General features: G+C 46.0%; 3 protein-coding genes across 3 annotated transcripts; 1 reads left to right on the top strand and 2 right to left on the bottom strand.

Moving 5' to 3' along the window:
• Window positions 1-2209: 2209 nt before the first annotated feature.
• On the bottom strand, window positions 2210-7832 carry LOC138747424 (keratin, type II cytoskeletal 8-like). The gene is made up of 9 exons (XM_069906634.1): window positions 7374-7832; window positions 7037-7245; window positions 6486-6546; window positions 6244-6339; window positions 5085-5249; window positions 4852-4977; window positions 4317-4537; window positions 3905-3954; window positions 2210-2744 (listed from the first exon to the last, which is right to left on the bottom strand). Exons 1-9 carry the CDS (start codon window positions 7758-7760, stop codon window positions 2593-2595), a joined length of 1467 nt encoding a protein of 488 aa, XP_069762735.1. The 5' UTR covers window positions 7761-7832; the 3' UTR covers window positions 2210-2592.
• Window positions 7833-28511: 20679 nt separating this feature from the next.
• LOC138747425 (keratin, type II cytoskeletal 8-like) lies at window positions 28512-52741 on the bottom strand. The gene is made up of 9 exons (XM_069906635.1): window positions 52375-52741; window positions 50770-50978; window positions 38655-38715; window positions 36735-36830; window positions 34250-34414; window positions 33262-33387; window positions 30674-30894; window positions 30234-30277; window positions 28512-28803 (listed from the first exon to the last, which is right to left on the bottom strand). Exons 1-9 carry the CDS (start codon window positions 52621-52623, stop codon window positions 28658-28660), a joined length of 1317 nt encoding a protein of 438 aa, XP_069762736.1. The 5' UTR covers window positions 52624-52741; the 3' UTR covers window positions 28512-28657.
• A 151-nt stretch (window positions 52742-52892) lies between these two features.
• On the top strand, window positions 52893-56623 carry krt18a.1 (keratin 18a, tandem duplicate 1). The gene is made up of 8 exons (XM_069906636.1): window positions 52893-53332; window positions 53605-53687; window positions 54030-54186; window positions 55004-55168; window positions 55501-55626; window positions 55769-55989; window positions 56133-56155; window positions 56414-56623. Exons 1-8 carry the CDS (start codon window positions 52958-52960, stop codon window positions 56509-56511), a joined length of 1248 nt encoding a protein of 415 aa, XP_069762737.1. The 5' UTR covers window positions 52893-52957; the 3' UTR covers window positions 56512-56623.
• Window positions 56624-62701: the final 6078 nt, after the last annotated feature.

Genomic DNA, 62701 nt, shown 5'->3' with positions numbered 1-62701 from the left:
CCTCTGACCTCAAGCCCATTTGACCTTCACCAATGAGTCCAACCATACCACTATCCCGACTGTGATCGCAATGCCCGCTAATCACAGAATGGCCTGTCTACCTCACGGACAGCCCTGCCCAGCACATCACATGGGTGCAGTCACCTTGGTGTTTGTGTGTATCCAGTGGTGTACCCTTAGTGAGAGGTGATGTGGAGGGGCGTCGAGTCTCCTGGCTGGGAAAGGGGCTCTGAGAAGGTGGATTGAACACACGGACTGGAAAAACTTATGTGCGTGTGTGTGTGTGTGTGTGTGTGGGCGTCTGTGAATGCGTGTGTGTGTGCGCGCAAGTGTGTGGATGTGGTCAGGAGGAATGATCCGTGGTCAGGTGGAGGGACCCTTGGTCAGACAGGGGGCAATTCACCTGGCCAAGCAAGGGACCCCAAGAATGCGGTAGGTTTTAAGCCCCCGGACAGCGTAATATGCAAAGGGTGGCATGAAGAGTAGATATGGTCATATCCTAGTCACACACACACGCACACGCGCGCGCACGCACTCACACACAAACACACACACACACACACACACACACACACACACACACACACACACACACACACACACACAACAGTATGTGCGCTGTAGCACTGAGTGTCAGTTGGACGCGTGGCTGATGAATATGCCGAGAGAGCCAACAACTCGAATGCTACTGAAGGAAACCACGGACACTGATCCCTGCCGGCACTGAAAACAGTCACTCTGCGGCGAACTGTCCTGCTCCGTGGGTTTTGATAGTCCTGTGTTGGGAAGGGAATGAATCCCAACCACTTTCGCCCCACACCAGTAACCGCGCACATCCAGCTTCCCAATGGGGTGGTGGGCTGGGGGCAGGTCTTTGCCTGGGCACCATGTGGCCAATACAAAGGCCCGACTCTCAGGGGGAGTCCCCGAACTGTGAGCAGGTATTGGGACTGTTTGTACAGACGGTGCACCCGGCACTGGGCCCGGGTAACTGAAAGCAAGTGAAGCATTTCATTTGCGTTTTCAATGACGTGTTCTTGTGATCGTGTATATTGAATTCTACGTTTTAATTTTGAACGCTTCACTGTTCTGGATTTTCTAAATCTCCGTACATCGACCAGTTAGCAGAAGCTGTTCAGCCCATGATGTGTGTGGGAATCATCGGGCCAATTTTCCAATCATCCCACCTGCCTGCATGTGGGTCTTGTTCTGTCCATCTCGTCCTATTCCTGTACCTGCCTCACTTCTATTTCAAATGCTGCAGCTACCTGCTTCCACCGCCTCCCGGAGCAAAGCTCTTCAGTGTGTTGTGTGGAGAACATGCCTCGCACATCTCTTTTAACCTTTCCCTGTCTCACCTGACAGCTGCGTTCTCTAATATTGGACCTTGCCACGGTGGGGGTGGGGGTGGGGGTGGGGAGGCTTTGACCATCTCGCCTATCTATGACCGTTATGATTTGATATGGTGCTGTCAGGACGCCCCTCAGCCTCCAACATTCAAATGAAAACAATCCAAATGTGTCCAACCCGTTGGAGATCATACTCTCGAAGGCAGGCAACTCCCGGCTGAAAATGTCCTGCACCCTCTCGAAAATGTCCTTGGACAGCAGTGACCAGAACTTCACAGCATTCTCCAAATGTGGCCTCAGCATATTGCTACACAGCTACAGCGTGACCTCCCAAATTTTAGACCCAGTGAACAATAAGGGCAAGCATGCCTTACCACTTCTTTACCCGCCATTTCAGGGAGCGGTGGGAGAATTTGCAGTCATTCTGGTAAATTAGAGATTGCAGAACGCATTGGATTCGTCCCCGTGCCATTTCCTGCAAGGCCCTTATAGCCCGGAGATGAAGAGTCCTTTCCTCATTCAATTTGGACTGGTTCTGTGTGCAGGACCCACTGGGATTGTTCTGGCACGGTGCGTATCTCACTGCACCACTGACGAGTTGCACAGTATTTATGATAATCGAGCTGCATTGTGAACAGTGTCAATGTATGTACTTTCAGATAATAAACTGGCCTATCTCTGGTGAGGGAGCCCTTCTGTTGCAGCTCGACTTGGTCGGGCGTGATTTTGATTTGAGACTTCTATCTGTTCTATTTTTTCCTTGAGAGGAACTAATGGAATGATTCAATGTTGACACGAAGATGTGAACCCTGCCCTTTTCGATCATTTCATCATGTGTTTGAGCAAAGTAAAATCCAGAGTTGCAGATTGAAATATTCCAGTTTATTCAAAGTTGATGAACAAGGTAAATTCCGATACAGAAAGAGAGAGAACCAGAGAGCAGATACAGCATGTAAAACATGGGGTCAGTTTTTGTTTTACAACGACCAACAAATAAAGATGACTTCCCCAATTTGCTCACAACCCCAAGCTGCAGACTAATGTAATATCATTTCTGTCCTCATTAAGATCGAAGTTAATGTCATGTTGCACAACGGCTTGCATTGAGCAGAATTCCAAGGTCATGCAGAAAGGGAATGTGACCAAGTGAACCCACTTCACGAAAAACACCACAAGGAAGAATTGCTGCGCCTGGCAAGGAAGCCACGAGCGACAGAGCGGACAGGAGGTTCTCCCTTGTGATTTAAAATGTGCTCTGCACTTGGCTTTTGGATTGCAGCACCGATTTCGTAATTAATGGTGTTCCGAGTTGTATGGAAGAGCTTTCCATCTCACCGGCCCCTTGGAGAAATCCCGACATTTTGCTACTCGATTGATTAAATTGCCCATAATCAGCTGCAGTGGGGGAGAGAAGGGGGAGAAAGGCCATTGAAATGAGGACGCTGCAATTTCGGAAAGAACTGCAACAACCAAGGCAGACACTTTGCTACTTCAATGCACCCCAAAGGACTCGATCGAACACAAGCTTCACTCTAAGCTACATCGGCACACATCAAAGCATGGGGTGGGGGGGGGGGGGGCGGGCGGGGAGACGGTGTTTGAAAAGAAGGAAAGAGAACCCGAGATGAAGTAAGATTTGGAAAGGTGATCATTGAAATGTCAGCATTTGGGAGCTCGAGGTGTATCCGTCAGTCAAGGCACCGAGATAACAGGGCGGTAGAGTGCAGAGATAAGTAAGGACAGTCACAGGGCTCTGGAGAGAGTTGGACACTGAGATCGGAAAGATGCGACATTACCAAGTTCGGAACAAATATACATCAGGGAACAAAGCGGGTGGTGGGAGTTGGAATAAGTTACAAGGAGGACAAGAGATCTTTGATGGAGATGGATGTACCAACAAGAATTGGAACAGGGCTCCAAGAGAGGAGCACAACAGTTCAATGTGGAAGAGGGAAAAGCACAAATGAATAGGTCAGCCTGACTTAGGGACTGAGTTAGATTATAGGAAGGAGGTGACGATGGAGGTGGATGGCCTTGCTACTATGTCTCTGATGAATGCCTTGGCTTGATGTCAGAACAGGAAGAGCAGACATTAGAGGGAATGAACGGCTGACCAAATGGTAGTCAGGCATCAAAAGGGGCGAGGGCATCCCGTCCCAATGAGAGAAGGCAGAAGAAACACTGGAGAATGAAGGTGAATGCAACGGTGTATATTGTTGCAGAGACACGGGTAGGGTAAGGATGAGGAGGGATTGCTGCCCATGAGACAGACACATGGAGTCTCGTTAAAGCAGCAGGCTGGGAGCCAGGGTGCCATCCGACGACTGATCGCAGAAGAAGGCCGTGATGTGGAGTCTCAGTTCGGGGTGAGATTTCAACTGTGAGCTTTCTGAGGAAAGGACGGTGGATGTGAAGGGAAAAGCGAGGAGTTCAGTTCACACCATCTCTTGGCCAGGAGACCATGAAGGCCAGTGAGGTAACACTCATGAACAAGTATCATTAAAGCAATGCATATAGCTGTGTTCTCTGGGTAAAATCTTGACACGTCTGCCTACCTTGCTGTTGCACTGATTGGATGCTGAGTGTTCTTATCCCTTCAGCCATCCTGTTGAGAAGAAATATTCGTGTTACCACAGGCCTTTTGAGGACGTTTCGAGGCATATTTTGCTCAGGTTTACAAATTGCTTCCGTCTCGAAGGAACACTGACTTGGTTGGGTGAAACCCCGTGGGGATTTCTAGCCTGCAGACCCTTGCCCGAGCTGCTCATTCTTCACGCCTGAGTGCTGATAGTAAAAAGCAGTCATCTTTCTGAGCATGGCAGGGATCTCCACAACCTCAAATGGGGCACACCGCGGAGCACATGGGTACAAGGTACGTGGCTGCTGCACCCATGCTCCTTTGGAACAAGAAAACAGAATTGGTGTAGAGGTGTCACACATGGAAGGTGGAACTACCCAATGTCCTACCTTGCTTCCTCTCCCTCTAGGAGCTTCCTGTAGGCAAGAATCTCCATATCCAGACCCAGCTTGACTTGCATCAGATTCTCGAGTTCCTGGACTTGCTTGGTCATCTCTTGCTTGGCTTTCTGGATGGCGTCTTGCAGTTCTTGAATTCTGCTTTTACTGCCTTTGAGAGACATTTCCCCACGTTCTTCCGCTTCTCTGATATCAGCCTCCAGTTTCAAACGCTAAGTGGCACAAAGGTTAACATGATGACTTGTACGTGGAGCGCTGCCTCACCTGCCACACCCCACCCAAACCCCCTCCTTGAGAAGGACCATGCTGAGCGTGCTGTGTTGTAGATTGGCTGAGAATGGATCAGCATCCTAAGCCTTTCCCCGGAAGGAGTGAGAGGGTCCTGGAATGGCAAAATTCGACCCAATTGATCGGAGATTTCAGTTGTCTCTTGGCCGTTTGCTTTGGGCTGGGAGGAGAAGCGGGTATTTTGCCAAACTGCGGGTGTTGATACCCAGATCCTGCATGCTTTCACTCCGAGGCTTACCTGGGCTTTAAGATTTTCGATGTCCATGCTGATTCTCCGGATGGATTGATTCAGATCATTACATTCTGTTTTTATTGCCCGCATGTCTGCTTCCAAACCTCCACCTGACATGCTCAGCTCTTGCATCTGCAAGGACACATCGAGAACTGGTCAGCAAAAGGTTTCCCCCTCCAACACAGAGGTCAGAGCTGCCAGTGCAGGTGGGACCTGGCGACTTGGATGCGAACGCTTACCTTCATCATTTTCCATTGTTCAGCCTCCTTGCGGTTAGCATCTGCCAATATTTTATATTGATTCTTGATCTGTTCAATGATCCCACTCATATCCAGTTTACGAGAAGTGTCCACTTGCACGCAGACAGAAGTGTTCTGGATCTGTGCCTGTAGCTCGCGGATTTCCTAAAGGTGGGTGGTGTGATGGAATATTTGGAGATGTTTTGGGGAGATAAATTGGTAGAATTAGAGTAGGTTACATACATACACACATTTTAAAACAGATCTTATTTGAAATTCTGAAGCATTCATATTCAGTGGCTTTACAGAAACTTTGCAGAATGCAATGCACATTGCACAATTAGGTGCTAATTGAAATGGTGTTGGACATTTTTGCAAGCCTTCTGACCTCTCTGCAAAGGGCTCACTCAAAGGTCATTGAGACGTTTGTTTACCTAAAACAACAGATGGGAGCAGAAGATGAACTCCTATTGTTTGCTGGAGAAGGAGGAGGGGTTTTTGCAAGTGAGAGAGAGAGAGAGAGAGAGAGAATGACATGTGGCTGGCTGTTCTGAATCTCAGAGAGAGGGAGAAACTGAACAATGTCAGCCAGGAGAAGGTTGTTCAAACTGAAACAGAAGCTCCAGTGTGGCAGATGGCTGGAAGTGCTATCTGTCTGATGTTTCTTTTGGAATAGGAAGAACAGAAAGGAACTCTGTGCTGGCCAGAAAGAAAGAGGTTATCATCTAGAGAACCCACATGGGGCAAGTTTCATCAAAAAGACATTGAGGTGAATAATGGTGGTACCTGAATTGTGCAAATCCTGGAACAACACATGTCTCTCTGCAAACCTCCAAGAACCTTCCTGGGTGGTAAACATTTACCTTTCCAAAGAACATTTCTTAAATTTACGCACACATTACGTACACGTGCGCTCAGAATGAAAAGGGGCTTAAGTCGGGGCGTTAAGTTAATAGTGATACGTTAAAGTTTGATCCTGTTTCCATGTTTAAAGAGAATTTAAAACAACTTTTGTTGAAGTAACTACTTGTCGTGGTGAATATCTTTTGCTGCTGGGCTTTGGGCTCCTCTGGACTCATAACAGGCGGAAGGAAAAGAACTGAAAGGAGATTGAAGGGATCGGCAAGGGACCAATTGCCGGACCATGTCGCCTGTTTACCTCGTCAAAGATACTCTTGAGGAATTCGAGTTCATCGGTCAAGGCTTCCAGCCTCGCCTCCAGTTCCACCTTGTTCATGTAGGATTCATCGACATCCTGAAGAGGAAAGGGACACACGGCTGTGAAAGGTCGTTGCTTACTTCAACCACGGTGTCCACAGATGTTCGTGACCCACGCCTTTGAAAAGCTCGCTCGGAAATGCGCTTGACATATTGGACAGACAGCTCGCCAGTCATACTCACCTTCTTGACGATGACAAACTCGTTCTCCATTTCAGTCCGCTTGTTAATTTCATCCTCGTACCTGAAAGGAATCTAGACTTTAGGGAAAATCTCTTCCAAAGAAGGCATTGAGTCCCGTTGCTGCGAGGGGACCCTGCTGCTTTGTGCTGACGCCTCGCACGCTGCCCGGTTCATTGGGAGTGCTCTTCCCTCCCTGCTCCGTGGGAAGTATCGGCCCTGCCGCGCCCCAGACCAGCGCGCCCTCCTTGCCCTGAATCTCCCGGTCCATCTCGCTGGCTTTCAGAGTTCTGGGAGGCTCCTCGCGTTCCAGAGCTCGGCTTCGCCTGCGCCTCTCCTCTTGGCGCACTTGCCGGTCCCATAGAGAAGCCCCAGACGCCCACTCGCTGCTGTTGCTCCGCCGCACCAGAACCAAGTGTCCGAGTGGGAGAGAGCGGGGTGCCTCATGCATTGAACCTTGCCGCAATCTGCCGGCTTCTGCTCCATGTCTCTGACCCCGTGAGCGCGTCCGGGACGAGAACAGATGAAATGGGGAATGCCTCACACGCACTTACTTGCCCTTAAAGTCCTCAACCAGCGCCTGCATTTGCACAAGGTCCGACTCGAACTTCGCTTTCTCCTGCCCCAGAGCTTCCAGTTGCCTCTTGAGGTTGGCGATGTACATTTGGAACATGTTCTCGATGTTCGATGTGGAAGTTCCCTGCTTTTGCAGGAGATCCAGTTTGGTCTTCAGTTCAGTATTTTTCAGTTCCAGCGCGCAAACCTGCGGATGGGAAGCGAGCCCACGGTTAGATTGACAGGGAGCCGGCAAGGAAAGGAGGCGCCATTTGGCCAGACACACGCAACCCCGGCTTCCCAACATGCGCGACGGGGGAGAGCTGGTGCACTGACCTGCTCAATGAAAGAGGCAAACCGGTCGTTGAGCCCAGTGATCTGCTGCGTCTCCTGGAGACGAATGGCTTGCTGACTGAGGTCATTTTTGGGTAAGGGGCTGTGCAGATCCACAGCCGTCTTCATGCCAACACCGAGCCCTATGCCAACACCGAGCCCCATACCAACACCGAGCCCCATGCCGGAGGGGCGGGACAACCTCGAGCTTCTCGAACTGGACAGGATGAGACTTTGAGCCCGCCCGGCACCCTGGTATCCTCCAGACGATCTGAATCCTCCACCTATGGAAGACATGCGGCTCCCGCCCCATTGTCCCAATCCGGAGCTTCGTTGTCCTCCTGATCTGCTGGAGGAGCTTCTTGTTATCTTGATCCCTGTTAAGGACATGGTGAAAGATGATGTGGGCTCTGTGGCGGCGAAGCTGCTCCGGCGATCGCAAGTCCCCGGTGCAGCCGAGAGAGGCTGGAGCTGCTTTTATGAGCTGTACAGAGGGCTTGGTCGGCTTATCAGGTGACAAGGATGGGGTTGGAGCAATGGAGAGAGGGAGGAGGAGTCGGCCGCCACCTTCTGCCGTGAGTTCCAACCTGTTCCCCTGCGCTGCTCACCGCCCTTGGCGCTGCGGGCAACGCTGGCGTCAGCAGAAATGTATGGGCTCCAGAAAAGCAGGCTCCTGACTGCCCAGAGCTGCACGGCCGTGTCGGGCTGTAGACGTGGATTTTATTCACAGTCCATTCAAGCCTATATCTATTCCCTTACCCCCAAGATATCACCTCATTACAACACCGGCTTCATTTGATTGCAGAGCTCTTTGTTTGGGTCTTCAAAGAGCGATGATGAATTTGAAATTTCGCCACTGTTCCAATCAGAAGGGGTCGCCGGGTTTTTCTGAATATGTAATGAGCCTGGTTCGAAAAATGAGTTCAAGAACAGAGAAAACGAGTGTGAAGCCCCTCTCTCACTCTCCACGGATATTCGCCTCATTAAAAAAAAGTCTTGAGTAGAATTTACTAGAGAAGCATTAAAAAAATCATCTATATCATGTGTGTGTGGGATCTTGTACATGCTCGAGAACTTGCTGGAAATTAATTGTAAATCTTGGGTCATGAACGAAACGATTTGAAATCTGGGGAAGGGCGTCTAGCAATAAAGCAGCTGAGAAGATTGGCTTGAACAGCTGAGTCTACACAAATGCTCACACGATTAATCCACTTTTCGGGGATGATATTGCATGATATTTCTTAGCTGTTCCGAAGTCATTGGGCGAGATTTAAAGGAAAGCTCTCCCTTTGAAAAGGTAGCGTTTGATTTCGTTTAACATGTTTTATCATCATTTTTCGTTTGTGACCGCGGCAATGGGATCACCAACCGCTGCAAAACAACCCCACCCAGGGTGGTGACTCAGACTCATCAGTATCTTATGGAATTGGAGCACTTTTTCTCGATTTAAAAAAAAGCGAGACGCAGTTAAATACAAAATCTCGCAAAAGCTGCAAATTGTTTATCTTGAACATCAGGGTATATTTCAGCTACTGTAGCCCCTTTCACACGTTCCAGTAAATCGACCGTTCAGTGTCCCGGGATAGGAATGGAGGTTTGGCCTTTCACACTAGACCAGGACACTGCACGCTTTCACACTTCCAAGGGTCTATCCCGGTGTTTGGTCTGTTCTACCTTTAATCGGAAGTGCCTGCAGTGTTGCTGCCCGTTTCACACTCGCCTGATCTCAACGCCTGGCGTCTGCAGGGTCATCGGACGCCGGTGTTGAGCAGATTTTGCTTTCACGCTTGCCACTTTAAAGGTCGATTGGCGTTCGATTCCTGGGGTCACTAGCAAGTGTGAAAGGGGCTACTGTGAAACACAAAAGTCGGCAGACGCTGTGATTGTAGTAAAAACACACTGTAAATGCTGGAGGATCTCAGCCGGTCACACAGCGTCCACTGGTGGTAAAGGTAAGCTGCTTTCACACTTGCAAGTGATCCTGGAATCAAACACCAATCGGCCTTTCAAGTGCCAAGTACAATTCCCGAAGTCGCGTTGCAAATCAGACAAGTGTGAAATGGATAATTGCACTGGTAGAAGGTAGAACAGTCCTAAGCCCGGAGATGGCTCCTTGTAAGTGTGAGCGTTCAGTGTCCCAGTTAGGAGTGGTCAAGTGTGAAAAGCCAAACCCCCATTCCTCTCCCGGGATACGGAACAGCCGATTTAGTGGGATGCAGGTGTGAAAGGGGCTGTATGTTTTGGCCCTGAGCCCTTCTTCAAGGTGCAAGTAACGGACGCCTGAATTAAAAGGGTGGGAAGAAGGGAAGAGAGAATGGGCCAACAGGCAAAAGGTGTGAATGGATGGACTGGAAATAATTGATCAGAGGATTGGGGTGGCTCTATGAATGCAGAGCTGGGGGAAAGGAGACAGTATCCATATCCAATTAACACCTTTTGTGTGTTGATCTGTGCTCCTTCCCTTCTCCTCAGGCCTGATTCGGGCACTAGCCTGCTTTTTATTCATACTTTGAGGGGAGGGCTCAGGCCTGAAACGTCTGTAAGTCCCTCCAGCGTCTCTGTGTTTGTATTTCATTCAGCATCTGTCTTTACTGAGTATGTCTACCACTGAGAGCACAATTATCGTGTGTATTTCTGTCAGCCATTTCTTCATTCAGAGAATGGCAAACCTTTAGAATTCAAAACAGAGATGGGTTTATTCACAAGATCTAGGAGCAGAAGTTAACCCATTGGGTCTTCCCCGCCTTTCTAATCATGAACTGATCCACCCTCCCACTCAGGCCTACTCCCTGTGACCCTTGATGCCCTGACTCATCAAATGCCTGTCAATCTCTGCCAATGACCTCTCTTCCACAGCCACCTGTGGCAACCAGCTCCACAGACTCACAACCTTCTGACTAAAGAAACTTTTCCGTATCTCTGTTTTAAATTAACGGATTGCTGCCACTGGAATAGCATTGCACTAACTGCTATGCTAAGCGTGCTGCCAGAGGTAAACATCTCAGCAGCCAAAGGCAGGCCTACCAATGGAAGAACAGTTGCACGAGGCCAGCCAAGGAGCAAGACAGATGCTTCAAATGGCCTGGAAGGGTTTCAGAGATGGCAAGAAACCTGGAAAACAAAGATACGAATCTTAAAACCAAAACATTGAAGGCAGCAAGTTCGGAGATGACGCAATGATGCATCCAAGAGAATGGCCAAAAGCTAAATACCCAAAGACTTCCATCAATCTGTTCCCACTTGACTAATTTGCCCCTCATCCACCCAAATTTGAAAGGTCAAAAGCCATCACAAGACTTTGGAAAATAGGGATAATCTGAATTTGAGGAGCGCCTCTGCTGAAGGCAGACATCAATAACAAATTTGCCATGTCTTCTAATACACCAGCACATCGTTCGTTTGACTTAAGACAAAGACAAGACCTCCAAACCAGCAGCAAGTTTATTGTCTATGGAGCAATAGCAATGATCCCTGCCTTCCCATATAATGAATAGAAATGGACAGCCTCCAGCTGGAACCAGAGCACTGAAGAAGGACCATCCACTCTACCTTGGCAAAATCCTCCAGTATATTTTACTATCCTTTACCATAACCACATGGACTTGTCTATCCTTGGCCTCATACATTGCTAGAGGAACAACACATCCCATTCCACAGTTTCCATCTGTGTTTTACTTGCTGCCGTTCTTACTATTCTCTCCAACAGCCCTCCCTCACACTCCTCCCCCCCCAACCCACCGTGATCTTTTCTCTTTCGTGCCTCTCCACCTCCTTCATTTGTCCAGGATCCTAGCCTTAACCCCTACCCCACCCCCAATCATTTAATGCTTAATGCCTCCCCTTCCCACTTTAATTCCCATAAAGGTCCCCAACCCAAAACGTTGCCTGACTGTTCCTCTCCATGAATGTTGTCGGACCCTCCTATTCACTCAAGGTTCTGGCACCTGCAGTTTTTGCATTACAATGGTGATTCAAACTGCTTTATTGGCCGTGGATGTCTAAGATTAGTGAATTAAATGATCTTTTATTTCTACTAGTTAGCCAGCCAGTCACTATATGTGCAAAGTGACAACATTCGGAACTAGAAAGAGGACTATTCATTTTAATTCTGGCAGAATGTTACGATATCGCAGCCAGAATTATTTGGTGGTTCGCCCACAAAAGCTTACTTTTCATTTGAAGTGAAACCCTGCCATCTACAGGCTTGAAACTGTTTTGGCAACTTTGTGGAGTTCCGTAATTCATAATAAAGCAGTGAACGAATATTCGAATATTATCAGATCATTTCTGTCAATGGGGAAGCTCTCTTATGGGTTGAAAGAGTGTCACAGTTTTTTTTCCATTGGAAAACTGTTGCAAAGTCGATAGTGGACCTTGTATTGTCCTTTAAAAAATGTGTTTGAGGATGGCAATTTTGTCCATATTTGATCTTCCCACTGCAGAATTGAATGTTGATTTAAAATCAACAATCCCTGCTTTAAAATCCTTATACAATTAGTATCTGTCCAGGGAATAACATTTCCCCATTTTGAATATGTATACCCTCACAATTTAATTTGATGTATTGTTCTCGATTAGTTTTTCCATACCATCTTGTGACATCTTTATACCCTCTCTTAGTTTCCAGCTTGAGTTGTCCATGCAGTTAATGGAATTTTTAAAAATTCTTCAACCTACAGAGTCCAACACATATTTAATTTTTTACAGATTTGTACATCCAAATACATGGACATGAATTAACGCTCAATATTCATGAAAATGTATGTTCACACACACACACACACACACACACACACACACACACACACACACACACACACACACACACACACACACACACACCAATACATGCATATATTTTCATACAGTATTAATTCCTCACCATTAGGACAGTACAGTAGATCCACTGCCTCACAGTGCTGGAGACACTTGTTCAATTCTTGTGCTGTCTGTGTGGAGTTTGCACATTCATTCTGTGATCTGGTGGGGTTCCAACCAAATCCTAAAGACATGTTGATTTCAACAGGAAATTTTACAGAAGTGTGATTGTAGTGCAATGACCTTTTACCTGTTAGTCTGTACTTTTCCCCCTGCCCCCTTCCTCCCTCCTCTCCTCTCCTCTCACCCCACCCCCTACCTCAACTTTTTATTCAGAAGCCTGTCTGCTCTTTGCTCATACTGAAGGTTTTTTACTTCCTATGGATGCTGGTTAACCTGTCGAGTTTCTCCAGATCTTTGCGTATTGCCCTAAAGCCGTGTGAGTTGGTGGTTAATAGGTTGCTGCAAATTATGTCAAGTGGATCGGTGAGTGGTAGAATCTCGGAGGAGTTGATGGGATGTGGGGAGAATAAAAGATTGCACTAAACATCCCCACCTAATTTATAAAACCCAAAAGTGTCACAAAGCCAATTTGCACATGTACATTCATTGTTAACACATCAAATGAAATCTGGAAAAAAACTTTGAATAATATGTACCATTTCCCATTGGATCAAAGAGGCAGTGCTGCTTTAATATATCTAGATTTTGAAAAAAAAGTGCTCATAATGCCAGAAAAGGACAGGAATGGACAATTTAGGAAAAAATTTAATTGGGGAAGCGGAAAATATGGTGCTATTAGGCAGAAGCTTGGGATCATAAATCAGGATCAGGTATACGGGGGTAAATGTATGGCAGAAGTGTGACCCCCGCCCCACCCATCAACGTGATCTACCGGGATCGTTGTCTGAAGAGGGCTCGCAAAATCACTGAGGACTCCTTCCACCCCTCACAGCATCTTCCAGCTGCTCCCGTCAGGAGGATCGGAGCCAGCACCACCAGGCTGAGGAACAGCTTCTTCCCACAGGCAGTGAGAACGTGAGTGACCAAAGGAGCTGCTCAAACTTACCCTCTGAGACTCTCATATTTATTAAACAATATTTATTTCTTTGTATATATGAAAACGTCCTGCATGTGTATTGTGTGTCTGTATGTGTTATGTTTGGTGTGTGTCTGCGTGTTTTGCACCGAGGACTGGAGAACGCTGTTTCATAGGGTTGTACTTGTACAATCAGATGGCAATAAACTTGACTTGACTTGAGGGAGGGAAAGGATGGTCATGTGAAAGAATCATGGTGACCAGGATTAAAGAAAACCCCAAGGCATTCCACAAATATGTGAAGAACAAGAGGATGAGTCATTGTGTAGGGATAGGATCTATCTGGGTTCTTCATGGATATGTGTGCATGGAGTCTGAGGAGGTAGTGGAGGTCCTTAAGGAATACTTTGCTTCAGTATTCACCAGAGCAAAGGTTCTTGACAATTGTGAGGATGGCTTAAAGTGGACTTGAGGATATTGACATTAAGAAAGAGGATGTGTTGGAGTTTTTGTAAAGTATGAAGTTAGATGACACTTTCCATAACTTTCCTATTTCCCAATTTCAAAACATGTCATCTTCTAAGAAACGTAAGCTTTGATATTCTGAATTACACTCTAATCAACCAAACTTCTTCATTGCAGCTTTATGTAGCCTTTAATTAGTTGATATAAAAGTATAATATTTGCATAACTTTGCATCAAGATTTTCATAACGATTAATTAACAAAGCATTCAATTATATTTAAATACATAACGTTATAAATAGAGAAACTAATAAGATGATAAGATGATTACGCCTCCTCCATGGTTCTTCAAAGATGAACGCAAGCTCCCCGTTCGCCCGGATATTACAACATATGATGTCATAGTAACTATCTTCTTCTTTGGCTTGGCTTCGCGGACGAAGATTTATGGAGGGGGTAAAAAGTCCACGTCAGCTGCAGGCTCGTTTGTGGCTCACAAGTCCGATGCGGGACAGGCAGACACGATTGCAGCGGTTGCAAGGGAAAATTGGTTGGTTGGGGTTGGGTGTTGGGTTTTTCCTCCTTTGCCTTTTGTCAGTGAGGTGGGCTCTGCGGTCTTCTTCAAAGGAGGTTGCTGCCCGCCAAACTGTGAGGCGCCAAGATGCACGGTTTGAGGCGTTATCAGCCCACTGGCGGTGGTCAATGTGGCAGGCACCAAGAGATTTCTTTAGGCAGTCCTTGTACCTTCATAGTAACTATGGTAACCCTACATACAACAATCTTTCTTAAAGGGATAGTCATAACATTAACAAAAATCAAAAACATAAGGTTTTAACCTTTACAGCCAGGAACAGACAAGGTTTACCCAAGGTTACTGTGGGAAGCTAGGGAGGAGATTGATGATGCACTGTCACTGGGCACAGGAGAAGCACCAGAGGATTGGAGGGTTGCAAATGTTCTTCCCTTGTTCACGAATGGTATTAGAGATAACCCATGAAATTATAGACCAGTGAGCCTTACTCCAGTGGTGGACAATGTTACGAGGCCAGAGGACCCCAAAACCCAGCAGCAACATATATTCACCAAGACAAATGGTTACTTAAACAAAAGTTACTTTGAATTATCTTTAAACATGAAAATAGAATCAAACTTTAACTCATCTCTATTGACTTACTTAGCCTAACAACCCCCTTCTAATTCTAAGCGCACGTGTATGTAATGTGTGTGTAAGTTCAGAAAAGCTCTTTGGTTCACAGTCCAATCTCACTTCTCATTCCTCCAAGTTCACTGGTTGCAGGCAATTCTTGTACTATGCACATAATTTTACATTTGTAAAGTTCACCAGGCTTTGGTGCTTGAAAGGTAAATGGTTACTGTTCAGGAAGGTTCTCAGAGAGGTTTTCAGAGAGAGAGATTTGTTGTTCCAGGAAATCCACAACTGATGTACTTCCATCAGCCACTCCAGTGTCTTGCTGATGAAACTTGTCCCTTCAGGGTTCTCCAGATGATAACTGTCACATTTGTGGCCCGAAATGTGAAGTTAATAAAACATTAAACACAAGTTTTATCAGGTAAACTTCTCCGTTGTCTTTATTCTCCAGTTTCCTTTATTCTCTTGCTTGTGTTCTTATCTCTCTCTCATACCACGTGACTTCCGGTATATCTCATACATATTTATTATCATGACATCCCTCCTTTAATCAGAAATAAACTTTACCTTCACTTACCAATATCCCTCGGAAACATACAAACATCATAACTAATGGTAATACTATAACTCAACTACATAAAGTTTACTTCCTACAGCACTCATACATGCACTGTATGATATAAGATTAAAATACTGTCCCAAAGTTCTTATTAAAACTATGGCACAAAGTCTTCGTATCGTTTGGGCACTTTCCGGTTTCGTTTCGGCCTGCCTGCGATATTGTCGCCGCTTCTCGGTTGTTCACTCTCAGCGTCGGACATACTGCTCGCCACGGCTTCGGGTGTTTCTGGCGCTCTAGTCACTTCATCAGGAGTGCTGGTAACTGCCTCTGGAACATCATCAGGTCTCTCAGTTTCAGCATCTCGTATTGGCCTTTCAACCTCTTCGCTCGATGTATCTCTGGACTGGTACCTTTTCACACCTGATACATTTCTCTTATACAGGACTCCAGTCGGAGACTTGACTGTCACCATACTGCCACTTCTGGATACGACAGTATAGGGTTGATGGTAATAAGGTGTGTCTAGCTTACCACCAGTTTCATACCTCACTAGAACATTATCTCCTGGCATGATGTCTGAGTACTTGGCTCCACGTTTCGAATCTGTGTACAGCTTTGCTGCACCTTTCATTTCAGCATCGTGGTCCCTCATCTCCTGGTCGTCTCGGATTTCCTTTATTTCTGGCATTTTTGTGCGGATTTTTCTCCCAAAAAATGCTTCTGCAGGACTTTTTCCAGTCGTTGCATGAGGCGTTGCTCGATAGACAGCCACATAAGATAGCAATGCTTCTCGCCAATTTTGTCCTTCAGCGTGTGCAATCCTCAATCGTTTTTCAATGGACTGATTTTGTCTCTCTACTTCTCCATTGGCTTGCGGCCATTTCGGAGTTACTTTATGATGGTGGATACCTGTGGTCCTCATGTATTCCGTAAATGTCTCTGAAATGAATTGTGGACCATTGTCAGAGTATAATGTAACAGGTAATCCATATCTTGCGAATATCTCTGCTAATGCTTGTATTGTTTTTTCAGTGGTTGTGGACTTCAACACCATGTACTCATAGTATCTGCTGTAGTAATCTATCACTACCATAATTGATTCACCCGTCGATAAAGGTCCAAGAAAATCAACAGCTACGTCGATCCATGGTCCTGTCGGAAGTTGCGTACTCTGGATCGGTTCTGGCGGATTACTCCTACTTGTGATTTGACATCCGTGACAAGTTTTAACAAATTTCTCTGTGTCCTTATTACAACTTGGCCATCATACCTTGGTCCTGAGGTTTTGCTTGGTACCAACAATACCTAGGTGTCCTTCATGCGCTAAGGATACGATCTTCGGTCTCAATCTTTGTGGTATCACCAATCTGCAACCTCTTAATACACACTGTCCGATGCAACAAAGTTCGTCTCTAATGGGAATGTAAGCCTTGTGAGTATACTTGTCCCATTGTCCACTCTGTATGTATTCTCTTACTTCCATGAGTTCTGGATCATGTTCGGATTCTCTCTCGACCTCCTTCGTAGTCACAGCATTCGGTGTCGACTGAATAGCTACGAAGCGTACAAAGCTCTCTGTTTCTGTTCCCAATTCTGACTTGGATTGTGGACCTCCATCCTTCACCAATCTGGACAGCGGATCTGCAATGTTTGCTTTCCCTGCAATGTGGATTACTTTATATTTGTAGGGTTGTAGTCTGAGTACCCATCTCTCTATTCTGGCACATGGTTTGGATCTAGGTGCATAGATCACCTCTAATGGCTTATGATCTGTGATGAGTTCAAATTCAATGCCGTATAAATATGCATGGAACCTCTCACAGGCCCATACAAGTCCGAGTGCTTCTTTCTCTGTCTGAGAGTATCTTCTTTCCACATCTGATAATGATCTGCTGGCATAGGCAATGATTCTTGGTCCTCCATCATGCATCTGGACCAACACGGCTCCTAAACCAACTGGCTGGCATCCGCTATGACTTTGGTTGATGCCGCCGGATTGTAATATCCAAGAGTTTTTGCATCTGTCAGGCTTTGCTTCAGCGTTGTGAGCGCTTTCTTCTGCTCAGATCCAAAATGAAATGGTACACCTTTCCTGGTTAGTTTCCTTAGTGGTTCTGCCACTGTAGCGGAATTAGGAATGAACTTTGCACAAAAATTGACCAATCCTAGGAAACTCCTCACCTCTGTTGCGTTCTGAGGTGCACGTGCATCTTCAATAGCTTTCACCTTGGCCTCTGCAGGGTTTAGTCCTTTCCGTGTAAGTCTGTGTCCCATGAAGTCCATTTCTGACACACCGAACTGGCACTTGTTTCCATTCACGGTAAGGCCTGCTTCCTGTAGTCTAGATAGTACACGCCTCAACCGTTTGTCATGCTCTTCCTTCGTTGGTGCATGGACTATGATGTCGTCAGAAATGTTGGCAACTCCAGGAATGCCTTGAATCACTCGATGGATTTCATACTGGTAGATCTCCGAAGCTGCATTAATTCCAAATGATAGTCTCTTGTAACGATACAATCCACAGTGAGTCACAAATGTTGTTACATCTCGGGAACCTGGATCCAGCTCTAATTGATGATAGCCCCATTTCAGATCAATTTTTGAGAATACCTTGCTGGTAGTTAGTTCTTGAAGTATTTCCTCCACTGTTGGTATAGGGTGTCGTTCTCGAACTATAGCTTCATTGGTCATTCTCATGTCAACACATAGTCTTATGTCACCCTTTGGTTTGGGCACAATCACTACTGGGCTGACCCATTGTGTCGAATGTTCCACAGGTTCAATAATGTCTTGTTCGATCAATTCTTTAATTTTGGCTTCGACTTTCCCACGAAGTCCAAACGGAGTTCGGCGCATTGGTTGTGCCTTGGGTTTGACCGTTTCATCTACCGCTAGCTTCAATTGTCGACCTTTCAGCTTTCCTACTCCTTGGAAGACTGCGGGGAATTCTTGCTTCATATCCTCGTATGACTGAATTGAATTGACACAAGCTCCAATATGAAGTATTGCCAGGTCTTGCGCTGTGCTTCTACTCAGCAATGGTTCTCCCCTCTCTTCTATGACCATAAACTCTGCTTCGGTGTACTTATCTCCAGCTTCAACAGTTGCAGTAAAACATCCAATGGTCTGCAATGGCTTGGTTGCTGTGTATGGATACAGTTTCTTGGAACACTTCTTTGAGGTACAGATGATCTTTTTCCTTTTCAACTTCTCCCATAAATGTCGATCAATCACATTACTGTCACTGCCTGAGTCTACAATGACCTGCACTGTCACTCCACCAATGATCACTGGGACCTTCTCATGATGTACTTCATTCAACGTAAATTGGTAACAACTCTGTTCCTCCTGGGTATCATCATCGTCACCGTCTATCTGGCGAATGGTATCTTTCTTTCCAGGATACTTTCCTTTCCCCCAGACTTTGCCTTTGGAAGTTGTACTCTTCCTCTTCTGGTCTGCATTGGACTTGCTTTTGCACTTCTTTGCAAAGTGGTCCTTACCTCCACACTTTCCGCAAACTTTGCCTTTGGCCGGGCAATATGGGTCTTTTCCAAAGTGACCTCGGTTTCCACATCGATAACACTCCACGTCCTGTGTCGACGTATATCTTGGCTGATTATGGCGATGTGAGAGCCTCTTAATTTGTTGGCTTGAGTTGTCTTTCAGAGACATGGTATGAAATTGCCCTTCAACAGCCTCTAATGCAGCAGCAATGGTTAAAGCATCGGTGAGTTCCAACTCACTCCCTCTTTCCAGTAGACGTCTTCTGAGTTTATCTGATCTACAGTGCTGTACGACTTGATCCAATAATTGGTTGTCCAAATCAGCTGGCATGTAATTGCATCCAACAGCTAGCTGGCGTAGTCTCGTCACGTACTGAGCAATTGTCTGGCCATCTTCTTGTCTCGTTCTCTGAAACAAATGGCGTTGAAATGTAGCATTCGGTGTCACTACATAGTGTGCATTTAATGCATCTACCGCTTTCCGGTACTCATCCTTTCTTCCAGTTTTCAAAAGTGTCTTAAATGTTTCCCGAACTGCAGGTCCAGCAGTGAAAAGAAGTAACGCCCTTCTCTGCGCTCTTTGTTCAACTGTACCGGTATCTAGAAATAGGCCACGACTGTCGGCGTAGGATTCAAATTCTTCCAGCCATGCCTTCCACTTCACACTTACAGTGCTTGCATCACCCGTTGGGTCAAAATGAGCAATTCCACTATGTGTTAGAAATTCACTGTTTGCACCAGCCATGAGGAAATAATTCAGCCCCAAAGTACTGAGACAAAGAGAAAATTCTTATCACCTTGAAGTTGTCTGTAAACCTCTGTAATCTTGTTTAGTCTTTAATTTTCTTCAAGCTTCTTCCATCCTCGTCGCCAATGTCACATTTGTGGCCCGAAATGTGAAGTTAATAAAACATTAAACACAAGTTTTATCAGGTAAACTTCTCCGTTGTCTTTATTCTCCAGTTTCCTTTATTCTCTTGCTTGTGTTCTTATCTCTCTCTCATACCACGTGACTTCCGGTACATCTCATACATATTCATTATCATGACAATAACCTCTTTCTTTCAGGTCACCACAGAGTTCCTTTTTGTTTCGCTTATTCCAAGTGAAACATTAGACAGCCAGTCCTCTCCTCTTGCATGAACCACAAGGGCTTTGACCAGGCCATCTTCCAAAATAGGGGGCTTTCCATAAGCTTTCCAGCTTGTCCTGTACCAGTCCCAGCTGCTGTCTGCTGGTTGTAACACTGTACAAGTGATCTCTGTGTATGTCTATCTCTCCCTCTGACTCTCTGAGAGAAAGCCTCTTTGACTCTCTCTACTTGAAAAACCACAGGACCCTCTCAGAACAGAAAGTTCTCTTTCAGACATAGCGGCTCTGACATGCTCTTTCATCTGTTGCCTTTTGTAAACAACAATTCATTAGTGAAGTCTCTTGAACACTCTTCAAAGCTCTTGCAAAAACTCTGGAGCCGATACGTCTACCATGGGGCAGAACTCCAGTATTTTAAATAAGATCTTTTTTAAAATGTTTGTATGTTACCTACTCTAACAGCCTTTTCCAATTTATCTCCCAAAAACATATCTATATACTCTGTCACAACAAGCTGTTGGAGAAGATCTTGAGAGACAGGATTTACAAACATTTAGGGAGGCATTATCTGATTATGGAGAGTCTGCTTTATCAGGGGAGGCTTGATTGAATTCTTTGAGGATGTAACAAAGAACATTGATGGAGGCAGAGTGGTAGATGTAGTGGATATGGATTTCAGTAAGACATTTGACAAAGTTCCCAATGCACTGGTCATTCAGAGAGTAAGGAGGCTTGGAATCCAAGGGGGTCTTGGTTTGTGGAGGCAGAATTAGCTTGCTCACAGAAGGTAGAGAGTGATTGTAGATGGTTTGTATTCTGCATGGAGGTCGGTGACCGATGGTGTTCCACATGGATCAGTTTTGGGACCACCCCCCCTCCCACCTCTTATGTGATTTATAAATTACCTGGATGAGGAAGTGAAAGGGTGGTTTAGTAAGTGGGTGGTGATGTGGTCTGGAGGGTGGCCAGAGGTTACAGAGGGACATTGATAGGATGCAGAGCTGGGCTCGAAGTGGCAGATAGAGTTTAACCCAGAAAAGTGTGAGGTGGTTCATTTGAGAATTTGAAGGCAGAATACAGTGTTAACAGGAGGACTCTGGACAGTGCGGACAAACTCAGAGATCCACGGGACGCTCAAAGCTTCTGCACAGGTTGTTAGTGTTGTGAAGAAGGCGAATGGTGTGTTGGCTTTCATTAACTGTGGGGTCAAATTCAGGAGCCATGAGATAATGTTGCAGCTATATAAGACCTCACTTGGAATATTACGTTCACTTCTGGTCACCTGACTACAGGAAGAATGTGGCTGCTGTAGAGAGGGTGCAGATATTTACAAGGATGCTGCCTGGATTGGAGAGCAGGCCTTATGAGGATGGGTTGAATGAACCTGGTCTTTTCTCCTTGGAGTGACAGGGGATGAGGGGTGACCTGATAGAGATGGATAAGATGATGAGAGGCATTGATCCAATGGACAGCCAGAGACTTTGTCCCAGGGCTGACATAATGAACACTAGGGGGCAGAGTTTCAAGGTGCTTGGGAGTAAGTGCAGTGGGGCTCTGATAGATCAGCGGTTAGAGCAAGGGTCGAAAGCTTGTTCCTCACTGGGGCCTCATTTCTGTGAGGGGCGCTGGATAAAGTGGTGACTCTCTGCCTTCCTTACGGTGGACAAAGGTAAAGAATTTCATGTATGCTACATTCTAAATTCAGTGTTGCATTACAATAATGGGACCTTTCCCTTTACCTTTATATTCTTCACACAGAGAGTGGTGGGTGCATGGAATGTGCTACTGGCAACAATGGTGGAGACAGGGACAATAGGGTCTTTTAAGACAGTATTAGATGGGCACATGGAACTGAGAAAAATAGATGGTTATGCAGGTAGGGAAATTCAAGGCAGTTGAGATAGTAGGTTAAAAATAAAAACACAATGCTGGTGGTTGAATTGGAAAATTAGTCTTAGGAGGTAAGGTTAGCAGAGCTCAGACTTTTCTCTTTGGAACATAGAAGGATGAGAGGAAGCTTGATAGAGGTCTGAAAGATAATGAGAGGCATTGATAGGGTGGATAGGCAGCACCTGTTTCCCAGGACAGGATCAGCAAACAGCAGAGAACATCTGTACAAAGTTAAGGGAGGAAAGTTTAGGGGAGACATCAGGGGTAATGCCTCGCTGGGGATGGTGGATTCTGAAACATTGGGGGCATTTAAGAGATTCATATGAATAAAAGAAAAATAGAGGATTACAGGGTAGGGGGGTTTAGTATTTTTTTGAAGAAGGGATATATGGGTCAGCACAGCACAGCATCAAGGGCCGACGGGCTTGTACTGTGCAGTAATGTTCTAAACTCAGCACGTTAAACAGAGTCCTATAAAGATACATAACCAACGTATCAGGCTTGAGCCCTTCATCAAGGTGTGGAAAAATGTCGGCAGGGGCCCGAACAAAATGGTAAGGGAATGGGGTGGGCAGGGGGAGGAGCACGGTCCCACAAGACAGGAGGTAATAGGTAGATAAGGGAGGGAGGGCACAACAGCAAACATGGGGGGGAAGGGGGTAGAGAGCTGTCGGGAAGGAGACAGAGGGATGGGGAAGGGAGGGAGAATGGAGAGTGAGCTAGTAGAAACCGGAGAGGTCGATGTTAATGCCATCCAGTTGGAGAGGACCTAGACAGAATATTAAGTGAAGGTTATTAGGTTAGCACAAAACTGTGGGTTGAAGGACCTGTACTGTGCTGTAGATTTCTATATTTTATATTCATTAGATTTTAGTTCCATTAATGATTTGTTTATTCAAATAATGATGTTTATATGGGACAGTTTGTATAGTTTTTACAATAGTATCATGGTCAATTTACTGGTTAATATTCTGGATTATTAATCTTACATCCTCAAGCCCTACCATAGGACCTGGGGAATTTAAATTCGATTAATAAATTGGTCGCGATGGCCATGAAACTACTGGGGAATTGTCAAATCCCATTAGTTCACTAGTGCCTTCCAGAGACAGAAATTTGTTGTTCTTATCTCAAAGGTTCAAAGGTTGTTCCAAGTGTTCAACTGCATCAGAAATGGCCCAACAGGAAATTAACCAATGTTCAATGTTCAAATGTCTTGAATAAATATAATAAAGAAAAATGGTCTCAAAAACACATGGGAAGGACATGCACCGTGGATCGCTTTGTAGTTCAGACACTGTTGAAGGTGCCACATCATGAGGTGGCACGGTTGGCGTAGCGGTTAGTGATTGGGACCAGGGTTCAAATCCTGCGCTGTCTGTAAGGAATTTATACTCCCCGTGTCTGCGTGAGTTTTCCCCAGGGGCTCCGGTTTCCTCTCACCATTCAAAACATACCGGGGGCTGTAGGACAATTGGGTGCAATTGGGGATCATGGACTCGTGGGCCAAATGGTCTGTTACCGTGAAAATTCCTGTTTTTATTCGTGTTGTGGTTGCTATCTGAAGATAGTCAAGCCAAGTTCATTGTCATCCAATTGTACAAGTACAACCTGATAAAACAGCGTTTTCCGGTCCTCGGTACAAAACACACAGACACACAACCAGATGTAACATACATACAGACAAACAATACATATGCAGAACAAGTATTTCATATAAGTATATTAATATTGTTTTGTACAACTGCGAGTCTGGGATGGTTAGAGTGAGCAGTTCCTTTGGTCGTTCACATTCTCACTGCCCGTGGGAAGAAACTGTTCCTCAGCCTGGTGGTGCTGGCTCTGATCCTCCTGGATCTCTTCCCTGATGGGAGGAGCTGAAAGATACTGTGTGTGGGGTGGAAGGGGTCTTCCATGATTTTGTGCGCCCTCTTCAGACAACAATCCCAGTAGATCACGTCGATGGGGGAGAGGGAGAGTCCAGTGATCCTCTCTGCCACCCTTATGGTCCTGTGGTTTGACCTCTAATCCATTTTTCTGCAGCCAGCCAGGACCCTCTTGATAGAGTTCCTGTAGAAGTTTGACATGATGGTGGCTGGTAGCCTTGCCCACTTCAGTCTTCTCAGGAAATGCAGTCGCTGTTGCACCTTCCTGACAAGTGAGGAGATGTTGAGTATCCACAATAGGTCACTGGTTAAGTGAACTCCAAGGAACTTGGTGCTCTCCACTCTCTCCACCACAGAGTTGTTGATGTGTAGTGGAGGATGGGCGTTCCCAGTACTCCTGAAGGCCACGATCATCTCCTTCGTCTTGTCCACATTGAGACTCAAGTTGTTACACTCACACCATTTCATGAGATTTTTCACCTCTTCTCTGTAGTGCGACTCTCATTGTTGCTGACGAGGCAACTGGAGTTTCAGTTTAAAAATTCCCCTATAATTAGCACTTCATGGCAGCTCAAATTATGACTCAAACCTTTCTGTTGTATGTTTAACACAGTGTCCATTGAGGGTTAAGTAGAGCACCAGGTCCAAAGCCAATGCAGTACATGAACCTTTCCTTACCAATTTTTACAGATGCATTCTCAAAAGTATTGTGTCTGGATGCATCACAGTTTGGTGCAGGTTCTGTTCTGCCCAGGACCACAAGAATGCAGCTCAAGTTATCACAGCAAACCAACATCCCAGAGAACCATGGAATAGTACAGCACCTTCGGCCCTTCTAGTCTGTGCTGAAAAATTTTTCTCCCTAGTCCCACTGACCTGCATCAAGTCCATGGCCCTCCATACCCCTCCCATCCTGTCCAAATTCTTTGTAAATTTTAAAATTGAGCCCACATTCACCACTTCAGCTGGCAGCTCGTTCCACGCTCCCACCACTCTGTGTGAAGAACTTCTGCCTCATGCTCCCCCTAAACTTTTCCCCTTTCATACTTAACCCATGTACTCTGGTTTGAATCATCTACCCTCAGTGGAAAAAGCTGACCTACATTTACTCTATCTACCCCCCTCATAATTTTAAATATCTCTATCAAATCTCCCCTCATTCTTCTACGCTCTATGAGATAAAGTCCTGACCTGTTTAACCTTTCCCTGTAACTTAGTTTCTGAAGTCCGGGCAACCTCCTAGTAAATCTTTTCTGCTCTCTTTCTATCTTATTGATATCTTTCCTGTAGTTAGGAATACTTCAAATTTGGCTTCACCAATGTCTATACCATAACATCCCAACTCCAATATTCAATACTTTGATTTATGAAGGCCAATACGCCAAAAGCTCTCTTTACAACCCTATCCACTTGTGACGCCACTTTTCAGGGAATTATGTATCTGTGTTCCCAGATCCCTCTGTTCTACCGCACTCTTCAGTGCCTGACCATTCACCGTGTATGTCCTTTCAAAATGCAAAACCTCACACTTGTCTACTTTAAATTCCATCTGTCATTTTTTCAGCCCATTTCTCCAGCTGGTCCAAATTCCTCTACAAGCTTTGAAACCCTTCACTGTCCACAACACCTTTAATCTTAGTGTCATCTGCAAATGTGCATTGATGGAGATGACAAACAACAATGGTCCCAGCACCGATCCCTGAGGCACACCACTAGTCACAGGCCTCCAGTTTGAGAAGCAATCATCCACTACTATTCTCTGGCTTCTCCCATCAAGCCATTGTCAAATCCAGTTCACTACTTCACCACAAACACCTAGTGTCTGAACCTTCCTGACTAACCTCCCAGGTGGGACCTCTCTCAACTCCATCTTCAACTCTTGTTGCCTCAGGAGATCAGCCAACATATTAAAGGATTCATCCCACCCCAGTCAAACTCTCTTCTCCTTCGTCCCATAAACTTCCAGGTTCAAGGATAGTTCTTGTCCTTCTGTCATCAGACTCTTGAATAGATCCCCTATAAGATTTCAGATTTATTGTCAGAGAACATACATGATGTCACATACAACCCTGAGATTCCTTTTCCTGCAGGCGCGGCAGAATTACCACTTATTAGTCGTGCAAAAAAACTGACTCAACATACACATGTAAACAAATGTAAACAAACTGTGCAATACAGAGAGGAAAAAAATCAATAAAGTGCACAAGTATGAGTCCTTAAAAAAAATCCCTGATCAAGTTTGTTGTTGAGGAGTCTGATGGTGGAGGATACCTTTAACTTTTGTTTTATTGTAACACATTATTCTTGTACTACCTTTTGTATTGCATAGAGGTTAACTTGCCTGGATACAACACAGAACTAATTATTCCCACTGTATCTCGGTACAATGTGACAAGACAGTTCTCCCATCATATCAACACGTTCTTCAAATGTTTATCAAGGTTCCCCTTCAATTGCTTTGAACTACACTTGAAAATCAATTTTAAATGTAGACATACAGCACAGTAACAGGCCCTTTCGGCTCACAAGTCCGTGCCGCCCAATTTACACCCCATTAACCTACACCCCCCCACCCCCCCCCCCACACAGCCCGGTACATTTTGTACAGTGGGAGGAAACCGAAGCCTCCAGGGAAAACCCACCCAGTCACTGGGAAAAAATGTACAAACTCCGCAGCATGGGATTTGAACCCCCAGTCCCGCTGTAAAGGTGATGCACTAGCCGCTAAGCTAACCGTGCTCCCCCGTGCCAGACTTCAATGACAGTCTTCAGTCTTGTAGTGAGTCTTCACATTCTGCTTCATGCTGGTCGGCTGCATCACGATCTGGTGTGGGGACACCAAGACTCCCCCCCCCCCCTCCAAGTGTCTTTCTTTGGCTTGGCTTCGCGGACGAAGATTTATGGAGGGGGTAAAAAGTCCACGTCAGCTGCAGGCTCGTTTGTGGCTGACCAGTCCGATGCGGGACAGGCAGACACGATTGCAGCGGTTGCAAGGGAAAATTGGTTGGTTGGGGTTGGGTGTTGGGTTTTTCCTCCTTTGCCTTTTGTCAGTGAGGTGGGCTCTGCGGTCTTCTTCAAAGGAGGCTGCTGCCCGCCAAACTGTGAGGCGCCAAGATGCACGGTTTGAGGCGTTATCAGCCCACTGGCGGTGGTCAATGTGGCAGGCACCAAGAGATTTCTTTAGGCAGTCCTTGTACCTTTTCTTTGGTGCACCTCTGTCACGGTGGCCAGTGGAGAGCTCGCCATATAATACGATCTTGGGAAGGCGATGGTCCTCCATTCTGGAGACGTGACCCATCCAGCGCAGCTGGATCTTCAGCAGCGTGGACTCGATGCTGTCGACCTCTGCCATCTCGAGTACCTCGACGTTAGGGGTGTGAGCGCTCCAATGGATGTTGAGGATGGAGCGGAGACAACGCTGGTGGAAGCGTTCTAGGAGCCGTAGGTGGTGCCGGTAGAGGACCCATGATTCGGAGCCGAACAGGAGTGTGGGTATGACAACGGCTCTGTATACGCTTATCTTTGTGAGGTTTTTCAGTTGGTTGTTTTTCCAGACTCTTTTGTGTAGTCTTCCAAAGGCGCTATTTGCCTTGGCGAGTCTGTTGTCTATCTCATTGTCGATCCTTGCATCTGATGAAATGGTGCAGCCGAGATAGGTAAACTGGTAACCCACAAAACGTAGTGGATACAGCCCGGGTCATCACAGGCAAAATCCTCCCCACCATCGAGAACATCTATGGGGAACACTGCCAACTGAGTCCACACCACCCAGCACACGCGCTGTTCACGCTGCTGCCATCAGGAAAAAGGTCTAGGGGCCACAAGACTCGCCCCCACCAGGTTCAGGAACAGCTGCTCCCCCTCCACCATCAGACTCAACCACAAACTCAATCAGGGACTAATTTAAGGACTCACACTTTTGCACTTTTTTTCCCTCTCTGTATTGCAGTTTGTTTACAGTTCTTGATTTATTTAAATGTGTACGTTGTGTAGTTTTTTTTGCACTACCTGTAAGTGGTAATTCTACCTCGCCCGCAGGAAAAAGAATCTCAGGCTTGTATGTGATGTCATGTATGTATCTGACAATGAATTCGAAATCTAATTCCAACCACTCTGTGGATAAATTTTCCTGAGAATTTCTTTTCAGGACCCTCTTTTGATTTCCTGCATGAGTGGTAATATATTTCCATTTCTGTCCATTTCCTCCCCTTTGAACATTTTAAAACTTTCCATCAGAGAGCAAAGATCTTATCCAACTTTTCCTGATAACTATATCCTTGTATTGTCTTTTTGAATCTATTTTTGCATCTTCTCCAGACAGGGAATCAAACCTACTCCTTTCAGGGAGTTCACAAGAGAATATTGATGCACGATCAATTGCACATATACAATAGTGGTTTCACCACAAATACTGACTGAAATATGTGCAATCCTTTTTAAAAAAAAAAGGCAATTTATAGAGACTCATCGCAGTAACAGGCCCACAAGCTGGCGCTGCCCAATGTGACCAATTAACCCTCTAAGTCTTTGGAACAGTGGGAGGAAACTGGAACTCCCGGAGGAAACCCACGCAGACACGAAGAGAATGTACAAACTTCTTGCAGACAGTGTGGGATTCGAACCCGGGTTGCTGCCACTGTAATGGCACTACACCAACTGCACCGCCCAAATGACAGTGAGATGCATAATCTTCGATATTAATTCATTGTAAAATAACCAAGAAAACAAACACACTTTGTTTTATCGAGCTTTATTTCACATTTGGTCACACGAATGGGATAAAATCCTTCATAAACCCTTTATTCACACAAGCCTTGAAATGCAAAACATTCAAAGTGATTGAAATGACTAGACGCAACTGTTAGTAAAACTCAAGTATTTCATCTTCTTTGAAAAATAGAGGACTCAGAGAGTGTCTTCCCATTCTTGGTCTCAATTGTCTTGACGATAAGAGACTTGGATACACTACTTGGTTCCAACCCGCCATGGATCGCAGTCTCAAGCTGCATTGCTGGATGCAAATAGCCTGTCAAACAAATGGATGTTTTAATCACTGAAAGTTAATGGATAATTGCTTTGGACAGCACACATCTACCAATTTATTAACTGAACCTTGAGCCAACAACAAATACTGATGATCTGCTATTATACCAGAAAGAGAAACATTGCCCAGTCTTTGTAGGATCTATTAAGATTTGTTTGGTTAAAACACAGAAATGCTGGAAGAACTCAGCAGGTCTCGCAGCAACCATAGGAGGTAAAGATCTTTAACCAAAGTTTTGGGCCTGAGGCCTTCTTCAAGGTCTGCTGTGAGACCTGCTGAATTCCTCCAGCATTTCTGTGTGTTCACTACATTCACAGCACCTGCAGATTTTCATATTTCAGTAGATTTGGCTGGTGTTGGTGACTTTCATTTATGGAGCATAATTTTGATAATTCATTTACTCATAGTATAACAGATGAAGGAACTGGATTTCTGGTCCTATATACTCAAAAGCCAGGGCCAACTATTCCACTTAATTTCAGGACTCTTGAACAGATGCTGGGATAGCATTTCATCCAAGATTAAAATTTTCATCATGGCATTCAAATCCCTACATACCTCACCCCCATCCCAGATTCCAATCTTCTCCATCCTCGTTACCCTCTGGGATTTCTGCATACCTCCAGTTCTGGCCTTGAGAGCATATCATGACTTTAATCTTTCGACCAATAGGGACTGGGCTTTTAACTGCCTTTGTCCCATCAAAAGAACTTTAGAGCTGGCTTTCCCACACACCTGAAGCTGTTCAAGGTGGTCATTAACCAACGCTTTCTCAAGGGCAGAAGTAAAACATGAAAGTCTGCAGACACCGCATTTGAAGTAAAAGCACGATGCTGGAGAAACTCAGCAGGTCAAACAGTGTTCTTTATGGAGCAAAAAAAAAGAAACCACCAATGTTTTGTGTTTAAGCCCTTCATCAAGGTAATGAATGGTCATCAAGGTTATTCACCTTGATGAAAGGCTCAAGCCCGAAACGTTGGTGAAGTATTTTTATCTTTGCTATATAAAGGACATGGTTTGACCTGCCGAGTTTATCCAGCCTTTTGTTTTTATCAAGCACTATTTGGGTTGACAACAAATGAAGATCATCAATAATGTCCTGGTCCTATCGATGTGTGAAATATCTCCCTCCTGGATGTCACTGCTACTCTCCGCGCCTCATTCATCTTCCGAACGTGAAACAAAACCTTGCTGAATGTGCAGGTGGAAGCAAAGTTTGAATGATTGTATCTCGCTGTCACCACACCCACCCACCATCCCAACTTCAAGAGACCCTTCTTACGAGTCTGCTCAGCCCTGCCCACATTACAAAATGTTGAGGCCTCAAGCCTTCCATAACCTGAAATAGATCCTTTTCTACACAAAAAGATTGGATTTATTTTTGATTGAAAATACAGAGTATTTTTTCTTACTTTTTTTTGATTGATGAAGGGTCACATTCACTGGCTTTGACAATCTGTAATCAAAGATGAGATCAAGTATTACTGAAAAGGAGACGTATACAGGTGAATAAAAATTATGCAGTGGGGCCTCTGGTATTGTATGAAATGTTGAACTGAGGTAAACGTTTTCATTGATGAGTAACATTGCAACATTTGGTCTAGTAGTTGTTCAAAATGGCAGAGACATCTAGTGTTGAAACTAGATGTTGTTAGAGGCAATGTTCTAATGGCCCATATTCCACTTTGTTTATAAAATTCACCTACTGAGCCACTTAAAATGGGAAACGGGCTACAGTTGGCCCGGTGGGGGGGGCAGTAGTTTGGCCACCCCTGCCTAATGCTATACGTTTACCTGTCACTGACTCATTCATTGCCCTAAAGCACACTGAGAGACACTCAAATGTACAAACCTGCTCTCTTCCCCTTCAAGCAGTTTCTTGTAAGTGGCAATTTCAATGTCCAGGGCCAACTTGGTGTTCATCAAGTCCTGGTATTCTCGCACTTGGCGGATTATTCCTTGGTTCGCCTTTTCGATGGCACCCTGCAGTTCAGCAATGCGGTTCTTGGCTTCACTGACAGCCAATCCTCCACGTTCTTCTGCCTCGGTAATTGAGGCCTCCAGCTGCTCCTTCTGCAATGCACGGACAGTGATTTAGTATCAAGTGAACTGAGACCTCAACTTGGGGATTAACTGGGAGATAGGGAGAACTTACTTCCTTTGGTTGGTGAGTGTAGAACAAGATAAAAATCAGAACCAAGGTGTTCAGGGGGCGAGATCAGGAAACGAGTCTTCACACAAAGGACAGTGGGGAAAAGCGACATTATTTCTCTGGGAAAGTGTTAAGGATGAAGATCAGTTAGGAATCTCAAATCAGAGCGTGACAGTTAAAAACATGAGGCTGGAGGGACTCAGCAAGTCAAACATGTCCTTTTTATGTCGCAAAGATAAAGATACATCACCGACGTTTCAAGCTTGAACCCTTCATCAAGGTGTGGAAAAATGTCGGCAGGCGTCTGAATAAAAAGGGGAGGAACACCTGGTTGCAAAGGCAGGAAGTAATACATCTTTCCCTCTCTCTTCCCTTCCCCGTCAGCTCTCCACCCCCTTCCCTCTATATTCGCCCAGCCACCCCACCTCCCCTTGCTTGTTGCTATCCCCTCCCTCCCTTCTCCACCTATCACCTCCTGCCTTTGCAACCACACTTCCCACACCCCCACCCTTTTGTTCGGGCACCTGCCAACATTTTTCCACACCTTGATGAAAGGCTCAATCCCGAAACGTTGGTTCTGTATCTTTATCTTTGCTACAGGACAGACTGCAGGCCTGATTTGTTTTAATGTTAACTGGGAAAAGAGGGGTAACAGATCTGCCCCCATCTCACCAAGTGATCCTTTCCGTTCATATTGTTTGTCACATACATCAACGATTTCAATAAGAAAGGCACGGTTGGTCTGTAGATGCCGGAGTGGAATTCAGTGAAGAAGCCCTTTATCAAGGTCTTACATAACCAACATTTCAGTACCTCGATGAAGGGCTCAAGCCCAAAGCTTCGGTGATGTATCTTTATTTTTGTATTATAAAGGACACGGTTTGACCTGCTGAGTTTCTCCAGCGTCATGTTTTTACTCCAACCACCATGTCTGCAGACTTTCGTGTTTTACTTCTAACCACTGTGGAACAGGAAACCGAAAGGTATAGGTACTTAGTTGCCTGGAAGTGGTGACACAGGTGGACAGGTGGCAAAGGAACTGTAGGACATGCTTGCCTCCACTGGGTGGAGCATTGAACACAGAGTTGGGATGTCACGTAAGAGATGTTGCTGGGAACTCACCTGGAATATCGCGTGATGTTCTGGCTGACAAACTATGTGAGTAAGTAGGATGTGAGTAAGCGAGAAAGGGTGCAGAAAAGATTCACAAGGATGTTGCTGGGACTGCAGAGCACAAGTTGTAAAGAGAGAATGGGTAGGCTGGAACTTTTTTATCTGGAGAAAAGGGGGTTCCAGAGGTTTATAAAATCACGAGGCAAATCGATAAGGTGGATGGCCACAGTCTTTTATTCCCTCCAGGGTAGGAGAGCCCAAAACGAGAGGGCATAGGTTCAAAGTGACAGGGAAAAGATTTCAAGTGGAATGGAGAGGCAGGTTTCTGCAAAGAGGGTGGTGGATATACTTAAGAAGAAGTGATGGAGGCAGGTACGACCATATTTAAAAGACATATGAACTGGTTCATGGATAGGAAAGGGTTGAACACGGGCAATTGGGACTGGATCAGGAAGGCACTTTAGTCAGCACAGACAAATTATGCAGGAGGATCATTTTCTGTCAGGCCATAGCCAGGTTTTGACGTTAGGGGGAGCGAGCATATAAAAAAGGTGCCTCGACCATTATTCCGTGTGTGGTGTGCGCACACACACGTTTTCCAATCAGCACACAAAGAAAATTAATCTGCACACAAAAGATTAGTTACCTAAAATAATGTAGTTCAAAGTATAGAATAAAACCTTAATTAAACACGTTTCTTCGGGGTCTTGGTTTCACGTGTTGAAACATCCCGGCCAAGAAACAGCACTTATGGCACGAGTGTCCACTTTCCTCCTGACGAGTGTCCTGGGTTGGGGCCGCTGACTGCTTCGCCATGACTCGCGTTCCATGGCATAAAGACGCCCCCAGGAAACAACACTTTCCCTGCGACACGCCGGTGGGCCCCACAGGAGTCCCGCAAGCACACAGCTCAGAAAGGCGCCACCTCCAAAGAATGTGCCCAGGGGAGCAGTCGCTCCCCTTGCACCACCCCTAGCTACGCCACTGGTTTCTGTGCTGTAGTATTTCAAGACTCAGCTGAAATTATCACAAGGCCTCCCTTCAAAATCACCAGTTAAATTAGAGGCAGTCAGATAATTGGGATTTGCTGATCATGAGAGTCCATGTGGGAGTTAAGGAGTGAATAGAGGAGAAGACAGCAAAAAAGAGAGAGAAGCATTTTCCAATGATCTTACTTGTTGCTTCAAAGCCTGGATTTCAGAATTCAGTCTTCCACTTTGTCTTTGCATTTCTGAGATCTCAGTCTTCACCACACGGATTTCATCTGCACATTTTCCAGAATTTTTCTTCATGTCATTGAACTGAGACAGAAACATTAATGTTTTTTAGATGGCAAAGTTGGGAAAATTGTGGGAAAACTTAACATAATGACTGCCCGTGAGGTCGTTCACGCTGGGCGCCTTTTTAGATCGCAAGTCCCTGAGTGCAACAGCCCCATGGGTTGGATGTGCAGTTGAGTGAATGACCGTCAGTGGATTTTTCCAGTACGATTTACACTGCAGGCTTCCTCCAATAAGTTGTAGGTGTCCTGCAGGATAAATCACGGTAGACAACATCCTCATCTTTGTCAACTTGACCTATAAGCTCCATACATTTTTGAAGGGTGGGAGGAAACCAGAACACCCAGAGGAAACCCATGCAGGTCATGGGAAGAACGTACAAACTCATTACAGTGTCGGATTCGAACCTGGGTCGCTGTGTTGCGCTAACTGCTACACTAACTGTGCCAAAAATGTTTCTTTTTCAGATTGGGTGGGGGGAGGTGGTTTAAAACTAGCGGAAGTCTGATGGGCTGAATGTCCTCTCGTCTTGTGAGATTTAGTGATAAATTATTCGGGTGAAATGGGACTGCACATTTTTAGTAAAAAAACCCCACAAATTCATATTCTGGAGCCTCCTCCCTACACCAGAGGCCAAGCTATTTTGGGAATTCAACATTTGTGTTTATGTAGGATCCAAAAATTTGGCGATTTTCTTTTTCTTTGTCAATGGGACGAGGCAGAAAAATGGTTCGGGCCAGACTAGATGGTCTGAAGGTGCCCGTTTCTGTGCTATACTGTTCTATGGTTCTATCAGGGCTTCCGACAAGATCATTCCCACCAAATCATCCCAGGTCTCCAGCAGATGTCCTCACCAATGGCCTATTGACAGGACAAGTCTTACCTTCAGCTCACATACACTTATGTTTTCTTGGCGCATTTTCTTCACCATTCCTTCATACTGAGCCCGCACATCATTGATGATGCTACTCAGGTCAAGGTTACGACTGGTATCAACTTCCAGAGTGACAGCAGTGTTCTTGATCTGGGCTTGCAAATCACGGATTTCCTGGGTGGCAAAACAAAGATGATCCTCAGCTCAGCAAAACACATGGCCTGCTTTGCAATTGCAGCTATTGCTTAAAACAGAGATAAATAATAAATGTAGATGATATTTATACTGTGCAAGAATTGTGTAAACAAGATGAATGGGGAAAACGTTTTTCTTAACATGTACAGTAAAACCTCTGGTATCCGGCACCAATGGGGATTGGTAGATGCCAGATAAGCCAGTGTTCCAGTTGCCTGAGACTGTGTGTTGCGCAAATGGAGAACTAACTGCGAGGTGTGCCTATTTTGAACTTCCGTATTTTTTACTTTCCCTAATTTTTTTGCTGGTTGTTTGACTTCCAGATAACGAGGATTTTATTGATTGCATCGAAATATTTCAGAGTCATTGGGCTAGTTTATTCAATGAGACATTTACCATTTGCTTCTTAGGATAGTTGTCGGCTGAATCATTTGGCATGGCCAGCAATAAATATTCATGGCAGTTAGAGCAGCGCGTGGGAAACGATGTAAACGTGCAAGTCCGTGGGTCTCACAATCTGCCTTTCCTTTCAGTTTGGATTTTTGAGATCTTGGTCGGGGGGGTGGGGGGGTCGTAGACTTCAAATCACTGCCCACACTTTCTCAACCATGAGGTTAGGAGGATAATAGATGTTTGAAGTCCTCTTCTGCCAATGGCAGATGATGCCATGTCAATAGTTAACTTTGGATCTGAGATTGATGGATTATGGCTATCCAAAAGGTATGAAACATTAGGGGCATTTAAGAGACTCTCAGACAGGAACATGGATGAAAGAAAGATAGAGGAAGGGTTTTGGTTTTTTTTGGAAGGAATATATAGGTCGGCACAACATTGTGGCCGTAGTGTTCTATGGTCTACATTCTAAGAAAGGTGGGTACAAGGTGGTAGATCAGCAATGATCTCACACAATGCAGAGGAGGTTTTTTTTGGGAACAGTCTTCTTCTTGTTCTTGTGTTTCGAACATTCACTTGCCAAATCCTTTGTGGGGGGTGGGGGGCAATAAGTCACTAATTTTGTCCGACTGAACATTCAGGGACTGCAAGGTCAGTGTCAAGGGGATAGAAAAGGGCAAGAAGTGCAGGCACTTCCCTTTCATAAGGGTCACCAACGCACCAGCGAGCGTTCTCGCGGGTCTGAATGCGCTCTGGTGTGACCTGAGAGGGTGGAGTATCTCAAGACCATACCTCCTGTTTTCCAGTGCTCTTTGAAAAGCCTCTGGGAGTGGGCCCACTGATTCTCTGAACCCTAACTTGCACTGAACTGCAACCTTGGTTCACCGATACTCCAAACCGATTGGCTTCAGATTAGCGCCATCTCCTTGCAAGCCCCAAGGCTTTTAAGGCTACAAAAGATTACCTTCCTCTCTGTACACAGAGTACAGATCTCTCCTAATTCTTGCCATTCATGTGTCATGCAAACTCTGTCTGTGATTGGTTCCTCATGTACTTTGGTTCTAAATTAATTACAGATCCGTAATTACAGATCCAAGCTACTTCCTCCCTGTTTTAATTTGTTTTTGTCTCTCCAGCCTTCTAGGTCAGGATCAATGAGCAGGAGTAGGCCATTCAGGAGCCGGGGGGGTTACAGACTCTGGGGAAGCAGAGGACTGGTGCAGGGCACCAGAAAACAAGGAGACCACCCCTTCATCTGAGAAGGAGAAGCAGAAGAGATGGCCGATGGGACGGTGACCATGGCGGCAGACTAGTGAGGGGCTCTGGGGCTGAAGAACACAAAGTCATGGGCTGTTGGTGACTCAAGGCGAGGGACCCTAATAGGCTGGGGGGACGCTGCTGGCGACTGTGGTTGAGGGACTTACACCAGGCTGTGGAACTGCTGGAGACTGTCTGAAGGGGCACCAAGTATCGGGATGTAAGAGGTGTCGAGGGCGTTGAAGAGTTTCAGATTGTGTCAGAGGTTCGGATCTGGAGCTCGGGCTGCCAATGGTTTGTACCAGACTTTGTGTGGCTGCGGAAGCGCTGGAGGCGAATCCGCAGACGGTGACTCGGGGTAGGGGGGTGGGGGGGGGCTCTCTGTTTTGCTTCTCTTTCTCTGACTGTAAGGCGCTTCAGGCAATTTCTGCAGATGGTGAATGTGTCTGCCTTACAGTAGGTGAAAACAAATTCCGTGTAATAAAGCACTGTCTTCATTACATGACAATAAAGGAATCTTAAATCTTGCTACATATGTTCTGGTGAGGGAACAGGCTCCTGTGCTCTCATCATCTAACTCCAGGGGAAAACAGAGGCATCTCGACCACCCTCTGTGTCTTTCCATGACACAATACAATCTGGTTGTTACCTCATCAAATATTTCCTTCAGGAAGTTGATTTCATCGGTCAGGCTCTCAAGCTTCGCCTCCAGCTCCACCTTGTTGAGATAGCTTTCATCAACATCCTTCGAAGAAAAGAGACAAATGTGAAACACACTCGCTACTCAGGAGCAGGTTGGCTGAGCAATTTCAAATTATCACAGAACTTTATTGGACTTTATTCCCTGGAGTGTTGAGAAATGAGGGGAGATTTGATAGAGGAATTTAAAATTATGAGGGGGATGGACAGAGTAAATGTAGGTCGGCTTTTTTCCCACTGAGGGTGGGTGAGATACAAACCAGACGACATGGGTTAAGGGTGAAAGGGGAAAGGTTTAAGGGGAACCTCGCCACATAGAGAGTGGTGGAAGTGTGGAACGAGCTGAAGTAGTGAATGTGGGCTCAGTTTTAATATTCAAGAAGAATTTGGCCAAGTACGTGGATGGGAGGGGTATGGAGGGCCATGGTCTGGGTGCAGGTCAGTGGGACTGGGCAGAAAAATAGTTCGGCACAGGCTAGAAGGGCCTGTTTCCATGCTGTAATGTTCTATGGTTCTATTAATCATTGTTTTTTTTCCCCTCTGACCAGTTTCCTGTCCATCTCATCCTCAACCAGCCTCCTCAGCACCAGCCATTTCACGTACCTTGGCAAAATGCTTGGATGCTCTTCCCTGGCACCCCAAGCTAGGAGCCCTCGACACAAGCACGCACCTGTCCCAGTGAACAGCCTGGTATTCAGCAAGATCTTGGCAGGCAGCTTATCACTTGACCAGTGAGGCATGGCGGTGAAAAATTGTAAAGAAAGGTTTCCTTATGAAGCCTGGTTGACAAAAGGTGTTTCTCTTTGGAGCGATGAAAGAGACTTCACCGAGGTATGTAAGATTTGGGGGGGGGGGGGGTGGCTAGATGGGGTGGACAGCCAGCACCTTCTTCCGTGGGCAACAATAGAAAAATACCAGAGGATATCTGGTTGAGGTGAGTTGAGGAAAATTTAGGGGAGATGTCAGAGGTTGGTGGGTGCCTGGAATGCATTCTCTGGTTGGTGGGGGGGGGGGGGGGTGGTGGAGGCTGTTACAATAGGGACATTCAAAAGGCTCTTAGATGGATGAAAGAAAAATAGAGATTTATGAGTGAGGCTGGGAAGAATTAGGTTGGTGTGGAGTAGATTTATATAGGTTGGCACAACATCATGGCCTGTACTGTGTTACAAAGGGACAGGAAGGCTTTCCACTGTTTGCCAAACAGCCATCTCCATTCAGGATGCTAGACCCGTCTCCCATGACTCAAGCTCCATTGACATCTCCCAAAACTTCGAGCCCCTGGACACATGCTCCATGTTGTGGTGTGTACACCAGAGGGGAGCTTGCTGATCCTTCCCCTCGCGGATTTGGGGAAGGCCCTTGCATGGGGTGAAGACAGAAAAATCATATAACCATGGAGACAGGCAGGGATCTCCAAAAGGCACCCCCTCCCCACCTTACCTTCTATGCAGGAAATGGGTTTCCAACTGAGACTCAATGTGCTTTTAAATTTTTAAATTAAAATTTAGACATACAAAACAGTAACAGGCCATTTTGGCCCACATGTCTGTGCCACCCAATTTATACCCCATTAACCTGCACCCCCCCCCCACCCCCGGGGAAAACCGACGCAGACACGGGGAGAACACTGTACAGACAGTGCGGGATTCGAACCCAAATCCCAATCACTGGCGCTGTCAAGGCGTTGCGCTAATCTCTGAACCACCACCTGCACCATGCTTTCAATTCAAGCAGGAGATGGGGAGCCTTGCAGGCCACTTGTCCTTATCTTCTCCCTTCAAAGCCGATTGACGCTGTAACCTGACTGAGGCCAACTCGTCACAAACCAGGGATCGACCACCCCCCAAAATGACCTTGAACATGAACCAACCTTCTTGATCATAACAAATTCATTCTCCCTCTCTGTACGCATGTTAATTTCATCTTCATACCTGCAGAAGAAAATTGTGCTGGAATTAATAATTATGGGTAAAAGTTGGATGTAGATTGTCCACAAACTGGTCATCTGCAGCACATGTTTTCAATAAAACCAGTCCGGAATTATTGTTAACACAACTTCCAAGCTCCGTCTTTCAATAAAATGGTTTGCTTCTCATATTAAAATGGTCTCGGAGCTTTAAATATTTTCCAAACTGTGTCCCAATTCCCGAACTTTAACGCCCAGACCTTTCAACAGATTTGAAGGTTATCAGCTATGAACAAAGGGTCAATGTGCCATTTAACAGCAAGGTATGAAAGCAATGATTTCAGCCCCTGCTGCTTCTTCTGATAAGTCAACTTTACACCCAATACCAGAGGCTCAGTAAATCCTTTCACTATCCTAGAATCAGAATCAGAATTTATTGTAATGAACAAGTCATGAAATTCAGTGTTTTGCAGCAGCGTCACAGGGGAAAGTCCAAGGGCAAGGGGAGAAAGAGCAGCTTGGATCTCCAGCAGTCCAGGCTGCGGACTGCTGGAGACTGGCTGAAAGGGTATCAGGTATCAGCAGCAGGAGGGCACCAGCAGTCATCGGGGATCCACCCCACCCAGCACACACTCTGTTCTCGCTGCTGCCATCAGGAAAGAGGTCTCGGGGCTACAAGACTCGCACCACCAGGTTCAGGAACAGCTGCTCCCCCTCCACCATCAGACTCCTCACCGACAAACTCAATCAGGGACTCGTTTAAGAACTCTGACTTGTGCAGTTTTATTGATTTTCTTTGCTCTCTCTGTATTGCAGTCAGTTTGTTTACATTCGTTATCTGTTTACAGTTCTTTTGATTGTTTACTTGTTCACGCTGTGTAGTTTACTTTTTTGCATGACCAATATGTGGTAATTGTGCCATGGCTGCAGGAAAGAGAAATCTCAGGGTTGTATGTGATGTCATGTTTGCACTCTGACAATAAATCTAACATCGGAACTGGGACGCGAGAGGGAACCAAGGACTCTGAAAGGTTCCTGATCATGTCAGAGGTTCGGATCTGATGGTTTGGATTAGACTCTGTGGGGCTGCGGGAGCGCTGGTGGTGAATCCACGGACACTCAGTGACTCTGGGGGGAACTCTCTTTTGTTTCTCTTCCTCTGGCTGTAAGAGGCACTTTAGGCAATTTCTGCCAACGGCGAATCTGTCTGCCTCACAGCAGGAAAAAGCAAATTTTATGTAATATTGCACTGTTTTTATTACAGGACAATAAATTGAATCTTGAATCTTGAGATGTAAAGGATGGATCTTGACTCGGTTCACATAGCATTGGGCAAGTTGATGCACTCTGTGGGTCAACCGCCAGCCAGGACATACGATGTAAACCAGCCATTCTCAATGGGAACCTCAGGGCCATAGCACTTTTAACTAAAAGCCTTGTTTTCTTTTCACCTCATGTACAATTTATTTTAATGTAGTGGGTAGCAGAGAAGTACAGAATAAACCAAAATTTGTCTGTTTCACAGGGAAGGGGGCTCATAAAATTTCACCAGAGTCCTGGGGGGGGGGGGGGGGGGGCCATTGCCGAACAAAAAGGTTCATCTAAACCCATACATTGGGTAAAGATAGTGGAACAGTCCCCCATAGGATTTGGGAATGGAAAGGGGTAGTTTTGAATGTTCCTGTGTGATGGCCAAGAAATAGAAGGAGACACAATTTGACCTCCTAAGTCTGCTACGAATTTCAACTCCTCCTCATCTGTCTGGTCCACACACCTTACCCTGAGGATCTGTCCCTGGTTCAGGACATTACAGTAAGAGGAAACAGCCGTAAACTTTTAAAATTGTAATGATGGAGCTCGGTAGAAGCCAATTCCTGTCTATGAAACCCATGCTGCCCAATTACACCCCTATGTTTTTGGAGGGTGGGAGGAAACAGGAGACCCCACGCAGGTCATGGGGAGAACGTACAAACTCCATACATAGATACAGTGTGGGATTTGAACCAAGGCTGCCGGCACTGTTACAGCGTTGTACTAACCTGTCAGTGCCTATTCTGTGCAACACTATTCATCCAACTCTTTAATTCCACTGGACAAAGCAGATTTTGCTTCCTGAACACTGTTGGGTGTATTTTATGGATTTTGGGCTGCTGATCACGAAAATCTCCTTAAAACTTTCCTACCACATACCGTTTTTAAGATAAAACCTATTTTGGTGATTTCGTCATACTTTAAGTCGACTTCAAGCAGACAAAACCCTGAAGTGCAACATGTCGTTGAAAATTCAGTTTCTGCGTTCGCACTTGGACGTCTTCCCGGCTGATCTCGGTGCCGTCAGTGACGAACACGGCGAAAGGTTTCACCAGGACATTGCGACCATGGAAAAGCAAAATCAGGGCAACTGGAATCCATCAATGCCGGCCGACTATTGTTGGACACTGACACGAGAGGCATCAGATGCCGAGTACAAACGAAAATCAGCGGCAAAACATTTTTCGGTCAGTTGAACTGACGCAATGTGTCAGTGTCATGATGCGATTAAACAGGGTAAATTCAATCAAAGTTCACTTAATGCTTTTCCAACTTCCGATGTGATACAGCAAATCTGAAATGATCTTTGTGTTCAGCTTGAAGTTGTCTATCATAGTCCCCAATTTTTATTCAGGAAGCAAACTTTTTGGAATAAAATTGTTGTCCAGTGTAATTTGTCAAGAGCACAAGGACACAAACAATTGGAGCCGAACTTTCCACCCCCTCACACATGCTCCACCATTCAACCAGCTCATCTTTGACTTCAGTGGTACTTTCCTGCACTCTCAGCACATGATTCCCTAAAAATCTTTCTCTTGGGTGGAGAATTCCATACATTCCCCATCCTCTGGGTGAGGACATTTCTTCTCACCTCAGTCTAAAATTAGGGTTGAGGATTAAGACTCCTGGTTGAAGATACTCTGGCCAGTAGAAATATCACACACTCATCTGCCCTGTCAAAACCCTTATAAATTTTGTTTATTTCAAGAAGATCATCCCCTCATTCATCTAAATTCAGGACAGTTTAAGTATTAGGGACCAGAAAGAGGCTGGAACTGCAGTGTCCAAGGATAGAAATGGTCCGTGTTTTAGGTTGGGATCTCTAATCAACATTAAAGTGGGGAGGGAAGACATCGAGCATGGGAAGGGAAGGAGGGGGTGGTGAGACACGTTGGGGGGGGGGGGGGGGAAGGAAGTTAGAGGGAAAAATGAAAACAGGAGCAGGTAACAGACAGATGGAGGCCAAAAAGAGGTGGGGGTTACAAAAAAAGGTCCAATTTTCCTGCTGCTGGGTTTGAGGAATGATGTGATCCCTATACCAAGTTTCTGTTTAGCCTCACCCTGACAACGGAGAAGATATGTCTGTGTGGGAATGGTACAGGGATTTAAAATGATCCCGAGTTAAAAAAAAACTCTACACTAACTAAGGAAAAACCAACCACAATGGTATACTTACTTACCATGAAGGACGTCTACAACATTCGAAGCAGGCGAAAGGCAATAAACATTGTGAAGGACTCCCCACACCCCTCACATAAACTGTTCTCTCTTCTGCCATTGGGTAGGAGGTACCGTAGCACTTGGCCTTACGTCCAGATTGGGCAACAGTTTTTCCCCAAGATATCAGGCTCCTGAATCCCCAGAACAGATGTGGACAGGGTACTGTGGACTTTTGCTGTATACGTCTTAATATTTTAACTTCTGTTCTAACTTTATATTGATGTAAATCTGCTCCGTGGTCCTGGAGAAATGTTATCTCATCTTTACTGTGTGATACATGGTATAAATAAAAGTGATGACTTGACTTGATTGGATTAAAAAGACTAATTTTTTTTAATTCACAGTTATCGTCGTGCAAAAGTCACTAAGAAATAGTAAAGATAGTCCTTTTGTGGTGTCCATGATTAGTGTACCAAGGAGAGGTTCAAGAGCCTGATATAGCTGTTGAACTGAGGTGTGAACCAAGAGGTGCTGTCCTGGCTGGCCACCATGGGTTCTAAAATGAGTTTGTCTGCTTTCTCCGACACTCCCCACCTGCCCATCCCAAGAATCAATCTGGGAAATCTTTGTTACACACTCTCTATCACAACTACATAATTCCCTCAGTTGGGGGACAAGGTCTCGCACAATATTTCCGGTCCAATCTCACCAGGGTAACATACAATTTCAGCAAGTCATTCTCATTTTTGTTCTCCAATTCTCTTGCAATCAAGGCTAGTTAATGATAATCTCATACAGTCTGGTGTAGTCCTGAATTAATGTTACCAGACAAATTAATCCATTCCAGTCTTTGTGAGACTGCTGAGCATAAAATTACTACAACATACCAATTGAATCATTTCTCTTCAAAGGCAGGCTGTAAATTTCTTTGCTAGCTTCCGAAATTATAATTAGGCATCATACAAGTTCTTTGTTTCCGTTAATAAAAGCAGTCAGAAGATCTATTGTTTGGTAAGACATGGCCAGTTTCGGGAAGAATTGTTTCCCTGAATGTACGGAGCCAATCTAGATAACAGCAGCATTTAGAACCCTGGCCATATAGGCCTTCAAAGCATTGGTCTGTGACAACCTTGCTCAGAACACACAGAAACTTGCAGTACAAAAAGGAGAATATATTTTTAAATTTTACATTTGGACCTACAGCACAGGTAACAGGCTCTTCCAGCCCATGAGCCTGTACCGCCCAAATTACACCCCATTAACCTTCAAACCCACCCCCCCGTACATTTTTGAAGGATGGGATGAAACTGGGGTACCCGGGGAAAACCCACACAGACACAGGAGAACATACAAACTCCTTACAGACAGCGCCGAATTTGAAACCGGCTGTAACAGTGCTGCGCTAACCGTGCTGCCCTTTATTCTGTCCATACAGGCAATCATCCCAACACCAAATCACTGACGTTTCGGGCCTGAGGCCTTCTTCAAGGCATAAGCAAGGAATAGGCAAAATGGGCAAAAAATAGGAAATCTCAGAATAGAGACAGTGCCGGCTGGGGGAGGAGTCCAGACCAACAGAAGGTGTTAACTGGATAGGATCAGGGGAGAGGTGAGAATTGATTTTGTATGAAAGGAGAGAGAGGGAACAGGGAGAGAGAGAGAGAGACAGAGTTGGGGGAATGCAAAGGGGGTTTATAGCAGAAACAGGTGAAGTCGATGTTAATGCCATCCAGTTGGAGGGTGGCCAGATGGAAGATGAGGTGTTGTTCCAATGTTGTCCTGATCTGGCTGCATGCCAATGAGGACCCTTGCTAAACGCTATTCCTGCCAACTCGCAGAAATGTACGGAAGAACAGGATGAAACACAAAATGACAAGGAGGCCCCATCATCCCATAATTTTGGAGGTAATTTGACACTTGAAGGTGGAAATTCATCCTTGGTCACAAATGCAAATTGGGCTAGAGAGTGGCAGGGATGCTCTGAACTCCAGAACAAAAATACTTCCACTGGCTTCATTCTGATCACCACTCTATTGTCTCTTACTCTCTTTTCAGCATTTGTGACTCAGGACACATTCACCTTGTGCTAAAAAAAAGTTGATGTAAAAACACAAGGCTGCAGAAACTCAGCAGGTCAAACAGTGTCCTTTATTTAGCAAAGACACATAACTAATGTTTCAGGCTTGAGCCCGAAATGTCGCTTATGAACCTTTATCTTTACTACATAAAGGACTCTGTCTGAGCTACTGAGTTTCTCCAGCTTTGTGTTTTTAATTCAACCATGGCGTCTGCAGACTTGTATTAACCACTTAACTGAGGTATTGACCTTGGGGGTATTTGCCTAATCACAAAAAAGAATTAAGAAAGTTCCTGCCATGATCAATTAAACTTCTTATTTCCCCCCTCTTTCCTCCCCCCCTCAAAATCTGTTCAGGGGCCATAGTGCAGGAAAGTACACTCATTTCCCCATTCAGAAAATAAAAGTGTGAAGAGTTGAATCGCAATACAAAAAAAGTGCTGGAGAAACTCAGCAGGTCATGCAGCATCCATAGGAAGTGAAGGGCTGAGCCCTTCTTCAAGGTGTGAGCATAAAGCAGACAGGCGCTTTAATGAAAGGGTGGGGAGAGGAGGGGAGGGAGGGAAAGGGGAAGGAGTAGAGGCTGACAGGTCATAGATAGGGGGGGAGCGGGTGGCTCACTGAATGGTGAGGAGGAGGAGGAGAGGAGACAGAGGGGTAGGGAAAGAGAGAGAGAGAGGAGGTGGGGAGCAGGAGGAGAGGAGACAGAGGTAGGGAAAGAGAGAGAGAGAGAGAGAGAGAGAGAGACAAGGTGGGAAGCAGGAGGAGAGGAGACAGAGGCGTAGGGAAAGAGAGAGAGAGAGAGAGAGAGAGAGACAAGGTGGGAAGCAGGAGGAGAGGAGACAGAGGCGTAGGGAAAGAGAGAGAGAGAGAGAGAGAGGGGAGGTGGGGAGCAGGTGGAGAGGAGACAGAGGGGTAGTGAGAGAGAGAAAGAGAGGGAGAGAGACAGACAGAAGGTGGGGAGCAGGAGGAAAGGAGACATAGGGATACGAGAAGTGGCCTAACGGAAATCGGAGAGGTCAACGTTAATGCCATCTGGTTGGAGAGGGCCCAGATGGAATATTAGGCATTGTTCCTTCAATTTCCAGGTAGCCTCAGTTTAACAGTGCATGAGGCCATGGACAGACACGTCGGTGTGGGAAGATTTAAACCTGTTTAGTTAAAGGATTTCAATCTACCATTACTAAACTCTGGCCCAGGGGAGGCAAACGTGCAGCACCGAAGCTGGTCAAATTTATAATGAGATTGACGAGATTCTTAAATTGTTCTCCTCAAAGACTTTAATTGAAATCCATCTCTTTGATCAGGCTTTGGTTATCTAGCTTCCCCTGGTTAATCTCGACAAGGGACAGGGCCACAAGGGAATCCCAAAATTACAAATGTGATCTATTGTATGCCATAGAACTCTTTGAAATGGTCCAGGAAGTTGTTCAGTCCATTTGGGGATACACGTCTTCCTAGTCACATACACAGTTAGGGTGGCCAGATGTCCGGTTTTAGGCTGGACAGTCCAGTTTTTTAGTAATCTGTCCTCCATCAGGCTCTATCTTGAGCTGGATGTTAATTTGTCCTCCATTTGGGGGTGTAGGGGCACTTACTATGTAAAGTGCAGCGTCCCGGGGTCCGTAGGCCATGTGTCTTCTTGCACGCATGCGCTAGTACCGGCTGGGTACTGGGTTGGAGTACCGGGGCCACTCACGGAGGGAGTGGGGAAGTGATGCGAGTGGCCCTGGTAGTCCAATTCATTGCACATGTGCCAGCCAGTACTATGGACCCCAGGATTCTGCATTTAACAAGATAAGTGCCCCCACCCACCCCACCCTGCTGAGAGAGTTTTCTCACACAGACCCTGCGTGTCCTCCTTTTTGGAAATTTGGAAATGGCCACTCTATGCACAGGTCGAGAATAAATTAAAAGTGAGAAAGCAGAGGGCGTATCAGTTTCCTTCTGCTTTCTACTGGGATGGTTGTCTTAAGCAGGTGTGCAAAATCATTGAGGACCCCTTCCACCCCCCACACAGCATCTTTCAGCTGCTCCTGTCGGGGAAGAGATCCAGGAGCATCAGAGCCAGCCCCACCAGGCTGAGGAACAGCTTCTTCCCACGGGCAGTGAGAATGTGAACGACCAAAGGGGCTGCTCATATTCACCTTCTGAGACTCTCTTATGTACAAAACAATATTTATTTGTATAGATGAAATACTTGTCCTGTACATGTGTTGCTTTTACGAGTGTTGTGTCTGGGTGGGTGTCTGCGTGTTTTGCATTGAGGACCTGAGAACACTGTTTCATCAGGTTGTACTTGTGCAATCAGAAGACAATAAACTTGAACTTAGCTTGCCCATGAGTGCCATACCGAAATGGTGCCACCTCAGCCACCAACAAGTGTGATATTGTGATCCACCAACATCTGATCTTCCCCCCCCCCCCCCAACCCGTCCCTCAATTTAATTTTAAACAGGGGATTAAAACAGCAATGAACTGTGTAAGCAAACCTACAAACCTGTGTGTTCCCATGGAAAGTTAAAACAATATCTGAATGGCATAAAGTTTTAACAAGACTGACTGCAGACGGACACATATGTGTCTATTAGCATTTGAATATTGCTGAGGGTGAGGGTGGATAAAATATAGCTAGAGTTTTCCCAGCTTTTTATCATACAATAGCTCCTGTTGAAAAGTGTGTCTGTCTAGAAAAGGCAGGGAAAAGATCAAACAACACTGACATCCCAACCCAGTTAGTCAATATCACAGGCAAGACATATGTATGAAGAATACCACTTGCTCAAGGCATCAAAGATCAGAGCTACATGCCTAGTATGTCACTCCTTTCAGGGATTGGTTACGTAGGGTCTCTAGGGAGTCCAAAGTGCTTCAGGTCACTTAACATGATACTTTCATTGATATAAAGAAAACAGAGAAATTGGAGGGACTCAGCGTTCAGGCAGCATCTATGCTAGAAATAAGCAGTCAACATTTCAGGTCAGGATTCGTTTTTGAGTGGGAAGGGAACAATGGCCATATTCTCCACCCCTCCCACTTTTGGTCCAATATATTATCACCTCTTAGCCCCTCCCCAGCTTCTTCCCCCCCCCTTCCTTGATATCATTCCCCCCCGCCCCAACAAACCACCCCTTCTGAGTGGCCTGGAAATTTGCCTTGGACGGGTGTGGAAAAATGAGCAATGGGCCAATAATTAACAATCCCTTTTTTAAAAAAAGCCCTCTGCATCCATTGGATTTCTTCTTGAACTCGGCGGAAGTTGAAATCTAGCAGAGAGCAAAACATGTTCTTGACTTGCTGGCTTTGTGTCTTTGCCCTGAGCTAATTTGCCTTCCATCCAGTGCTGAGCAATCCTCAAGGACCCACCCCACCCAGCACACGCTCTGTTCTCGCTGCTGCCATCAGGAAAGAGGTGTAGGGGCCACAAGACTCACACCACCGGGTTCAGGAACAGCTGCTCCCCCCCCTCCACTGTCAGACTCCTCGACAACAAACTCAATCAAGGGCTCTGTCTTGTGCACAATCAGTTTGTCTACATTTTTTTGTTTACGTGTGTACGTTGTGAACAGCTTTTTGTTTGCCCTACCCATTAGTGGTAACTCTGCCGCGCCTGCAGGAAAAAGGATCTCAGGGTTGTATGTGATGGCGTGTATGTACTCGGACAATAAATCTGACATCTGAGACCTCTGAGACCCAAAGCAATGAATTCTTCCCACAGATGCTGTATGGACACGTACATTCCCTCCAGCTTCTCATTGTTTGCTCAAAATTCCAATATCTGCATGTTTTCTGTTTCTCCATTCATATGATGTGTTGTAAAGCAAAACAGTACTTTTAAGTTTTTTTTAAAATCTTTGAACTTCTCCCTCTCTCAGGCTAAGCCCAAGATCTGTTACTGACTCCCAATGATCACCCCTATCTTATTTGACTCAGCACAATGCTCCAGATCACTGTCTACTGGATGCCAACCAATATGAGGAGTCATATCTTCTCCACTCCCCGGACAGAAATGACTCATGCAGAGTTTGAACCCCTTTGCCTTCTGCCTCACAAGTACCGAGCTTAGGGTTGGTTCCATTTACAGACCATTCCAAGTAAGCAGAATCACTGGATGGAAGGTAAATTAGCTCAGGGCAAAGACACAAAGCCAGCAAGTCAAGAAGGTGTTTTGCTCTCTGCTAGATTTCAACTTCCGCCGAGTTCAAGAAGAAATCAAATGGATGCAGAGGGTTTTTAAAAAAAAGGGATTTGTTAATTATTGGCCTGTTGTTCATTTTTCCACGCCCGTCCAAGGCAAATTTCCAGGCCACTCAGAAGGGTTAGTTTGTTCAGCAAGAAATAGTCTCAGGTATGCATGGAGAACACAAAATGGTGCCCACTTTGGAGTTTTCTTGGATTTCCAGAACAACTTCTTTCTCCTGATTTTTCGATCAGGGATACCTGCACAGCTCTTTGGAAATAGCACACTGTCTGAATCAGGGATAGCTGCACAACTCTTTGGAAATAGCACACTGTCTGGATCAGGGATAGCTGCACAACTCTTTGGAAATAGCACACTGTCTGGATCAGGGATACCTGCACAGCTCTTTGGAAATAGCACACTGTCTGGATCAGGGATAGCTGCACAACTCTTTGGAAATAGCACACTGTCTGGATCAGGGATACCTGCACAACTCTTTGGAAATAGCACACTGTCTGGATCAGGGATACCTGCACAGCTCTTTGGAAATAGCACACTGTCTGGATCAGGGATAGCTGCACAACTCTTTGGAAATAGCACACTGTCTGGATCAGGGATACCTGCACAACTCTTTGGAAATAGCACACTGTCTGGATCAGGGATACCTGCACAACTCTTTGGAAACCAAATCAAGGACAGCTTCCCCTGTTAGTGAAGTTTGTGTTGGTTACAGTCGAGGAACTGCAGTGTGATGGCCCTCCCAGCCTCGCTGTGTACAGCACAAAACAAGCCCTCCCGCCTTTGAAAGAACACAGTAAATCTCTGTTTGCTCCTTTCCCCTCACACCTGAATCTTTTGTTCCTAGATCCAATTCAACTTTAAATGTTCTTATTCAAATCTTTCTTCCCTTCTTGTATCAACTCACGTCTAGGAAAGTAAATTCTCACCTTCTTTCCTGGCTTTTTCCAGGAATAATATGGGAGTTGTGGTTTTGATTTGGCACACAAGACCTCTTGGGCAGCAAAATCAATTGTGATCTTAAATCTCCTAACAAAATACCTTAACTTAATTGCGGGTTTTGTTTTACTGGCAAGGTAAAATCCTCACAGCAGCTGTGGGTGAGGGACACGAAGTTAAATTGCCTGCTCCTTTCTCCAACCTCCCCTCCCCGCACCCCCCCCCCCCCCCACCCACCCTTAGCTCCATTCAAAATGGATTTCTTTCAGGATTCAGTAACCAGGATTAAAAGGCGTCAGTTTAGAACAGGATGAATCTCTTCGGCTAGAGGGTGGTCAATCTATGGAATTTGTTGCCAAGGGCAATTGTGGAGGCCAGGCATTGGGTGTGTTTAAATTGAGATTGATCGGTTCCAGATTAGCCAGGATATCAAAGGTTATGGGGAGAAGGTCGGGCAGTGAGGCTGAGTGGGGAAATGGATCTGCTCAGGATTAAATAGTGGAGCAGACTCGATGGGCTGAACAGCCCAGTTCTGCTCCTATGTCTTATGCTTGAGTATTTTTGGGGGGCATAGTTGGTGTAGCTGTTAGCGCGATGCTGTTACAGCACCAGCAATCGGGACCAGGGTTCGGACCCCCCCCACCCCCCGTGTCTGTGTGGGTTTTCCCCGGGTGATCCGGTTTCCTCCCACTGTTCAAAACCTATGGGGGGGGAGGTGTCAATGGGGTGTAAATTAGGCGGCATGGGCTCCTGAGCAGAAAGGGCCTGTTACTGTGCTGTATGTCTAAACTAAACATTTAAAATAGGATAGAATTTGCCTGTTAGTTTATTGATGTTGATAAATACCTGAGTGGGCTTGTACCAGAATTACCCTCAGGGGGGCTACCCTCCTGATTGAGCGAGGGATTTCCACTAAAGGTTTGGAGCAGTTAGAGTTACACTCAGTTTCCACTCAAAACCCCACAGCAGGATATTGGAAACAGGCCTATTGCAACAATCTTGCACCTTAACCTGATTTGGAAACCAGGTTGCCAACAGAATGATTTGGCAATAACCAGATTTATCATTTATATTTCATTGCAAGCTTTTGAGCCAAAATCCCACACCCAACCTCCTGCTTTAATCTTTCTCTATCTGAAATCCATCTAATCCAGTGAATCTCAACCTTTTTTTCCCCCATTCACATACCACTTTAATTTATCCCTTCCTAACGACAGAGCCTAGGATGCCATAGATGCTCCGAGATTACTGAAAGTGGTGTGTGAGTGGGAAAAAAAATGGTTGAGAAAACTGATCTCCAATTAATTCGCCCCATTTTCTACCAACTATGAACGGGGGGGAAAAAAACAAGGTTCAAGGCATGCGCGGGCAGTCTTGAGCCTTTGATCACATACTTGGTCTTGTAATCTTCGACCAAGCCCTGCACGTTGTCCAGTTCGGCTTCCAAGCGCATTTTCTCCTGAGCCAAAGTCTCGATCTGCTGTTTGAGGTTGCTGGAATAAACGTTGAACAGACTTTCGATGTTGGAAGTACGCGTGCCTCTCTCGTGTAACAGCTGCCAGTGCATTTCGAGTTGCTTGTTGCGTTGTTCCAGTGCGCGCACCTGAAACATTCGGTGAGAGCCACATTATCCAAGGTCAACTCACCTTACTGGAGTCAACCACGACAGTCCGCAGACCCCGCGGTTGAAGTAAAAACACAAAATGCGGGAGAAGCCTTCATGTAGTAAGGCTAAAGATACAAAACCGACGTTTCGGGCTTGAGCCCCTTCATCAAGGAAAAGAGACAGGGGGAAAGAAAGGGGAGAGAGATGGGAGGAAAAACGGGGAGACAGGGGGGGGGGAATGTGGGGAAGAGACGGGAGAGAGGGGGAAGGAGAGGGAGAAAAAGGGGGGAGAGAGAGGCGAAAAGGACAAGAAAGAGAGAGAGGCGAAAAGGACAAGAAAGAGAGAGGGGGTGAAAAGGACAAGAGGGGAGAGAGAAAGGGGCGAAAAGGACAAGAGGGGAGAGAAAGAGAGGGGGCGAAAAGGACGAGGGGAGAGAGAGGGGGGCGAAAAGGACAAGAGGGGAGAGAGAGGGGGGCGAAAAGGACAAGAGGGGAGAGAGAGCGAAAAGGACGGGAGAGAGAGAGGGGCGAAAAGGACGAGGGGAGAGAGAGAGGGGGCGAAAAGAGAGGAGGGGGGGCGAAAAGGACGGGAGAGAGAGGGGCGAAAAGGACGAGGGGGAGGGAGAGAGGGGGCGAAAAGGACGGGAGAGAGAGGGGCGAAAAGGACGAGGGGGAGAGAGAGAGGGGGCGAAAAGGACGAGAGGAGAGAGAGAGAGGGGGGGCGAAAAGGACGAGTGGAGAAAGAGAGAGAAGGGGGGGGGGGCGAAAAGGACAAGGGGGGGGGGGGGAGAGAGAGAGAGCGAGATGCAGATACCTTGATGATGGACTCAAGCCCAAAACGTTGCGTCTGTATTGTTTGCTACATAAACGGTTTGACCTGCTGAGTTTCTCCAGCATCGTGTTTTTACGAACTCCCATTTCCCACCGTTCAATCTAACGCAGGAAACATGTACCCTTATAAAATAAAGCATTTGCGAAGAACGTTATGTTAGCCCTCAAGCGGCAAACAGTTGTTCGACCAAGGATTCATGTAAGACTGCAAGAACATTTTTTTTTCCTTTTAATTTCAGGAGTGAGACATTTTTTTTTAAAAGACCCGATTCCAACGCGACTGAAGACGAAACCAGTACTGATTCCACCTTCTGGGTAATGCGTCCGACGGCGAAAACCTTGAGAGCAACTTGAAAAGGAGATTCGTGCAGTCAGCAGTTCAAGATTTATTGTCAGGGCACAACACATGACATCGCATACATTTATCCCCTTGCGGGCGAAGCCGAATTTAAAACACAACCTGGAAAGTTTGAGGCGATCAGATTCACAACTCAATGCTGCCCTTTAAGGGAAAAAGAAATGTCGCTGCAGTTGCGTTTCTCTGAGGTCCTTTTTTTTTTACCTTCTCGATGAAACCGGCGAACTTGTTGTTCAGACCTTTGATTTGCTCCTTCTCTTGGATGCGGAGATCTTGGAGAGCGTGGCCATCCTCGATCCGTGGAGCCACCAGCGACAGGTTATTCGCGTTCACCCTCTGCACGGGTGGGGAGCCGAGGTACCTGTGCGTACGGAACGAACTGGCCCGCTGTATCGCCGATCCAGGGGTGTACGATTGGCTGCTGAACCTCTTGTACATGGCATGGCTCGACATGTTGGACTCTTTCAACGTTGCGGGGGTTGTGTGTGTGTGGGGTGGTGGGGGGGGGGTCCTGGACAACCAATATCTCCAAATGTGTCTGTTCCAGTCCGCGATTGCCTCAGGGTGTTGCGTTCCCGTTACCTGGAGCCGGGTATATATGCAACCCCCCCGTCCCCATTGGACAAGAGACTGAGTCAGGGACGCATCACCTGAAGTTCATTGATTCAGTTCTCAGCCAATCAGCTGGTCCCCGATGATATATAAACTTCGTAAACTTCCTTGAGGGTTGCCTGTTGAGTGTTTTGTGTCCACTCTGAGCAATCTCTCTTGTATCTCAGGAGTCAAGATGAGTTTGAAGTACTCGTCCATGTCGACCTACGGACTCCCCGCGTACAGCCAGTCTGTGCGGAGGTCGGTGCCCCTGCAGTCCAGCTCCAGCAGCGTCAGTGGCTTCGGCTCCCGCGTGGCGGTGAGCCGAATGTCCACCTCGTTTTCCCGGCAGGGCAGTATCAGCGGTGTCGCCATCGGGGGCATCGCCAACCAAAAGGAAACCATGCAGGACCTGAACGACCGGCTGGCTCTCTACCTGGACAAGGTGCGCAACCTGGAGAGCGCCAACAGCCGCCTCGAGCAGCAGATTCAGGAAGTGCTGGAAGTTCAGGGACCCAGCACAAGCGACCTGAACATCTACGAGACACCGCTCAATAATCTGCGCAAAGAGGTAACGCATCCAGCCAATGTGAGGGGGGGGGGGGGGGGTGAGGAAAGAGGGGGAAGGGAGAGAGGGGGAAAAAGAAGAGGATGGGGAGGTCGCGAGAGGGATGAGAGAAGGGGGGGGGGGGGGACGGTCTTCCGTAGAAAGAGCGATTGGTGGATTTGTTCGATCCTTGCCAAAGGCAGAAGAGAAATGTCAAGGCAGATTCTGCACAAACATTTCCCAGTGAGTTTGAACGGCAAGTCAGTGTGACACAGACATGCTTTCTCCTTCCCCAGGTCTTTGACATGACAGTGGATAACGCTCGTCTCGTACTGCAGATTGACAACGCTCGACTGGCTGCCGATGACTTCCGAGTAAAGTGAGTCTCCCACTCATTGTACGAACCCATGACAAAGCAACGCAACTTTCCTTGCAAAGTGTTCATTTTATTGAAAGAATGCAACCCCCACCTCCCCACCCCAACTCTGTTTCTTTCCTCTCCAGCCTTGAACCCTGTTGTGCGGTTGAGACGAGGGTTGGGGCTGATGCCAGCCTGGGGTTTCGTTAACGTTGCTTCTCCTCCCCTCCACTTCCCCTTTCCTCCCTTCCCTTCTTCCCCCCCCCCCCCCCGTCTCCTCCCCTCTCCTCCCTTCCGCTCCCCTCCCTACCGCTCCCTTCCCCTCCCTTCCCCTCCTCCCTACCTGTCTCTTTGTCTGCCAAGGTGGGAGTCGGAGCTCGCCATCAGGCAGTCTGTTGAGAACGACATCAATGGATTGCGCAAAGTCATCGATGACACCAACATTGACCGCCTTCACCTGGAGACCGAGATCGAATCTCTGAAAGAGGAGCTCATTTTTATCAGGAAGAATCACGAAGAGGTAAATCCCACCCCACCCCGCTGGAAAGGTGTCGAAGATCAGCTTGCAATGTACGACTGGAAAACCAATAATCGTGCTGTACAATATTGGGAGTTTTTGCATTCGAGGGAGATTGAAATAAACTGTTAAAATGTAGAGTTTTGCCTCAGAATTAATTTCCTTGTGGGAATAATTTAAGGCAGGCATTTTCAACAGGCTTTTATTTCAAATTTCTAATAACTAAAAGGTATCGATAAGCAAAAGTTAAAAAGTCTTCATGAGTTCATGTATAATCTGGAATAGGACAGTGTAAACAAAATGGCAGTGTGTTCAAGTTTATAAACACGTTATCCCTGATGCAGTGAGAAGGATTCCTTTGAGGAGCAGTCCAGCAAACCAGCTCTAACATGCATGCAGCAGGACGAAGTGGAAAAGCAAGAGCACATTCCCAGTGAAAAGAGCAGTTGGTCCATAGAGCAGTTGGTCCATAGAGCAGTTGGTCCATAGAGCAGTTGGTCCATAGAGCAGTTGGTCCATAGAGCAGTTGGTCCATAGAGCAGTAGACAGAGGTGTTGGAGAAAGTCTGCAGTGCAAGCAGCAACCAACTTGACCTTGTGTGTTCAGTCAGTACACAGCATGGGAACACAAATGGTGAGGTTCATTCAGGAGCCTGATGGCTGTGGGGCGGGGAGAAGAAGTCTGTAGATGCATGATGGCAGCGTGACGTTCACCAATTGTGTTTTGGCTCTCTGTGTCCTTAATTGCATTTCAGATTCCAAGCAGGGTCTGGGCAGCTTGGTAAAGATAACCGAGAAATGTGTATGCTTCATTTGTGCAGGAAATTAAAGCCCTCCGTTCCCAGATCACCAATTCGAATGTGCACGTTGAAGTGGATTCTCCTCGCGGCCCAGATCTGACGAAGATCATTGCTGAGATTAGAGAGCAGTATGAGAACGTTTCTCAGAAAAACAAGGATGATGCGGAGAAGTGGTTCAAGACCCAGGTAAATGAAATGCTCATTCTAAAATAGGGCAACACGGCTGGTGCAATGCCTTTACAGTGCCAGCGACCCGGGTTTGAACCCGGCGCTGTCTGTAAGGAGTTTGTTCGCTCTCCCCGTGTCTGCGTGGGTTCTCCCCGAGTGCTTCGGATTCCTCCCACCCTCCATAAATGTAGTGGAATTGTAGGCTAATTGATGCATTTGGTTGGCATGGGCTCCGAGCCAGAAGGGCTCGTTACTGGGCTGTAGGTCTAAAAAGATTTTAATTGAAATTCAAAGATAAATTTTAATATGTCACCATCTTGGCATACTCATGAAAAATGCTTTAATTACAGATAGAGTCCTACACAGTTGAGTCCCAACAAAATAATGAAGCTTTAGAAGGTGTGAAGGTGGAAGCAGTCACACTACGTCGCCAGATTCAGTCTCTGGATGTTGAACTGCAGAGTCTTCTGAGTGTGGTAAGGACTCCAAACTCTTGTGGTACCTTCTTCTGACGTCGGTGTTAAAGAACTTGCTGCACAAATGCCATCTATCAAAATCCAAACTCTGCAAACCAAATAGGTGCAGGTTCAAACTCAGTGAACTCATTTTCTGCTGCAGAAAAACTCACTGGAATGCTCTCTGAGGGATACAGAACAGAGATACGAGATGGAACTGCAGCAACTAAATGGCCCGATTACATCACTGGAGGCTGAACTGATGCAGATGCATGCTGAAATGCAGTCAAACATCAATGAGTATCAGCAGCTCTTGAACATAAAGATGAAGCTGGAGGCTGAAATCGAAACATACAAGCGTCTGCTGGATGGAGAGCATATCAGGTGAGCTTGCGCCTCGGCTCAGTAGAAATTGAAAGAACGATCGTCACCTCCTGGCCATGTGGTAACCTTCCCCTGCCCCTCCCCAACATACTCCTGTTTGAATGTGTATAATTGTCCTGACTTTTTCCCCTTTGTTTTTACAGTGGGCTCGTTGAATCAACAAAAGGTAAGACCATATGGTTGCTTTCGTGAATCTTGGGTGTGTCATTGTGTACATGGTGTGAACTAAAGGCCACGAGGAGACATCTCCTCTGCCTTGGCTCTTAGGGGAGCCTGTCTTGTCCCAATGGGATGAGAATCAGGGTGAACTTACGAAAGGACATCTTTCAACCCAGACACATCACGTGGAAAAGAAATCTGTTGTCTGCTGTGTTTCGGGCATTTGAACATCCCTACTCATTAGGTTATTTCTTTGCCTGAACAGGTGCTACGTCGGAAACTATCAAGAAGACCATAACAACCACTCAGAAGATGATTGATGGCAAACTGGTGTCAGAGAGTGAGTCGGTCAAAATCAACTGACAGCATGAAGCCACCTTCAACTGCCATGACGCATCAGTTCAAGTACATGTAGCTACTGTAGTCCATTGGGCTTTTGTAACTTGGCTAAATAAAGATGTGGCATAACTTTCAATTTTGTCTTGCATTTGTAATAAGAGGAAACTAATCGGTGACTTTGATTCAGATTTATTGGCACAGCGCATACATAACATCGCATAGAACCCTAAGATTCTTCATAGAGGAATATGAGATCATGAATCGGGGTCAACAGCCAATATTATCCCAGATCAACAATGCAGACACCAGAGGAGAGGAACGTTTAGGGGAAACATCACAGAGAGTAGTGGGATCATGGAATGCATTGCCAGGGTGGTGATAGAGGTTGGGACAATAGGGAAATTTAAAAGACTTGGAAAGGCACTTACCCACCAGAAGTCACCCCTATGAACCAACCCCAGTCACTCAAAGTTAATTCCGTGTGTTGTGGGAGCGGGAGATACATTCCTTCTGGCATAGCTGGAAGTTCTGACTGGGTTTTAAAATATCCCCAGGAGATAGATCAGCTGGTTGAGTGGAGTAACGGCAACAACTTTGCGCTCAAGGTTAACAAAACCAAGGAGATGATTGTGGACTTCTGGAGGGAGTCAGGGGATCACGACCCAGTCCTCATCGAGGGCCCAGTAGTCAGAAAGGATGTCAGAAAAATTGAGAGTTAGGGGTGTGAGGTAGGGAAGGGTGACACTGATGTGGTTTATATAGGTCAGCACAACATCATGGGCTGAAGGGCCTGTACTGTATTGTAATGTTCTCTGTTCTAACCCTTGCAAATGTGAATGAGATTAAACTGCTAAATAGCAGCAAATAAGTACATTTTCTAATTAATGCTGCAGCACAAATCCTGAAACCAAATCTTAGGGCAGAAGTGCCCTATATAATCTAGCCCACTCTTACTCAATCTTTTGATCCCTAACCAATGGAAGTCCATAGCATTGCATCTGGTTGTTCTCTCTCCATAGATACTGCCTAACTCAGTAATTTCCAGAATTCTGGTTTTAAACCTGTCCAGAGACCTCCACTCTAGAAGCAGGTTAATTTGGCCCGTCTAATCCAGACTGACTACTAACCATTGACACTGATCTCATTTGATTCTCCCTGCACAAAAGCCAACAGAAATGAGTGGTATTGATGTGGGGTCAGAATCCGGATTTATTGTCATGAACAAGTCATGAAATTCGACATTTTGCGGCAGCGTCACAGAGCAAACATCCCTATTACGACCCATCTTAAAACATTAATATAAAAAAATTAAAATATTAGTGCACGAAAAGTAAGGGAGTGTCTTGGGTTCATTGATCATACAGGAATCTGATGGCGGAGGGGAAGAAGCTGTCCTTGTGTGGCTGAGTGGTCATCTTCAGGCTCCTGTACCTTTTCCCCGATGGTAGAAGAATGAAGAGGGCCTGGTCTGAGTGGTGGGGGGTCTTTGAGGATAGAGGTTGCTTTTTTAAGACACCACCTTCATGTCAATGTCCTTGATGGAGTGAAGTCTGGTGACTGATGTCGCAGGCTGAGGTAACAACCCTCTGGAGTTTTTTATGCCCTGAGAGTTGGCACCTCTGTACCAGACAGTGATGCAACTAGTTAGAATGCTCTCCACGGTCCACCTGTAGAAGTTTACGAGAGTCTTCGGTGATGTACCGAATCTCCTCAGACACCTCACAAAGTATAGCCACTGCTGAGCCTTCTTCGTGATTGCATCAACACGGAGGCTCCTGGACAGATCCTCCGAGATGTTGCCTCCCAGGAGTTTGAAGTTCTTGACCACTACAGGGCCCTCGATGAGGACTGGGTCGTGATCCCCTGACTCCCTCCAGAAGTCCACAATCATCTCCTTGGTTTTGTTAACGTTGAGTGCAAGGTTGTTGCCGTTACTCCACTCAAACAGCTGATCTATCTCCTTGGGATATTTTAAAACCCAGTCAGAACTTTCAGCTATGCCAGAAGGAATGTATCTCCCACTCCCACAACACACGGAATTAACTTTGAGTGACTGGGGTTGGTTCATAGGGGTGACTTCTGGTGGGTAAGTGGATGCCTGCCCTCACAGCCACCAGGCATCCAAGGGGCAATGTAATGGTACAGGCAATTGAGCTGCTGCATCTCCACTCCAGTGACCCAGATTCGATTCTGACCACCAGTGCTGTCTACGTTGAGTTTGCACGCTCTCCCTGTGACTGCCCCATTCCCTCCCCCCAACACACACCTCAGGTGGTCCAGTTTCTTCACACACCCTAGGTTGGCAGTTTACCCCCAGTGTGTGGGTGAGCAATAGAACTTGGAGAGAGTTGATGGGAATATGTGGAGAATCAAATGGGGTTGGTGTCAATAGTCGGAGGTCAGCGACGATTTGATGAGCCAAAGGGCCTTCTTTTTGGGTGTGGGAGTCTGCACTCTCTGACGACCTAGTGGCTATCTACCTCTGTCCTGATGCCACAGTTCCTTCATCCATGTGCGCTAACCCTCTTTGTACATTAAAGCTATCATCTTGCCATCAATACCAGTGTCCTAATGTGATAGCTTCATTACATATCAGACCCGAATTGTTTTCACACCTTTTATTTAGATCACAGTCTCTTTTCATCAATACCTATACATTTTAATTTTTTTTAAAAACGGCATACACAGGAAAACATGACAGTCTGCAGACAGTGCGTTTGAAGTAAAAACCTGACGCTGGAGAAACTCGGCAGGTCAGCGTCCTTCATACAGCACAGATAAAGATACAGAACTGACGTTTTGGACTTGAGCCCTTCATCGAGGGTTTATGGTCTGTTTTTTAAAATTTCTTCAATGTAAGTTAGCCTGGTAAAACATGAAAGTCCGTTGACGCTGTGATTGAAGTAAAATTTGATTCAGGCGCCTGCCTACAGGGCTTAAGTCCAAAACGTCGGTGATGTATCTTTATCTTTGCTCTATAGAGGACACCGACTTGGTGAGTTTCTCCAGCGTGGGGTTTTTGCCTTATAATGATAATGAGTTTATTGCGATAAACATTGTACTATACACATGGGTACTGAAATTCTTTTGCTGCAGCCAAAGGTGTACGTTGTTGAAAAAAAATGACAATAGTATGCAATAAATTAAAGTTTAACAAGATAATAAATTGAAAAGAGAGAGAATGTTACTATTAGTGCAAGAAAGAAAGTGATGTTATAATAGTACAGATAATCCTCTTGTGATGTTAGAGCAGTCCCTGATCTGTGTAACAGGGCGAGGTTCAAGAGCCTGATCTCTGTTGGAAAGAAACTGTTCTTGAACTTGGAGGTGCTGGGCTTCAGGCTTCTGTACCTTCGGCCAGAAGGGAGCTGTGAAAAGAGGTTGTGGCCAGGGTGATCGGTGGGGGGGAGGGGGGGTCCTTTGTGATATTGGCTGCCTTCTTGAGGCAGCGCCTCGTGTCAAGGACTACAGTGGATGGGCAACCAGAGGCCGTGACGACCTGGCTGTCTGCACCCTTCTGTGATCCTCGAATTCCCAAACCCGGCTGTGATGTAACCAGTCAGTATACTTTCCACAGTGCACCTGTAGAAGTTTGATAGAATATTGAATAACATGCCAGATCTTAATATATAAAGAGTAAAAGAGATACAAAAGTAGACATTGGACCGATAGAAAAGGACACTGGAGAAATTGTAATGGGAGCCAAGGAGATGGCAGAGGAGCTGAATGAATATCTTGGCTCAGTCTTCACTGTGGAAGACATTAGTATCATACTGGACTGTCAAGGGTCTCTGGGAAGAGAAGTGAGTACAGCCAGGATCACGAGAGAGAAGGTACTTGGGAAGCTAAATGGTCTGAGGGTAGATAAGTCTCCCGGACTTGGGTTCTGAAGAGGTAGCTGTAGAGATTGTGGAGCCATTGGTAATGATCTTCCAGGAATCAATACAGTCTGACATGGTTCTGGTAAACTGGAGGATCATGAATGTCACTCCGCTGTTCAAGAAGAGAAGGAAGCAGCAGAACGGAAATGATAGGCCCATTAGCCTGACTCTGGCGGCTGGGAAGATGTTGGAGTCGATTGTCAAGGATGAAGTTACGGAATACCTGGAGGTTCATGAAAAGATAGGCCCAAGTCAGTAAAAACACGAAGCTGGAGAAATTCAGCAGGTCAAACCATATCCTTTATAAAGGAAAGATAAAAATACACAACCGACCTTTCGGGCTTGAGCCCTTCATCAAAGTATAGGGTGTATGAAGGACACAGTTTGACCTGCTGAGTTTCCCTATTGTATTTTTACTTCAACCCTGGTGTCTGCAGACTTCGAGGTTTTCACAAGATCACAAGACAAAGGAACATAACGAGGCCATTTGGCCCATCGAGTCTGTTCCATAAATCTACACTAAGCTACTTTACACTAGTTCCAATTTCCAGCCTTTTCCCCATATCCCTTGATGCCCTCATTAATGAGATACTTGTCTATTTCTTGTTTAAATACTCCCAGTGATCTGGCCTCCACTGCTGCATGCGGCAGTGTGAGTTCCACAGATCCACGACCCTCTGGCTAAAGAAGTTCTTCCTTATCCCTGTTTTATTGTTGGCCCATCAGTATGGTTTGCTTACAGGAATATCACGTCTGACAAACCTATTGCAATTTGTTGGAGTCGGATGGACAGGGAAGATGCAGTGGATGTTGTGCATTTGGCCTTTCAAAAGGCCTTCCACAAGGTGCCGCACACAAGGCTGCTAAACAAGATGAGAGCCTATGGAATTAAAGGAAGGATACTCACATGGTTAGAGTATTGGCTGGTCAGCAGGAAACAAAGTGGGATCCTATTCTGGTTGGCTACTGGTTACCAGTGGTGTTCCACAGGGGTCGGGGTTGGGGTTGCTTCTTTTGACTTGGATTATGGAATAGATGGATATGTTGCTATATTTGCAGGTCACAGCAAAATACATGGTAGGACAGGTGGTGCTGAGGACACGGAAAGGCTGCAGAGAGTCTTGGAGAGATTAGGAGAGTGGGCAAAGTGATGGCAGATGAAATACAATGTTAGGAAGTGTTCAATCATGCATTTTGGTAGAAGAAATAGACGGGCAGGCAGTTATTTACATGGGGAGAACATTCAAAATTCCAAGGTGCAAAGAGACTTGGGAGTCCCCTTGCAGGTAACCCTGAAGATTAACCTCCAGGTTGAGTCGGTGGTGAAGAAGGCGAACGCAGTGTTGGTGTTCATTTCTAGAGGGAAAGCATACAAGGGCAGGGATGTGATGTTGAGACTCTATAGGGCACAGGTGAGCCCTCACTTGGAGAACTGTGTACAGTTTTGGGCACCTTATTTGAGAAAAGACGTGCTGGTGTTGGAAAGGGTTCAGTGTAGATTTACTAGAATGATAGCAGGAATGAAAGGGTTAGTATATGAGGAATGGTTGTTGGCTCTTGGACTGGACTTGTTGGGGTACAGAAGGATGAGGGGGGACCTCATAGAGACAATTCGAATGCTTAAGGGCCTGGACAGAGTAGGTGTGGCGAGGACATTTCCTACGGTCGGGGAGTCTAGGACAAGAGGGCACAACTTCAGGATAAAATGACATCAATTTAAAGCAAAGACGCAGAAACATTTCTTTAGCCAGAGGGTCGTGAGTGTGTAGAACCTGTTGCCACAGTCAGCTGTGGAAGTGAGGTCGTTGGGTGTATTTAGGGCAGAGATTGACAGATATTTGATTAGTCAGGGCATCAAGGGGTTACAGGGAGAAGGTCGAGGGGTAGGGCTGAGTGGGAGGATGGATCAATTCTGACCCTCTGCATCTCCATCAATGGCTGTGATGTTCTATGTCCTACATTCTATCAATGCAGACAAGAGGGTTCTCTTAAAATCAGTAATAAGCTCCTTGGTCTTGGTGATGTTGAGAGTAAGATTGTTGTTCTGTCACTACCCAACCAGGTTCTCCATTGCCATCCTGTATTCCAGCTCCTCATTTCCAGTCATTTGACGAACAGTGGTGTGTCTGCAAATTTGTAGATGAAGTTAAGGCTGAACTTGGCTGCACAGTCTTGGGTGTACTGGATATGGAGTGGGGGACCAATCATACAGCACTGAGGTGTGCCTGTGTTGATGGCCAGTGAGGAGGGGTTGATGTTACTGATCCACACTGATTGGGGTTTGCCGTTGAAGTTGAGGATCCCGCCGCAGAGGGGCGGACAGAGTCTCGGAT

Source organism: Narcine bancroftii, chromosome 12 (assembly GCF_036971445.1).
Source record: "Narcine bancroftii isolate sNarBan1 chromosome 12, sNarBan1.hap1, whole genome shotgun sequence".
NCBI lineage: Eukaryota > Metazoa > Chordata > Chondrichthyes > Torpediniformes > Narcinidae > Narcine > Narcine bancroftii.
This window is presented reverse-complemented; position numbering and strand designations above follow the sequence as displayed.

What these genes read in the sequence shown, in the direction of transcription:
- LOC138747425 (XM_069906635.1), bottom strand. Translation starts at nt 52,623, where the DNA reads ATGTCGAGCCATGCCATGTACAAGAGGTTCAGCAGCCAATCGTACACC. An exon ending in GTCGAAGATTACAAGACCAA is followed by an intron (nt 38,716 to 50,769) that starts GTATGTGATCAA and finishes TTTCTTCTGCAG; the next exon opens with GTATGAAGATGAAATTAACA. An exon ending in TAAGTGTATGTGAGCTGAAG is followed by an intron (nt 33,388 to 34,249) that starts GTAAGACTTGTC and finishes TTTCTGTCTCAG; the next exon opens with TTCAATGACATGAAGAAAAA.
- LOC138747424 (XM_069906634.1), bottom strand. Translation starts at nt 7,760, where the DNA reads ATGTCCTTAACAGGGATCAAGATAACAAGAAGCTCCTCCAGCAGATCA. An exon ending in TCAAGAGTATCTTTGACGAG is followed by an intron (nt 5,250 to 6,243) that starts GTAAACAGGCGA and finishes ACCCACCTTTAG; the next exon opens with GAAATCCGCGAGCTACAGGC. An exon ending in AACAATGGAAAATGATGAAG is followed by an intron (nt 4,978 to 5,084) that starts GTAAGCGTTCGC and finishes GTGTCCTTGCAG; the next exon opens with ATGCAAGAGCTGAGCATGTC.
- krt18a.1 (XM_069906636.1), top strand. Translation starts at nt 52,958, where the DNA reads ATGAGTTTGAAGTACTCGTCCATGTCGACCTACGGACTCCCCGCGTAC. An exon ending in AGAAGTGGTTCAAGACCCAG is followed by an intron (nt 55,169 to 55,500) that starts GTAAATGAAATG and finishes CTTTAATTACAG; the next exon opens with ATAGAGTCCTACACAGTTGA. An exon ending in CTGGATGGAGAGCATATCAG is followed by an intron (nt 55,990 to 56,132) that starts GTGAGCTTGCGC and finishes TTGTTTTTACAG; the next exon opens with TGGGCTCGTTGAATCAACAA.